This window comes from Vulpes vulpes, chromosome 5 (assembly GCF_048418805.1).
Source record: "Vulpes vulpes isolate BD-2025 chromosome 5, VulVul3, whole genome shotgun sequence".
Lineage (NCBI taxonomy): Eukaryota > Metazoa > Chordata > Mammalia > Carnivora > Canidae > Vulpes > Vulpes vulpes.
Window position 1 is genome coordinate 107,465,585 of NC_132784.1, and position 72,089 is coordinate 107,537,673.

The window sequence follows — 72,089 nt, forward strand, 5'->3', positions numbered from 1 at the left end:
TTTTAGTTTCATTGGGCCACCATAATAAAGTCCCGCAAACTGGGTGGCTTAAAACAACAGAAATTTATCCTCTTACAGTGTCAAGGCTAGAAGTCCAAAGTCAAGGTATCAGCGGGGTTAGCTCCTTTGGGAAGCTCTGGGAATAATCTTTGGGAACAAGTCTGTTCCAAACCTCTCTCAGTTTCTGGTACAACCCAGCAAGCTTTGGTGTTCCTTGGTTTGGATGACTCTCTCCAAGCTCGACCACCCTCATCTTGTGGCATTTTTTCCTTTTTGTGTGTCCAAATTTCCCTTTTTGTGAGGACAGCAGTAATTGGATTAGCCTAACCCAATACGGCCTCTTTAAAACTTGATTCCATCTGCAAAGACCCTATTTCCAAATAAGATCACATTTACAAGGGGTCTGAGGTTGAATGGATAAAGAAGATATGGTCTATGTATACACTGGAATATTCCTCAGCCATTAGAAATGACAAATACCCACCATTTGCTTCAACGTGGATGGACCTGGAGGGTATTATGCTGAGTTAAATAAGTCAATTGGAGAAGGACAAACATTATATGGTCTCATTCATTTGGGGAATATAAAAAATAGTGAAAGGGAATAAAGGGGAAAGGATAAAAAAAATGAGTGGGAAATATCAGAAACAGAGACAGAACATGAGAGACTCCTAACTCTGGGAAACGAACAAGGGGTGGTGGAAAGGGAGGTGGGCGGGAGGGTGGGGGTGACTGGGTGACCGGCACTGAGGGGGGCACTTGATGGGATGAGAACTGGGTGTTATTGTTGGAAAATTGAATTCCAATTAAAAAAAAAAATAAAAGGAATACCACAGAGACTAAAAAATAAAAAAATAAAAAATAGGGATCCCTGGGTGGCGCAGCGGTTTGGCGCCTGCCTTTGGCCCAGGGCATGATCCTGGAGACCCGGGATGGAATCCCACATCGGGCTCCCAGTGCATGGAGCCTGCTTCTCCCTCTGCCTGTGTCTCTGCCTCTCTCTCTCTCTCTCTCTCTCTCTATCATAAATAAACAAAAATTTAAAAAAATAAAAAAATAATAAGTAAATAACATTTCCAAAGCGCATCTTCTTGGCAAACCCAATCCAACATATAATGTCCTTATCTCAGCATTTAAATTATAGGATAGCAAAGACAGAGTTGATCTCAACCAGAGGATAAAAGAACTTCACCCAAAGATGGATAAAGTCACAACGCGTGGGACTATGTATCCTCTTTTAGAGACGGGGTCAGTGTGTTTTCAACCTAGAAGTGATAGTTGCATCTTATGAGACAAATCATCCCTTGCTGATGTCTTTGCCTGGTAGTTATGTATGGCTAACAGAAGTGTGGGTGGATGCCAAGTTGGCAAGGATGGAGTGCGGTGGTTTCATACAGTATCAACTTAGCTAAATGGCAAACTGCATTTCCCTTTGGTGTTTCACACTGGGTTAAGGTCAGCCTTAAGAGAAATTTATATGAGATTTGGCAGGTGGAAGTGAAACAGCCACCACGATGCTATGAAGAGGGCACCAGGCAATATGGTAGCCAGCACGCAGTTTCATTGATCTGATGGCTCACCTTGGCTTACGGCAGTGGCTCTGATCCCTGCATTACTCTTCCTTCAGCGCCACAAGTCCTGTATCAGGTACAGCTTTGCTCTGGCAAAGGGCACCAGATCCTTCCCCAAAATCACCTGTATCCCTGAGGTTGGTAAAAGGCAAATGTAGGTTCTAGATCTTCCTCTGAATTCCACGTCTTCTTTGCCTTCCTCGACTTCAATGGCCAGTGTTTCTCCCTGACTGTTGGCTCCACTGACCTATAGGGATTTCAGCCCATTGTCAGACATGGAGGCTACATACTCCTGATGACTTCACTAGACCCACACTTGTCTAACCCCTAGAATAAACTCATTTTCTCTCCCTCAGTGCCTCTTCTTCTGATCAAACCTCAATACGTGTGTCTTCCACCAAACACTGGAGTGTTGTCGCAGAGAAGGCAAAGTAAAGGCCTGGCGTGCACAGTCTGCCGCCTCTGGAGGGGCAGGAAGTCTTCTACAAACATGTTTAATTTGGAAGTTTTTTCTAAATGCTTTACTCTTGCCAATTCTTCTGGGGGACAGTGCTTAATACTCATTTTCTGCTCACATCCATCTATAATGACTGCCTCTGATTAGAGCTTGAAACCAAACGTCAACCCACACGTATTTCCTGAGATTGGGTATTATATGTTGGGGGACTAAAATATAAATATAATATGTTGTGGTTTATCCACAAAAAGCCCATTCACAAGCAGGGTGAAAGCCATATTCCTTATCTCTAGCCAATTTGGCTCGCCAGACATTTCACCTTCCAGAAGATCTACTTAGAGCAATTTATCAATGTTCTATCTTAGTCCACCTCTGAAGTGTGATTCAGGTCCCGGTTCCTTATTCTAATAGAGCTTTTCATTTTTGTTTTACTGTAACCTCCAATTTTCTCTTTCTCATACTTTATTACCTTTCCAGAAGGCCGTCTTTCCTCATTTACTGTCACCGTGTGATTGCTGGCTTGTGTATGTCTCTTCTTTCATATTTCCCCTGGTCCATTCCTCCACTGGTCAGCTTTCCTACCCCACCTCCCACCTGCTTGTCCTGACCCAAAAGCAGCTAGCACAAGCTCTTCAATGAAATGCGAGCTCCATATCCTGGTTAACATGCACTGAGTGGAAAAGTATTAACTGTTGAAATAAATGTACAGAGAGGAGCTGGAACTGTTGTTCTGTTCAACTTAAAGTAACAGTGTTGGCTGTATCTGCTGAATCTATATATAACAGATTAACTCTATTGAATCATTACATTCATTCAGCACAAAACAACCCCTGCTGGATGATGAAAATGATGCATGGTCAGTTAGACACTCTGCTTTCTCAGGTAGACAACATTCAATTATATCCCAGTTAGCCAAGGCACCTAGCAAGGCCCAGAAACCTGGGGAGTCTGGTTTTTAGAGCAATAGCTTGGTTAATCCATTTTATTTTCATGAAGTGGTTCACATTCCTCATGAAGAAATAGAGGCTAAGTGACTCAAAGCAGATTAGCAAAAAAGACCAGAGTCTCTCTCAGAATTCTTGGTATGTGGGTTGGCAGGATTCCTGTCTGCCCCAGGACAGTCTTTCTCTCAAAATCATCAAGTTCAAAAAGCATAAATCATTTGCATGTAGCTAAAGAACAGAAACTGTCCTGATTCCTCTCCTTGCTTTGTTAAAAGAGAGAGAGAGAGAGAGAAAGAGAGAAGAAAAGGAAAGGAAAGGAAAGGAAAGGAAAGGAAAGGAAAGGAAAGGAAAGGAAAGGAAAGGAAAGGAAAAAGGTCTTACGCTCTATCAGAAATTTAACGTTTGGATCTAGAATAAATGAAAAGAAATGCCTAGTAAATCACCATGTATTTTAAATCACTAATTATATAACAACCTGAGTTCTTAAAATACTCTAGCACCAAGGAACTTGTTAGTCTGAAGAATAGAAAACACTGTAAGAGAAATTAACTTTTCACCTGATTAATTGTCATAAAAATAATTCAAACAGTTCTCAGTTAATTCCTGTGAAAATTCAGTCTTCATTTTTCTTTTTCACTTCCAGTAGAAAAGCTATTTAAAAAAATAAATGTCGGAAATATTTTGTCATCTATTTCTAAGCAATGTTCACAAAAATATGTCAAACGTAGTCATCTAGAACTGGACGTGCCTGAACTCATCAATTCTGTTACTCACCCCAGGCAAATTTCAGTTTGCTGTGACTCTTCCCTATGGCCAAGTCCCTCAAGAGATGTATTTTAATAAAACGTAGAAAACATTGAGATCATGTTCCTCCCCTATCCCCACGCCCCCTTTTCTGTGGATTGGGAACCCATGAAACACTAGCTATATATTAACCAAGTGTGATAGGAAAGCTGTACTCACAGAGCTGGGTTCAATTTGCTGGCAAAAGAGAGTAGGAAATAGCAATGTGCTGCCTTGCACTCTCCGTGGTACACGTTCCCAAAGATGTCAAGTGAGCAAGTGGCAAGGGGAGTGGCAAGGGGACAGGGGAGGGATCATCAAGACCCACTTAAATGGCAGATGGTCACAAATAATTATTAGAGGGCTGCTGGAAAGTCCACGGAATTCTAACCAATCAATCTAGCAGTGACCTGATCCCCAGGGCCCAAAGGCTGGGCTAGAACCTCCCTCCTACCTCTAAGGTGACTTCACCTGAGGTTCTCCTGAGGCAGAAAGAATTCTATTTGCAGGAGAGGGTAGAGGGCTGTGAGAGCAGAGGGGATGATGACTGGGCAGATTGATAACCGGAGCTCTTTGGTTTCCTTGCTAATTCTCTCTGCTTCACACTGGGAACAGAGAATATTTTCCCTTTTTCAAAATATGTATTTTCTCTTTCCCCACATAAAAACATGTGTATATTATGTTACATATACAAGTTACCAGAGGTAAGAGATGCTTGTCCCTGGGCTGAAGAAAAGAGGAGGAAAAAAGACACATCCCAAAATGAGTTTCATTTATATAATGAAAATAAATTTTTACACAATCAACAGAAACACGTCAAGTTGTTGTTGTTTTTGTTTTTTTGCGAAAAATATTTTTAAATAAATTTTTGTCTTTTTTTTTTTTTTTTACATTCTGATATACATATGTAACAAGGTTTATGGCACTGTAACCAGAATCAAAACCAAAAAAAAAAAAAAAAAAAGGAAAAAAGGTGGGAAGGAAAGTAATTGATTTTTATTGAATTCCTTTCAATCTCCAAGCTGGCAAATTTGCACTACTTGTCTATTATCCGGCTGCCAGCTCTAACTTGTTTGCACACTCAAAACATCGTATTATTGCACAAGCCAGTGAAGGCATATGGTATAATGGTCAGTTCCTTGCTATTTAAAAAAAAAAAAAATCTCTTAAACCCAAAGAGGGGGGAAAAATAATCCAGAGTATGAAACACACAAAATCAACAGTATCTTTTGTCTCTTTAAAGAATGCGAAGGGTTCTTAGACCACTTAAGCTGCCCTGATTTTCTCTTTGCACCAGTGAGCACAACAGGGCTTGGTTTGGTTGGGTTTTTGTTTCCTGTGTGGATGGCCCAGGCAGCTCTCGGGCCTTCGTGATTCAATGCCTTTTCTGTCTCTTACTTTTGGTTCTTTTTAATTTGTTTAAGTTGTAGTATCTTCGGTCTATGAACCTGCACAGACTATTTAATCATAAACTCTACAAATAGCTTAAAAGGAAAAGGGGGAAGAAACAAGTTTTGTTATATTTTTATTGTTGGCTTAAAAAAATTACTCTTTTAGCCTCCCTGCTTTATCAGTTCATGGGAAGTAAATCTCAATGGCATCAAAAGATAAATTCTTCTCACACTTGTTAAAAATAAAAAGTTTTTTTAAACAAGTTTTGTTTCCATTCACAAACTTTACCCCATCTAAAAAAAAAAAAGAAAAGAAAGAAAGAAAGAAAAAGAAAAGAAAGAATCCATCCTTCTTTCTCTTCATCTCTTAATGGAGACCAGTAATCCTTTCCATCCAGACTTTTGTCAGACGACCGTTTCCACGCCCATCAGCTTTGGTGTAAGGATTCGCGGTGTCACACCGTTGTTCAGGTCTTCCTCAAACTCCAGTAATTGCCCCATGAAGTTAAGGTTTGGGGAAATAATTGGTCGTTTGCCTTTGACAAATTTATAAGCATCAGTCATGGTCATCCGAGTGTGCTTCATCAAGTACGCGATGACGATGGTGGCAGAGCGGGACACCCCGGCCTGGCAATGAATGAGAAGCCCTTTCCCACACTGGTGAGCTTCCTCTGGGAAAAGGGAGAAAGCCAAGAGGTGCAGGAAAGAAGAAAGACATGGAAAAAGAGCGATTAGCTTTGACCCCGACTTGACAACACTATATTTTGTAGAGAGAAAAAAATAAATAAATTCAAACGGCTTTACAACGAAGTATAATTGACTAGTTAATTGTGTAGATTTATGCTGCAACCAACCTCCAGAACTGGCTAAAAGCAATATTAGCATGAATAAGAATTTACATTTCTACCTTTAAAGAGAGGACGAGGTGAAGAAACCACAGTTAACAGTTCATTGCACAGGTGATGGCAACTTACTGCAGCCAGAGCTACAACACAGTTACGTTGCATGTTAAGCGAGCCACCGATGAAGTAGACCCTTTTGATTAAGGATGATAATTCCAAATCCTAAATCGTGCAGCTTATCAAAACTAGTGTTGTTAACAATGTCTGTCCCAGCTGGGATAGAGAAACAAACATTTCTTCCTTTCTATTATAGAATTTCCCTGTATCAGGAACTGGTATTAAATGGATAAGGATTTCAGTCTTACTAAACTCTCAGGTTAAAGAAACAGAACCCAACCAGAGAGTTGCTATGTTTGGCTTCTTACCAGAAAAGCCTACTGTTGCAAATGTAGCTACAGACTTGCAGTGCTCAGGCAGAAGGCATCACCTACATCTGAACTGTCCAACCCGCCCCCCCCCCCGCACCCCGTATCCATGAATGCTGTTCCAACATGGTGATGATGACAAAGAAGGAGGAATTCTAGTGATGGCCCAGAAATCAGAGCCATTGAAAGAAGCAACACTGGATATATTTTTCAGATATATTAGAAGCTCAGGAGAGTAGCTTGTGGGCACTGCCTAAATGGATTCTTAATGACACTTCTAGACTCAAAGGCATCCCAAGAAAGCAGTCCTGAAAAAATGCCAATTAGACAAAGAATAGAGAAGGGGAGTAAGGAGGAGTGATCTAACTTAAACCTTTTTTTTTTTTTTTTTTAGTTTATTTATTTATTTTAAGTAATCTCTACACCCAATGTGGGGCTTGAACTCATGGTCTCGAGATCAAGAGTTGCATGCTTTTCCAACTGAGCCAGGTAGGTGCCCCTAACTTAAACTACTTCTATTGGCTACCCTGAAGTGGACCAAGAAAAGAAACATCATGCAAAATTCCATCTTAAAAATCTATGAATTAAGCTTACTTCTCATAGATAATAGTACTTGAAGGAAGTGTTTCCCTTTTGCAATTTCTTCTCTTCAGCACACACTATTTATTGACCTCCACACCAAGACTGGCAGGCATGGTGGCAGAAAGATGAGCTGCAAAGTGCTAGGTTTGACTACTGCTTCTACTACACGCTAGATGAGTAACTCCATGTAAGTCACCCAACTCCCCCGAGCTTCAACCCCCCTGTCTGCACAATGGGAGTAATACTCACTAACAAGGCTCAGGGAACATGGGAATAATATCATCCAATTCAGGAATAAATACATTGGCACAGTTAGGCCCTAAACATACTCTGCCTAGTTTATATTAGACCGTCAGTGAACGGCATTATGGTTCCAAAAGCTGCTGTCTCCCCTAAAGCCAGACTATACGATTTCAGTTTATCTAATAAGAAAACAACAAAAATCAAATTGCACCTATGTAGGCTGTGATGCCGAATTGTTCTTCAGGTTAACTGCTATTTGTTATTTGTTTGCTTTTCCTTTTAAAAAATCAGATAAGCCTGAATAACCTACAAGGAATGCAGGTGCCTTGCTTGAAATCCTGTTGGGACAAGCATGTCTGATGCTACTCATTAAATGGAAAACAATCTCTGAACTTCCCCCAGCTGGAATCAAGTCAGATAAAATTGCAGTCATAACATCATATATCAACCAGAAAGTTTCTCATCTACTTGGTGACAAATATTTCTTCCTCGGGGCCCAAGGTTTGATTCACATATTATTAATAAAGAATCTAAAGTGTCTTTGAATCCACAAGCATTGCCATTCGGGAACTATCAGAGCATTGGAAACGTTAGCCCAGCATGTTGTAGAAAGGCCCCTGCCTTGGAATCAAGAGCCTTGCATTCTTTGGGTTTTGAGCTCCCTTCTTTGTTTTTTTTTTTTTGTTGTTGTTGTTGTTGTTTGTTTTTTGGTTTTTTTTTGTACATATGTATGTATTTATTTATTTATAAATTTATTTTGTTTTTTTTAGTATGTATGTATGTATATATTTATTTATTAATTTATTTTTTATTGGTGTTCAATTTGCCAACATACAGAATAACACCCAGTGCTCATCCCATCAAGTGTCCCCCTCAGTGCCCGTCACCCAGTCACCCCCACCCCCCGCCCTCCTCCCCTTCCACCACCCCTAGTTCGTTTCCCAGAGTTAGGAGTCTTTATGTTCTGTCTCCCTTTCTGATATTTCCCACTCACTTTTTTCTTCTTTCCCTTTTATTCCCTTTCATTATTTTTTATATTCCCCAAATGAATGAGACCATATAATGTTTGTCCTTCTCCGATTGACTTATTTCACTCTTGCTCCCTTCTTTGACACTAAAATTCTTACAATCTTGGAGGAGTCATTTTATTTTTCCGAGTTCAGAGACCACTCAGAATTTCCTTCCAGATTGAATAGTAATAGTCCATGATCCCACACTGAAGGTACAATTAATTAGCAAGGAAAACAGCCAGGTGACATGACCAGAACGGCCAACTCTACAGCAAATCTATCAGACCCAAGGCGTTTTTCGGATAAAGGAACACCAAAAAATGAGTGCATTCTTCCTGGGACAGAGGCCAGTAACGACCTGCTACACTATTTAGGAAAAGTACTGGATCACCTTCTTGTGGTAACGAAGGTTGGAGTCACTTGAAAAAATTGTTGAGTGTCTGCTAAGTGCCACATGTTCCCTCAAATGATAACGTGAGCCTTAAAACAGTCCAAGGCTATAGAAGCAGCAAAAGTTGGCGTTAGGCTTATGGCTCAGCTGGTGGTTCCTTCCTCCTGGAGATTAAAGTCTGCTGTTTTTAGGATTCCCCTCCCTGGGAACCGCTCAGGCTACAAAACCTGACCTTTCCTACTTCAGCGAGTTTGGGGCAAGTCTTAGGAAATCTAGTACCACCTTGCTAATGCTCACACTCATGCCCTTCTGCTACCCAGTGTTTAAGGCCAGACACAAAGCAGGTGGAAGCGAAAAACAACTCAGCCCTCCCTCCACTCCTGCCTCCTCTGTGCTGATGTGACAGGTCACGATGTTCACTAAGCACCGTTTAACTGAAAAACCTTCTTCAGGGGCAGCCTTCCAGCAAATGCCACCTTGGCCTCAACCTCATGTAAAGAAGCCGTGCCAACCGCAAATTAATTCAACCCAAGGAGGAGGAGGCATGGGTGAGTTTGGAGGTAGTGTCTTCACTGCAGTTTACTTCTTGCAAGGCTCCGACACACATGGAATAGACCAGATAGCCCCAGCGCCAGCTCTGGCCTCCAGTGCCTTCCTCTCTATCACTTCTTTTGAAATTCCGAGACATAACACATCCACACTCATCCCTTCCCACCTTCTAATGAGAGCTAGAGGGACATGGGTTTCAGCACCAAACCGAATCACTGTTCCTCTACACCCATCCCAGTGGCTCCCATGCATTCAGTGGGCTGTGACTCCGAAGAGCCTGGAAACACCCCAGGGCAGCCTTTCTGCAAGGCCGGCATAAACCCTGGCCTTGATCTCAAAGCAAAAGCTGGAGGGGAAAGGAAGGTGGAAGATGAGAGGCCCCCATGGGAGATAGTTACCGATGAACTCAAAAGCCTCCTCGAAGTACTGCCGCAGGTTCTGCTTGTTGCTGTCAGTGGCCGGCAGCCGTTTGTAGTTGAACAGGCCTTTCTCGTAGTGGTAGAGGGGCAGGTGAGTGGTGACGTTGATGACGTAGCCTATGTTCAGCCGCTGCATCGTGTCCAGGTCCTGAGCATCCTGCTCGTTGCCAAGGAACAGGAAGGGCAAGATGGGCGTCAGCTCTGCATTCTCGATGTCAGGGGTGGTGGGGATGGACTGAGGTAGCATGCTCGAGGCTGCAGACGCACCGCCCCCCACCTCCCGGCACTCCTGGAGCTGGAGGGAGTTGTCACAGAGGTTTTCATGGTTCTGCTTAAAACTGCTAAGTCCACCTGGAGCAAACACAAAAGAGAGTGAGAATGACCATCCCTCAAACTTCAGAGCCAGCAGAAATTGCCACTGTCCCCATAGAAGTAAGTGTGCACTGTTGCAGATGCACATTTTTTAAAAATAAGATCTGAACAAAAATGCAAGGCCACTTGGGGATCCAGGACAAGCTTCAGAGGCTCTCGCTGCATGCAGTACTTTGGAAATGTGCTCTTTCCGCAGACCGTGGCATGTTCCTTCCCCTGGAAAGAGTTTGTTTGCAGCATCAGGCAATTTCATCAACAGCAGATCTGATCTGCCTCCAAGAGCCATATGCTCAGTGGCCTACATAGAACCTTGTGCTTTGGGGGCCAGGGAAGGCATGGCCGGCCTCCTCAGGCACTACAGGCATGTGTCCTGCACTCTCCCATAAGCTTACCTCACCCAGAAAGACAAGTTTGCTCCCGGTACAGCAGGGCAGCTATGGACAGGGACCTTGGAAGACCCAGATTACCTTGGCTATAGTCCCAGTAACACAACTTCTTGGCTCTGTGACTTAGGCAAGTTAATTTCTCTGTCTGTGCTTTTGGTTCCCCATCTGTAAAATGAGGGTAATAGCATCTACCTCTTAGTGCAGTTGGGAGTCTGGCATGAATGAATGCAGGCAAGTAAGCAAACCTCCCCATCAACAAGTACAGCATCACTTTTGGGAATATAGCTTAAGAAAGTGATCTGGCCAAAGATCCCCAGCTAGATGTGTAAAGAGGTTTACTACAACATTACCTGTTTTACACAAAAGGCCAAGAACAAAAAACGACTTTTAAAAAAGGAAAAGTTATTGCATTCCTCCCATGGAATATTAAGTAGCCATTAAAAGTTGTGAGAGGGATGTGAAAACAAAGAAAATGTTTCTGTTTAATGTGAAATGAAACAAAGCCAACTCAAAAACATTCATCATACACAAGATCCAAAGCTCAAGGACCGTGCGAAAAAGAACACTTGCTTAAGTTGGGAAATTGATGAATCACATTTTATGGTTTCAATTTTTCCTTTAATATTTGCTAGATGCATGGATGCACTGCACACATGGATAAGTCTAAAGGATTATCACAAGGGTCAAATGATACAATGTACACGTAAGGGCTAGGAGATCTGAGTTGATACTATTCCTATCAAGTGGGCTCTAATTCTCATCAAACAACTACATACTCATGCCTTTCTTTTGAAAGGAGAGGAAAGTTAGTGACCTCCTGTAAGCTGAAAGCCTCCAGAAGACCACATTCATGCTGTCTGAGAGACGCCTGATATCTGTCTTGATAGTTTTAGGAGATAAGGCCGGAAACACAAAGTGTGGACAGGATACGGTTGTGTTGAAATAAAGACAGGAAGTCTATCTGTCCACTAGATTCTGAACATTAGCACATGCTCTTCCTCATTTCAAGCCTCATCTTTGGCATCTACAGGCAGGAAGCTCCAGACTATAGCCTAGACCGAGTCTCAGGGCTGTGCTCACCCAGGACACATCCAGCTAGGCATGAAGACCAGGTAAGTCATATTTTCATTAAGACCCAGAGATGACACAAAGATCATTCAAAGAGGGTAATATTATGGCCACTTCATCTGTGAGTGTCAAACCCTATTTTTGCTTCTTGAAAAGAAAAACAAGAGCTATAAATTCATTTTCAGGGATTTCTAGAATTACACTCTGCCTCTACAGAGTATTAGCTCACTCTTCTATGAAATCATGATTGAAAAGTTTGTCTGGGCCCTAAGAGGTTATTTTTAAAGTAGACAAAAGAAATGGAAAACCAGAAAGACTTCAGTAGTGACTACTTTTTAAGAAAATTGAAATTACCCACTGTCCCCATTACAAACTCCACGAAAGAGACTTCAAAGCGTTACTTTAAAATCTGCTCAGCCTTGCCCCCATAAAATCCAAGTAAGCAATTCACACCAACTCTGTGACGGGAGCCTCGTTTGCTTTTTTTTTTTTTTTTCCCTTAAAAAAAGGCAGTGGTTACACTTTTTCATATAAGATGAGAAGAAAGAACAACAAAATAAACTCAAAAGAAGTCTCAAAGGGGTTGGGGGGGGGGGGACTTTTGTCCGTTCTTATTTAGGGTACTCAAGCTGTAATTTGTCTTAAAAGCAGCTAGTTTAAAAAAAAAAAAGTGCATGCCAAAAAAACCCACACACAGAAAAAAGCAGCATACAGCTTTTTAAAATTCTGTCTCTACACCTCCTTTCCCAATGACATCAGCTGGAGGCTCCCCACCTGCCCAGTTGCCATAGCAGTTACACAAAGACATACAATGACATCAGTTGGCATGATATCAGCTCTTTGAGTACAAACAATACAAGAAGAACTACTTTGTTTAAGGCCCTTGGTGCAACTGTGTTCTGGGGAGCCAATGATGTAATGCTAACAGGTGGCATGGGCCTTCCATTTGCCTAATGGGGGAAAAAAGCCCTTGGGGGAGGGGAGGAAGGAATCTGAGACAGACAGACACAGAATGCTCACGGTCCCAGGGGGTGCTCACGTGCAGAAGTACATGTATATTGCGTGTTTAAGCCACGCGGGAACTCTGCTCATAGAATATTCAGAGACGGGGAGGAGAGAAAAGGAAATATTGTGACTCGAATGCATGAGCTTACACCAGGCAATTCTCCTTGAGGGGCAGGAAGAAATAGGGGCCAGTTCACTTATCGGTCCGCTGACCAGCGTGGGCATCAGTTCTCAGTAAGGGTCGCGCCATCCACAACCAGCAGGTACACAAGGCTCCCAGGATGGTGCTTCCAGCAAAATGAACCTGGCAAGTCTCACCATGGTGGCTTTTTTTTTTTTTTTTTCCTAAGAGAGATGTCTGCAGGGAGAATGGATTCCTTCTCCTGGGGGATTGGAACTGGAAGCTGGGGAAGGCCAGGAGGGAACCCTAAGGCTAATGTGGTTGTCTCTTCCAACCACCTGCCCCCCACCTTCCCCCCACCATATGCCAAACTGCCTGGTCACTTGACAAGGGGCTTTGATTACGTCCTGTTCCTTATTATTGTATAAGAACATTCTCATGGGATAACTAACAAGTGAGGTGGAGACAGGGTAGCTGGTGGTTAGAGGCAGACAGGTCCAGGCTGCAATGTTCCTTCTGCCCCATAAGAGCTGTTGAGTCTTGGTGCAAATCACCATCCCTCATTGAGCCTCAGTTTACTGATCTGCAAAGTGGGCATAAGGTCACCCACCCTTCGAGTTGTGGTGTGGGCAGCCTATGTGAACACGCTGATGTAGAACCAGGCATTTGATAAATAAAGTCTTCTTTCCCTGCTCTCCTCACCATCCTTGTCCTTGTCTCCCTTTGGTTGGGCCCCACTGCGGTAAGAACCCGAAGTGCTATGCAGTGGTTCTCAGGCCACACGGCTTGGGTCTGAGTCCCAGCACGGGCAACACTAGCTGCTAGACCCTGAGCAAATCTCCTACCTCCTGGTTCCACAGTTTCCCCAGATATAAAACAGGGAGAATAGTCATCCCTACCTCACACGACTGTTTTGAGGATCAGACCAGTTAGTAAAAATAAAGTATTTTGAAACATCTATCCATAGTGAGCACTTTTTGGTTTGCATTACTTCGGGAAACTGCCATTTTATTTTTATTTATTTTTTATTTTTTTGGAAACTGTCATTTTAAAGATCTTAAAAAAAATTCCTTTGCTTAATAAAGCCTCTAAATGATCAGTAAGCTAATGTTCTAGAGTTTTTACTTTTAAAATTTAAAAAGAAGTAGGGACAATGTATCTGAGCAGTTTTAACATCTAAATAATATACTTTTATCATAAAGAAAACAATAGCACCCTCTCCTTCCTAAGCAAATAGATCTGATTTCATTTGTTTTGCCTTGGCTTTCCCAATAAAAACTGCATATTTTTTTGAATTCCTGTGTGGAGTGGTTTTTTTGTTTTGTTTTTTGTTTGTTTGTTTTTTTTTTTGTTTTTTTTTTTGGTTTTTTGTTTTGTTTTGTTTTGTTTTCCAGAGGAGGAGTGTGTTTTAAATAAAACTGCTCTTGGCCCATCCCTTCCCCCCACACCCCCGTCCCCACCAGGCAGGGCGATCTTCTTACGCACACGATTGCTTGCAGTTACTGTGCAAATATTTTCAAGGCATGAGCCACATCGCCGGGGGCAAACATTTCAAACCTTATCTGAAACCTAGGTTCTCTGCCAACGGGAGCATGGTCAGCACTTTGATTCTGAACAGGGACAACACAGAATATTCCACCCCTAAAGAAAAATCTGTAGACACACAAGTCCCGGGTTCTTCCAACAGCAAGGCCACAGTCCCACTGAAGCAACGGAGGCTAGTTTTAGCGGAAAAGCTCTTTGTAGATTGGTTTCAGCTCCTGGTGCTGTTTTGGCTATTGCAGTCCTAGGAACAGAAGAGCCTTCTGTAATGCGACCGGGAGCAGTGCTCTGGGTGGCAAATTAAGGAACCACATCCAAATGCAAAATCTATGAGCAAGAGATTTCCATATTCTGAAGATGGACAGCACTTTCACACACACATGCTTTTTGGCTTCATGCTAAGCTGGAAAGTGAACATTCCAGAACGTTCTCCTTACAGAAATGTAAGGAGAACTCTCACTGAAGGTCAGCAAATGGAATTACCCAAAAACCCAAAGAGAGGTGTGGGGGGGGGATAAAAAGGAGCTCTTCTACAAGTTTGCTGAGAGCATACTGATCACCCCCTTTTTTGGTCTACTTTTCCTTAGTGGGTGACTAGTCTTTTATTTTTTTTTTAATTTTTAAGAAAGATGTATTTATTTATTTTAGAGAGAGTGTGAGCAAGGGGAAGGGCAGAGAGAGAGAATCTCCAGCAGACTCTTTGCTGAGCACGGGGCCGTACGTGGGACTCGATCTTACCACTATGAGATAGATTGTGACCTGAGCTGAAATCAAGAGTTGGACACTCAACCAACTGAGCCTGGGTGAATAGTCTTTTTTTTTTTTTTTTAAGATTTTATTTATTTATTCATGAGAAACACAGAGAGAGTGAGAGAGACGCAGAGACACAGGCAGAGGGAGAAGCAGGCCCCATGCAGGGAGCCCAACATGGGACTGGATCCCAGGTCCCCGGGATCAGGCCCCGGGCCGAAGGCAGGTGCTAAACCGCTGAGCCACCCAGGCTGCCCCTGAATAGTCTTATATGAAGTAAAATGGTACTTTGATGATAGTGGTTAAGAACACAGACTCTGGAGCCAGACGATTGGGGTTTAAAATCCAGGCTGCCATCACTACCTAGCTGTGTTACCTTGGGCGAATTATTTAGTATCTCTCTGCTCTTCTGTCTCTACATCCAAAATATGTAGTTCACCCTGGTATCTACCTCATAGGCCTCTTCACATGGATAAAATGCTACATGAGTTAGATATCATTACTACAACTGGGAGAGAGATTAATGTAAAATGGGCCCTCACAGGGCCATTTGGTGGGTCCTCCATGGAGACTGCAGTACATCAAAGCAGACTCTCAAGATTGTACATACTCAAGGATCCTTGTGGAAGAAACAAAGCCTGGGTAAACTGGAGTGGACGTTAGGCTTCTTGCACTGAAACTCTCAAAGACAGGGTCATGGTGACTTCATACTCAAGGCAGAAAATCACCCACCTTAATAGGAGAAATATTAGAAATATTTGGGATACCAGCTAGATCCACCCAGGAAACTGTTACTGTTTGTTTTACATGGAATTGTCTTTTTAGTCCACAGACTGTATATTATAGTAGGAATGATTTCAAGTTCAATGACACCAGGTGGTGTCCCCTAAACCGTCTTATGATCCTGTCCCCGGGCAACATGGGGAGGCTATAGAAAAGAGCGAGGATGAGTCAAGTGAGAGCACTATGTAAGTAGGTATACAAAGAAACAAAGGGATTAAGAAACACTTTTGTTATCCAGGGAAGAGACAGAGTTGGGACGCCGGGTCCAGAAGTTTGGTCGGTGGGACCATGAGTCAGTGAGGAGTCTCCCTGTGATCTCTACAATCATGACATTTCATCACTTACATGTGAAATGTCCAATGTGTGAAAAGACATAAACAAAGAGGTATCATTAAGCTTAACATTCTTAACAACATCAGGATCTTGAATCCAGCTGAGGACATATTGATGATTTGGACAAATATTGTTAAATGTTCCAGGAAGATATATTTACGTTGCCTCGTGACCTGTTTTGTTTTGTTTTGTTTTTTTTCCTGGTCTGGTGTCTTTGATAGGAGATATAAGTTTTCTACAGATATATTTTAAAAGCCAACTCTAGAAGGCGGTCTATGATATATAAGGCAGCAGGGGGAAAGCTTTGCCTTGATTCAGAATACTGGCTCTGCCCCATGCCAGCTGTGTGGCTTTGTGAAAGTTACTGGGTGTTTCTGGACTCGTTTTCCTTAAGTTTAAAACAGGAATAACTACTAGCTTGTAATGATTTGGTGAAACTGCTAGTAAAACATCCATCCTGGTCTTTAAGAAGGTATTCAAACCCTGTAGCTATCTGGATAAGATTGTCAGTGGGGCCGCAAAGATAAGGAGCACCCAGGTGGTCAGGTGCAGGAGGATGACTGTGCTCTAGCGCAAAGGAGTGGGTTGAGCTAGAGGTGGGACCTTGAAGGAAGGTACAGTTGGTTTAGAGACACGGGGAAAAGAACATCTGGCAGAGCCAGTCCTGAGCAAGGGAAAGGGTGCCAAAGCACAGACCACAGGGCACACTGCCTGCAGCTCTGCCCTCGTAAAGGTCATATGCCGTGCTGTTGGGTCTCAGCTCAGACTTCACTAACACAGGTGAAGATGGCACACAGAACAGGGTCTGGTGGTTGGTGGTCTCTACTGGAAACTGTATTATATCTAGTTATTCATGTTCTAAGGTTTCGATAGAATGGAGAGCGAGGATAAATAGGGTTATCCAAATGGGCTAAAGGCATTCCTGGCAAATTTTCTGGAGATACATATATACATACACACATACACATATATAGAGATTTCTAGAAATTTTAGAAACAGAGATCTTGAAAAGTTGTGTTGCATGGATGTATAACTTTTCTCTATTTATAATTCTTCAATTAGTTGAGATGTTCAAAATTTTGCTCAGGGTCACTGTATAAAATCTTAGTTTAAGCATTTGTAATATGTACACATGCAGCCTCACTTCACAACTAAAACTGCACTTTGAATATTTATTTTTTTCATTTTTTTCTTCCTATGCATACCTAAATGAATAGCTTTCATAGAGTTTCAGTTCTTGGAGAACAGGGATAGTCTTATTTAAATCCCTCCGTACATAAGGCTTCACCAAATGTCACAGGAGGGCAGGTGGTTTGTTGATATGTTTGATACCAAACACTGTAGGGAAGAGATACTGAGATAGACGATCAATTCCTTTTGGGAAATAACTTACGAACATTAAAAGATAAAAAAGGAGCTTCCTGGTGTCAACTTTACCTACTGACAAATTGTAGGTAGAAATTATTTCAAGAATGCCCCTCACAAAACCATCTTCCTATAACAGGCTGAAGGTCACTCTTGTTCTTATATTCAATATTATTTAACCTAACCAAGAGGTATTTAGTTATGTTTTGAAGAAAATTCCTGAAAAGTTTCTACTAGAATTTACTCAAAATTTGAGTGAACAATATAGTCCTTTTGTTGGATTTCCTGCTGGACAGAAATCATAATTTAGATCACTGATTTTTACCCCAAATAAACATTGCTGGTATAGTCACTGTAACGCAAGTAACTTATGTATTTGTGTGTCCTTCAGATTCTGTGCCATTGCTCCCACAATTTGGTAGATTATAAAATCTAGCATTCTGGAAATAAGCTAATATTTGACTATAATGTATACCAAGAACTTGCTCCTTCCCAGTCTTTGTATAATTTGCAAAGAGCTCTCAGCTTAATTTCTGTCTCTATAGACTTCTACGGCTATTTGCAATCATTCACTTGTTTGGGGGCTCTTCCTTCCTATGTTTTAAAATGCACTGCTTCCTTCTTTGATGTATAAGATCTTTGCGATGTCCTCAGTGGAAGAGAATTTTGTATAAATCCCTACCTAAATAGTTATCTCAAAAACGAGAACCAAGTCAGAAGGATCCAATGACTGAGGAACCGTGTTTTTAAAAAGTTGAAAATGAAGCTCTGATCACACACCTTCCAGGAAACGCTGCTCCTGGCATGGTTCTGTCCAAATTGCAAAGATTCTCCCTCTGTCCCCACCAGAGGACAGCTCAGAAGTTGTCACCACACTTCTGTCCCCAGTTGTCCCCATCTCTGTCTCCACACTTCCCAGCTCAGAAGTTGCCTTGGGGGTTGTGGGGGGGAAGGCATCCAAATGCCCTCACTGCAGGATGGGTCAGAACAGGGCCAGGGATTAGGTTACCTTCTTTCTGGCTGCTTCCAGAGCTCCAGGGTGCTAAAAAAGCACCTTCTCCCACCACGGGAGGTGCACTTCTAATGTCCCCTTCCTGCCACCCCCACTTTAAGGCTTTCACAGGCAACCAGGGTTTAGGATACCTCAAGTCTAATTTGTGCATATTTGAATAACAGGAGCGGATTGTTTGAGAGGCTACTTCACAAGGACATAAATACAGCCTGTTTCCTTAAATCTGTGACCTCATGTATTTACATTAGAACAGAAAGGGCTGCCAGAAGCAACAGCTGATGACAGTCATGTAATTTTCCACAAAGACAACAATTAAACAGCTTCGTGTTCTCTTAATGAGCAGATGACTTTCATGTGAGTGGGATTCAAACTGTAAGATGTCAGAGTTCCCACAGCCCCGGAACCCCCCTCAGGTTTTTGCAGGAGTCACTGGGACTAGGAAGGGCCACCTTCGGCCCCTCTTCTGCACTGCCAGCACCTGTTGGCTCCCTCTGCATCCCCCCGACCCCGCCTCCCCCGCCCCCACCCCTTCCCTCTCTCAGAAACCCAACAGAAGAATAAGGGAGGAAGACCAGAAGGGGGGAAGAGTCTACCTGGAACACCTATGACGCCTGGCCTGCCAAGGAATCCGCAGATTATTTTTGAAACCTATGCTCAAAGAATCCAGGGAAGGTCCAGCCCCTTCTCCCCCCACCTAGTGAGAACCCCACCTTGACACCCACTCTCCCCATCTTGTCAGAATGGTTTGAGAAGAACCACCTGGAAGGCAGGGGTGGGTGTCACCGTCTGCTGGGATTCAGCCTTTCAGCCTGGTCCAGACTGGACAGAGCGGCCCGCCAGCCCTGGTGGGTCCAGTCGCCCCCTGCAGCCTCCCACTCCGTCCGAAGGGCCCTCCTGCGGAACCTCATTTTCACGGGCTGTCCACCTGCCTCTAGAACGAACTTCACTCCCACTAACAAACATGCCAATGAACCAGAGGGAAAGGAATTGTTTTCTTTCCACAACAGGGCTTTGGGAGTCCATTAGGTGAGTGGCTTTCCACGAACAAGTGTGCCTGTCAAAACACAGGTTCGGTGTGTGGGGCCCAAGGTGTGGCCCAAGGACAGCCGAGTTCCAGCCCTATGTTCCTAGTGGAGACTTGCAAGGTCAGATTTCCTTCTGGTTCCTCTAACCCTCCACATCTAAACCATCCCCAAGTCTCAGCACAGACCCACTAGCTCCCAGGGAGAAAGACACACCAGATGGAAACACTCAGCTCAAGTCTCTGGGTTTCCTTAGCAGACAAGCCAGAGATATTAGCACATTTCCATTTTATAATCTCTTTTATCTAAGAGCAAGCCCTGTAGAACATTTCGGGATTTGAGTGACATGTGGTGGATGCCCCTTCCCTCTCTCCACCTCTCACCCTCCCCACAGGTCAGGGTCCAAGGGAGGAGATGGATGATAAACATATAAACACACAAAGAAAAAGGTAATGATTAATTATGATAAGGGCCATGAGGTGGCCTCCAGTTTCTGGGTGCTGTGAGAGGGAACTAATTAGATGGGGTTCTGGGAGGGCCTCTCCGGGGATGAGAAGGGAAGGGCTGGCTTGGGGAACGGGTAAAGGGCAGAGAGGCCACACCATTGGCAAGGGCAGGACACTCCCTAGCCCAGTGGTGACTCCAGGGAGCCCAATGGTTGGAACCTAATGAGCAGGCAAGGGGAGGGAGTGACCAGTGGAAGTCAAAGAACTCTGCAGAGGGCCTCTTAGGGACATTATGCAGTGAGGATTTTATTCTAAGTTCAGCAGGAAGCTCTTGATTGTTCAGAAGTCCATAATACGGGATTATTATGTGTTTGAAAAGAAAAAGGCATCAAGAGAGAAAGGGGGAAAAAATTAACTTACCAGATGGTGCAATTTACCTATACTCCAAAACCTGGGCAAAAATCACACCATTTCTTTCCCCAAATACATCTTTTGTACCTGCTATGGACTGAACCGTGTCCCCCACCCCATGCCCCCAAATTCACATGTTGAAGTCAGACCCCCCCAGGGCTCCCTCCACACCCAGTGTGGTGGTATTTGGAGATAGGGCCTTTGAGAGGTAATTAGTTTTAGATGAGGTCATGGGGGTGGAGTTCTCATGATGAGACTAGTGCCCTTGTAAAAAGAGACAGAGAGCTTGGTGACTTTTCATCCACGATGATGGGGGGGCGGAGGGGGGAACACAGCGAGAAGGTGGCTGTCTGCGAGCCAGGAAGAGGACTCTCACCACAACCTGACCATCCTGGCCCCTAGATTTCAGACTTCCAGCCTCCAGAACTATGAGAGAGTAAAGTATTTAATTGCACCTGCCTATGATATTTTGCAGACTAATATGGTTCCACTTTTAATCACCAATATAGCTTACTTTTTAAAAATATAAATTATAATTCCTACTTTTGAAGAGCCACACCCAAGCCTGTGGATTATTTGGGAACCTGGCCCCCGGGAGCCAAACCAAGTTTTATCATATCTTAAAATGAAACCTGAGACATTCTAAGGTCAAGATGAGGATGCTGCCTACAGGACCAGCAGAAACATATATGGCCATCAGAAGCAAGTCCATGGAACCATCCAGAACCTTAGTTCCATGAGCCAGCCACAAGCAGACACCCCACTCCCTTCTCAAAGACACGAACGTCATTAGTTACAGACTCCTTGTGGATCAGCATTGACCCAGGGCCTCCCTGCAGCACCTTTCTGGGCTAAAGAACATTTTTGTTGGACAATTTCTGCGTATTTGGGAGGCAACTCTCTCCCATGTTAGGGCTACACCTTCTCTGTTCGCTAAAAAGCTCAATACCGGTTAATCCATCAAGGCGGATTAAGGGAGGGGAAAAAAAATCCATGAGATCATACTGGAAGGCTGCAGAGGGAAGAATGTTAACAGGAGAGTGCTATAAAATACAAAGCCATATTTTTCCCAAGAGTTCAACCAGATACTCTCCATTATTGTTTAATTCTCTGAAGAGAGGGAAAACATTCTTTGCTTTTCAGTGCAGAAGTTTAAATAATGAAGCATTGCTAAACAAACAAACAGAGGAAAGCCCAGTGAAGCTATTCATTAAACAACCCCACTGTACAAAAGGAGCCCTGCTGCTAACAGTCCAGCTCCCCTGAGGACCGACATTTGTCTTAGACCCCAAATTAAACACATCACAACTTCACAGCAAAAGTATGTTTTCCAATGGGATTTAAGTAGAGTCCAATTAAATAAATCTCTAGAAATATCAAGAGCAAGCCTCAAGGGAGAGCATATTTCTACTGTGAAACATTCTCATTGGAAATTACATTCACCAAAGGTCATCTAGAAACATCCATGACAAGAGGAGGGGAGGAGAGGCAGGAAGCAAGGCAAAGTTACACAAGTGAAGTCCGAGTGGCCTCACTACCATCGGGGAGGACAGCACCTCGCCGACAGTCCCGTGCACATCTTAGCTTGCTTTGAATGAGAGCCCCACGTCCAAGCAAACAGCTTTTCTGGCGATGTGTTTTCATATGATCTGGAGGTCAAAGGCTGTAGCTTAGGGAATTCAGGAAGTGGCAGGGGGAAAGATCAAGTGTCAACATCAAAATTTGAGTTGTTTTACAGAACCAATGTTTCAGTTCACGAAAGGCATAGCAACAAGTTCCGCAAGTCACAGAGCTGAATTCTATATTTGGCAAGAATAACTAAGCAAGCCCAAGCATTTAACGACCAACTGCCAGAAAGAGCAGGCGTGAGCTCCACTTGCAACCGATTCCACCCAGCCCGCCGTGCCCCACACTCAGACCACGGAGGGAGGGCTGAGCTCGGAAAGGTGGGCCGGAAGCCAGGGGAGGCCTGGGAGTACCCAGAGATACACGAGGTGGCCTCAGGTCAAAGCTAGCACATCCCCATTTAGTGGGCCACCTTCTGAAATTAAGGGGGAAAGAACCAAGAGACCAGTGCATCCCTGGGGAGGGGGGCTGGGATGATAGACTGCAGACCCGGACTTGAGGCTCAGGGGAGGGCCAGCCAAGGAGTGGTCAGTTCAACCTGGGACATGTGCCGTGGGGTGCTGCCCCACATCTGGCACCATCGGACGTCCCGGCCACATTGAATGCCATGCCAATGCCCCACATGGCTCAGGGTGACAAAAGTCCAAACAGCCAGTACTTGAAGCACAGCCTTTCTTTCCACATTGAAGGGATCCTGGGTTCTAGTCTGGGGACCTCTGTTGCCACTTCTATGAAATCAGGAGTTTGGATCACCTGTGCTCCAAATGCTAGCACTCTCTAACTTCAACACAGCTTGGATAAACCAGCTATGGAGGGATGGTGGCAAGAAGGAGAAAGAAGCTGTCTCAGAGCTGCGAGGCCTGGGTGGTCTGTCACCCTCATCGGGGGCCTGAGGGCCTGCTGCTCTCTCTTCTTGGAACCCTCTTCCCTTCAATCCTCACTCATGTAGGTGGTTCAGGCCTTCAATCAGGTGTGATCTCCTCAGGAGGCTCTTCCCAATGTCCAATTTACAGGGAACTTCTCAGGCCGCTCTTTTGTTACAGCATCAAGTTTCAAGGTTTTGTTGTCTTCAGGGCACTTATCACAACCTGAAATTACTGGTCATTCCCTCACTTGCGTACTGTTATTATAAAGGTGGTGAGCCCACCCCCACCCAAGAATGTTGACACGTTGTTTGTCTTCGAGGAAACCGAGCCTGACCGTCCACTGTGCTGGGCCCGAGCTGCCTCCATGACTTTCCAGCAGTAGGATCTTGGCCAGGCTGCTTACCCCTCTTGTACCCTGGTCTCCTCATTTGTAAAATGTGACTAATAATAGTGCCAACAGGCAACAATAGGGTTATTGCAAGAATTTAATGAGCTAATGCTGGTAGTTTTTAAGGGAAATTATAAAGGTATTTACTGTTTGGCGCCCAGAGCAATACCTGATTTGTGGAGGTGCTCGTGAAATATTTCTAGATTACATAGCCTTTGAAATGAATGACATGGGAAAAGGCCAGTTAGTTGACAAGCACCTATAATGTGTGGTTCAGCATAATTTGGGGGATTTGAGAGATTAAAAAAAAAATTTATGTGTGTGTGTGTGTATTCTGAGTATTAACAAGACAAAGAAGGAAAAATGAAGAAACATTAAAGGAAACTTAACAAAAAAATTGGCAGAAATCTTTTAAAAACCTACTGAGAGGACCCCTGGGTGGCTCAGTCGGTTAAGCATCTGCCTTCAGCTCAGGTCATGGTCTCAGGGTCCTGGGATTGAGCCCCGCTCAGCAGAGGAGTCTGCTTCTCCCTCCCCCTCTGGCCCTCCACTTGTTTTCTCTCCTCCCCATGCCTCCCCCTTGGACATGCTATATGAGTGATGAGGAGTGGAGATGGAAAGCAGCCATGAAGAAGAAAAGGCAACTCAGGAGGGCATGCCTCACCTGAAGGATATCCAGGACCATGGAAGGGCCCCCAGTTCAGTTCCACACACATTTACCAAGCACTGAATATGGGCTGGGGGCTCCGTACACAGCATACAAATCTCAACAGGCTCTGACTTGGCCCTCTCTGAACTAACTGCCCTCCCACTTGGGCATAGCGAGAAGGAACAGATAGACAATTCAAGTAGAGCGTCCTCACCACCCTGAGGGCTGTTTCTTCTGCCTCAGGTTGAAGGGACACAATGTTGGATCTAAAAATCAGGAATTCTGGGTTCCTCTGACCCCTCTCATTAACCATGTGCATCTGGTTAAGTGACTTAATCTTATGGTCATTCTAAAGCATGATCACATCATCAGAGGTTTTTCCTCAAACACAGGAGTTTCCTCTTCTCTAAGAAAGAGCTGTCACAACCCTTGCTCTCTCACAGGAGTAACATTATGGAAGGTGGACAAGGGGCCTCACAACCTCTAGTCCTCCAGAAGGTGAGGGCTGAGGGGCAATGAGTGAGAATAGAATGTCTAATTTTTTGGACCTCTTTAGTTGTTTCTGAGGATCCAATTGCCCTTTTAGAAACTGGAACTGACGGACACCCCACAATCACTGAGGGTGGTGGGGAGAGCTGCCTAAGAGGTAACGTGAACAGCTCTGAAGATCAAGCCTGGCATAGTGGCAGTATGAGAAGTGCTCAGGGCTGGTCCAAGTTAAATAGAAATCGAGTCATCTTGGGTATTTCAAAAGACCTCTTTTAGAACTCTAGCACCCTTTTTGTCCCATTCCCAGCTTTCACTAGTAAAGGAATCTTCCCTTGCAATCACTACAGAGTTTAAGTTTGTCTTTTCTTAGAAATGTGCCTTCGAGGGCAGCCCCAAGATGCCCTTGCAAGACTCCACTTTCTAGGAGCTGGTGACCTAAAAGGCCTTGCAGGACAACGGCCAGGCCTGAGTATGAGCAGAAGGGTAATGGTTCGTAGGACTACAAGCAAGAGACAGTGTCTATTTTAAGCAGGGAAGGAGAAACCAAACAAAAATAAATGGACAAAATACATGGGGTCATGGTTTTCAAATCCAAACAAAAGCCTCCAAAGAAAAGACAATTGATTTGAATACATTGTTTATGAGATGTAATGGGACACATACTACAAAAGTATGGTTCTAGACAATGAAAACTATTAAAAAAGAAGAAGAAGAAAGGAAGAAACCCACAAAACACCCCTTACTCATAGCATCACCCTATATCAGTTTCCTATAAGGAATTCCATCCCAACATTACTATTTAGGAATCTCTGGTATCAGGGAAGTGCTGGTACCCATGTATGTCATCACCATGGGGTGCTATCTGGGAAATGAAGACACAGAGGGGACCCTAAGAGTTGCAGGCTGGAGGGTACTGGTGGTGGTGGTGTCAGAAACTTCCCTGTCTCCAGGCTGAGCCTGGTGGTCAAAAGCGTTGACTGGTGGTTAATGACTCAAAGGCTGAGTCATTTCACACGTCTAGAATGGAACTAGCCATTGTTGCCCATTATATGGGGCTTAGGGAGCCAAGTGAGTTAAGGTACAGTCCTTTACTTTCCCAATCACTGCGCCCCTAACATGTATACCAGATGAAAGGTGTGTATTCTTGGAAGGCTACAGTGCAATCCTGATACTAACAACACAGACTCAGCACAGATTCCACAAGTTAAGGGCACAGTCCCCAACAAAACTGTCCTCCCTTCAGATGCCAGCCACAACAAGTTCAGGAGGCCCAGGCCACCCACACTTCTTACCAATGGGCTAAAATTCTGAGATCATGCCCCTGAGTCAAAATCAAGAGTTGGACACTTAACTGACTGAGCCACCCAGGTGCCCCATGTTAAAACAATTATTAATTTTACATTCCCTTTTTGCACAAAGTCTTTGAAATCCAATATATATGTTACACGTGTAGCACACCTCCATTTGGACTAGCCCCATTTCAAAGGCTCGGTAGCCGCATGTGACTCCCGGCTGCCATATTGCATAGCACAGATAGAGATCATGGCTGTTGTTATTTCCACTAACGGAGTTAAAGCTCAGTGCCGTACCACCCCCTTTTATAAATGTGAACTCAAATATGTATGTGCACACGCTCACACACAGGTAGGAGCCATGGCAAACGACTACAATCTAAGATGCCAGAAGCCTGGCTCCACAGAACATGGAACAGCCCCCATCTTCTCAAGAAAAGAAACATTTCAACTTAGAGACTCTCAGTTAGATAATCCATATTATCCTTTTGCTCTTTTATTCCCATGCTCCCATATCTCCCCCAACACATATTTAAAATGGGCAAAATCAAGCGACTATGAGCAACAGCTTTCACTGGGACAAGATGCCCCAAAACGCTTTGCAGCCAGAGGAGGATGTGGCAAGGAGCTATGAATGGCCAGGGCTGAGGGGGGGAACCACAGCGAGGAGCTTTGACTCCTTGAGTCACTAAGGAGTCCCTCCTCATCCTGGGCCACCCCCCAGAGTCACTGCCCAGCCACCAGCTAAGTATACTAAACCAGTAACCCCACCCTTCACTCCCTGGAAAAAGTTCTTCACTGTAAATCCAGAAGAATATCACTCTTTGGGGACTGATTTTAAGGCAATTATTTAGGCAGCTCTGTAGCATCCAGTTCTCAAGTCCCAAAACATTCTCAAGGGTTTGTTTGTTTTTTGAAATGATGCAGATATTAATATGAAAGCTGTGTCTCCTTTAATGGTGGCGCCCCACATTCGGCTGTGGGTCCTAACTTTGGTGAGGGAGAGCTGCCCAACATCCTGACATGCATCCAATTCATTCAATTCTCACTGGAGTTGGGGTGGGGGGTGCCAGCCACCCTCAAGGTAGGAATAAAGAGATCCACCTAATAAGGGCAGACGAATGCATTTTTACATAATATGCAGGATTAATTATAATAAATGCAATCCAATTCACATACCTTATCAAGGAAGACAAGCTAATTATCTGTCAGAGAATTAGCTCCTATTTAAAGGGCATTTTACCTCAATTTGGCAAAAAGAACTAATGGGAATTATCTTTCCATTCTGATGTATTCTTTTGACTGCATTTGCTGAAAGCTTCCACACTGCCCTAAAATCCCAGGGTTTGAGAAGGGGGGAAGGGGGAGCCCACAAACACATATTACTCAGCATCTCACAACGTCTAACGCTTTGTGCTGTTGTCATCATGATGTCCCTTTCAAAGTGTCCTATCAGCAGCATGAACCTGGGGGTGACTCATATTTATGAAATGAGGTGGTGTTGGCCCTGTCAGCTCATCCACTTCCACGATGGCTTCTTTTTTTTAATAGCACTGAGTGGGGCCTCCACACTTTCTCACTCTGCCCACCAAAGCCCAAGATTTACACACATGCCTTATCAGGGTACATGTGCCACACATACAACTGAAATGTGTGCAGAGACCTATAATCAAGGACAAAGACTTCCCTAAAAATCAGTAACTTTGCTAGGTAGTTGGCCCTCATATTCTGAGGAGAAAAGCAGGAATGTACAGGAAGGGAATGGGGGTGGGGTGGGGGTAGTAATATAAAGCCAAGGTAGCTGGCCCCAGCCTCCATTCCTCAAGGTGGTGGTTATGGGGGAGCAGGATGGGGGGGGGGACACTGTAAAGAAGAGTCCAGAGAAGGGATTCCCTCAAGAGGTTTTTCTTATAATATCAAAAACTTGGAAATAATCTTAATGTTATTAATAGGCAGATTAGTTAAGTAAAACGGGAGGCATCCATAAAATAAGACATGCTATTACATTAAAAGAAAATCTGATGGCAATATAGGAAAGCAAAACTACACACAATATAAAGCGAAAATGAATTTCAGTTTCCATATGAGAAACTCTGCAAAATATGCACATATATGGGAAAAGAATGAAGAGAATATGTAAAAATGAAACTAGGCCAGGCAGGGGGATGAGTATATCATCTGTTTTCTCCTTTCTAAAATTTTCTTGATATTCCAACAATGGCTACATAATTAAGTCTTTGCTAAGACTTAATTTTATAAGATTTTCTTAAAGAGAAATAGTATATAATTTTCCAGTATGGCACTGATTCAGAAAAAAGTACAGATGTAGTTATCTATCCAAGCCACTGCATTTTTCCAAATATTTGAACCAAAATCTACCAAGCATCAACGAGCTGTTTCTATTTATGCTGTACCAGGGGCAATGTCAATCCATTTTTCTAAATTATATCACTCATATATCCTTTGGATATAAATAGATAATGGTGAAGTATTCTTATGGCTATTTCATATTATAATTATGGGACATTTTTAATAAATGCTAGTCGTTACATGTCTGGCACTGTTCAAAGCACTTGTATGTGTGTTATCTAATTTAATCCTCAATTAATCCCATGAGAGAAGTATCCTTACCCTCCCCATTTCAAGGATAAGAAAACCGAGGCACACTAAATGCAATGCCTACAAGTTCACGCTTCTAATAAGCAGCCAAGTCAGAATTCAAACTCACCAGTCTGGTTCTAGAATCCATGCGGTTAACCTCCCTACTATACTTGGTGAGATAGGAGAGATTTAAATTCTGAAGGAGAGTGACTACAAATACAAATCTGCAGACTGATTCATTGAGAAGTCACTTACCAAGCTCACTACAAAGGGAAAGGGAAGGATGAACATGGAGCGATGTGACCAAACACATAATATGAGAATCCCAAGATTCTCTTATTTGATAATGACTCTGATATAAACCAAAGGATTGCACTCCCACTGGGAAGTAATGAATTACTGAATCATGAAAAAAATCACGGGTAAGGGAACGTGGATCCTATACCAGTTTTGCTACTAGGTGCTTAGATGTTCTTGGGTAAGTGATCAGCATTCACATCTGTAAAATGGGACAGTTGGAACAAATGCTCACTAATTCCGCCTGAATGAATGCTTCCTCTGGGCCAGGTTCCCAGGGGTCTGTTCTGCTAGCCTTCAAGGGTGCCCATGAGGCTTTTCCCAGGGTCCATCTCTGCAATACTCCCTGATTAGCTGTATTTGTAGGTTTAGGTTGTAGAAGGGAAGAAGAAAGATAAGAAAAAAAGAAGAAATGGGCACCTGGGTGGCTCGGTGGTTGAGCATCTTCCTTCGGCTTAGGTCATGATCCCGGAGCTCTAGGATCGAGTCCCACATTGGGCTCCCCGCAAGGAACTTGCTTCTCCCTCTGCCTATGTTTCTGCCTCCCTCTGTGTCTCTCATGAGTAAATTAATTAATTAATTAATTTTTTAAAAAAAAAGAGAAAGGGGAAGAAAGCCGAAGCGAAAAATAATAAAAAGTAAATAGTTCGATAAGATCTCTGTTCCCTTATCCTAGAGAATGAACTTTCTCAAAGGATACTACTGATAACCCTACTAGAAATTCCTTCCTCACATGAAAAAATATATATATAGTTAATGTTATTATCCACGCTAACAGAATGGATAATGAATATAAAGCAATCAAATGCCTTTGAGTATTAGAGTCTTTGAGATGTCGTCACACATCATCTCGTACCATCCATCATATCATATATTCCATCATATATTCTTCTTGCTATAAAATCTAATGTTGTGCCTGTCTTTCTTCCCACTCACCTAATTGCCCCTCCAGAAAGTGAGTATTTTAATATGTGCAGAAGGAACATCACCCCCACATCCACAGGCTACTAGGAGAATGCATCCGAAGGTTCTCTACATTGAAAATGCAACGAGCAGAAGCGTATCAGTGCTGAGCCCAGGATCTAAGAGCTGAATGACCTTGGACACCGGCCTGGATCTCTCGGAGTCTCAGTTACTCATCTATGAGCTGCAGTGTTATCAAGAGATATAAGGCACCGACCGAGTCTGGCATATAATAAACATTTCACAAATGTTGGAGACAATTATTACAGTTTTCAAAGTTTCTTTAATCAGCCTGTGACTCCTTAAAAGCCTCTGCCATCACCAAATTTTGAAGTTGCCAAAAACTGAGATATAATTCAGAGCAGAGGTCATAGGGAAGACAGCTCTTCTCTGAGGATACAGAGTGGGCCAACGTTCTGAGCAGTGGCATTTTTGAGTGTATATGAGAAAATGGAAGGGAGGGGGAGGTATTATAACTTAGGGCACCTCAGAGATAAAGCACAGTTAAAGCAACCATAAGGAATGAGATCTATAGCTCACTTATAAATAAGCATGTGGCCAGCTTTGAAGGAAGTTGGGCCTCAATCTCGTGAGAACTAGGTTGCCATTCTCATTCACCAACTCACTGGTTAATACCATGGGAGTAAAACTGAATCTGTTCCTCAGATTCTGCATCTGTAAAACCAGGGATCTGGAAACCTCTCTCACGAAGCTGCACTGAGAACAAAATAAGACCCAGATATCACAGCCTGATGCCCAACATACAGAGAGCATGAGATAGCTATCAATTTTTTCCCCAAACTATCTGGAAAATAATTTTTTAAAGATTTTATTTATTTATTCATGAGAGACAGAGATACAGAGAGGCAGAGACACAGGCAGAGGGAGACACAGGCTCCATGCAGGGAGCCTGATGTGAGACTCGATCCCGGGTCTTCAGGATCACAGCCTGGGCCAAAGGCAGGCACTAAACCACTGAGCCACCCAGGGATCCCCCTGGAAAATAATTTTTTAATCTCAGGGATGATAGGTTGGCCAGACCCAGAGTAGTCATATGTGATTAAATGGTGTTCTGCTGTCAAATTAAAATATCACTTCAAGATGAACCGTGAAACCATTCTTATAAAGTCTTATTATAAAAATGTGCTATTTTAATAAGACTAGAAATATAAGACCCAAGAAAATGCCCCCATCCCTCCAAGGAAGGCTCCTCCCCTTAGAAGTCTGTGTCTAGACATATTATTTTAAGAAGGAAGCAGACACTCTAATAGCTAATGCCAATAACTCTCTGTCTTGAACATTAGAACCCAGAACTCAAGTGCAGGACAGGGAAGGTCCTGTCACTGTGACCCCAAGGGGCTCCTCTGCCCTCACCCTGTTCTGTTTCCTCTAGTCCACTGTCTCTGCCCCTGCTCCTCCCAATCTTGTGTTTTCTCTTCATTTGCAGTAGCAACAGCTTCTAATATTTAGCCCAGTGGTTGTAGACCTTGGGGCCAGGATTCAAACTGTGGCATGATTCCCTCCATAGAATAACTATAAAGCATTAAAGAACTGGAGGGGGCACTGGGTGGCTCAGTGGTTGAGCATTTGCCTTGGGCTCAGGTCATGACCCCAGGGTCCTGGGATCGAGTCCCGCATCGGGCTCCCTGCAGGAAACCTGCTTCTCCCTCTGCCTGTGTCTCTTGTGAATAGATGGATGGATGGATGGACGGATGGATGGATGATAGATAGATAGATAGATAGATAGATAGATAGATAGATACTAAAAAAAAAAAAAAGAACTGGAGAACAATGCTCTGACACAAAGTGGTGACTGCCTTGTCACCTGGGGCCGCTAAGATCAGCTGAGCTCATGTTATAACAGGAGAGGTTTATGCACCTCAAAGGGGGCAGCAGCCCAGCGTGACCCCTGGATCAGGCAGTTTTATCTATTTCCCTGGTTGAGAAATTGGGCAACAGATGCCCACAGGGATCCCATGGGTGCAGGGGCGTTGGGAGCAGGGAGACAAAGAAAATGAAACCCTTTTGTGGAGCCCTGAGGAAGTTTGGCCTCGCTTTGTTTTCCATGAAATCCGAGTCTTAGAAGGTGGAAAAAAAGATGCCTAGGCCTTCACTGCAAATGAAATAAAGGCAATACAGATAATTTGATGAATCCGCAAACCCTTTGCTTCCTGTTAGTGATCTTCCACTTTGCCAGAGGCAGGGCTTGGGGTAACAGCCTTTATCTTCTGTGAAAGTCCCAGGCTGCATGGCTCATTTCCTCATCCAAGAGCAAAGGCTCAAGGTTCCTTTTCCTTTCAGTTGCACACAAAATAGGGATCTTGACGGAGTGGGGGAGTAGAATGTGTGTGTGTGTGTGTGTGTGTGTGTGTGTGTGTGTGTGTGTGTGTAGGTGAATCCTCACACTTATGAAACAGACACATTAGAAAAAAAAAAAGGATTCTACTATCTTCCTCCTGGCTTATGGTTGAAAACATCTCAAGAGTCAAAGACTTCATAGTTAGAAAAGACACATCAACTTCAATATAAAACATACATTCCTAAATGTACAGTAAAATTCAGGCTGTGATTCATACTCATCGTTTTCTCTTCCCTCCAATTTTTCTGAATTAGCAAGGTTATACAATGTGAATGTAGAGTATATAGTGTAAGGAAATGCGGCCAAAGAAACTTTGCCCAAGAGCAACCTGTATGGTTTGGGGGAAATAATTCAGACTTTGAAAAGACAGATTTAAGTTTTTATCCCACCCCTGTCTGCTAGAGTAGTTTTTAATTGTACTTGCAAACTTTTTTTTTTTTTCCCTGAGCAGGCTAAAACCTTGTCTTTGAAGTATCATTTACATGCTTGTTTGCTTAGCATGCCCTCTTTTCATAGATAGCATGCAGGAAAAAATAAACACCAGCCGTGTTCCTATCCGCAACATGTCCAAAATTAGGGAGGTCCAAATTACAAAGTTCCACTCTAATGCACAGAGAAGGCCTGTCAGCCCCGAGCTTCTAAGGCAGAAAGAGAATGTATATTCCCTTTTCCATTAAAAAACAACAATTTACTAAAAAAAAAAAAAAAAAGAAAAAAAAATTCTTTTTGGATCAAGTCTTTGGAAAGAAATTCAGTTGGTCCACGAAGATGCGCTTAGAAAAGGCCAGACTTCATCTTGCAAGGGAAAAAGAGAGAAAGGCCAATCCCTCACAAACATTCCCAGGAGAATGACACTCCTGAAGACAAACTGCTCCGTAAACGAAGATTTGTGTAGGACAAGAGGATGAAGAATACAAACGGGTACATGATCTCCAAGGTAGAAAGATCTGGAAAGGCCTCCATCCAAGCATTTAGATTATAAGGGTTATGGGGGCAGATCCCCAGCCCGAAAACCAGTACCCAGCACACAGAAGGCATTCAGTAGTTATTTGTCGAACAAATGAATGGATCTCCTCTACTCGCAGGCTATACCTCTGTGGAGTCCAACATATCAAAAAGTCCCTAGAAACCTGAGACATTTTGGTACAAGGGTGCATTTAGATTTGTGTTTTCTAGTTCTTTCTTAAACCATTAAGTTGCCCAGAAGAGGAGTTCAAATCAATGTTAACATTCGTCCTCTATTTCCGAGACTCAGGCAAATATCGGGACCATGAGTTGCTGGTTTCAAAAGAGCTTAGACTTAGGTCCCTATAGTTCTGGACTGAAATCTCAAAATTCAGAAAAAAAAAATTATCAGTACTAAAAGTGATTGATTAAATATATTATTTCATATTTGTATTTTATACATTAGATCCTGTTACCATTAATACACACACACACATTCTCTCTCTCTATTGACCTGGCAAGACTTATTTTAGCACTGAAGACCAAGGCTCTAAAATTAATCATGCATGTGACCTTGGGCAAGTTAAATTTCTCTAGGCCCATTTCAATAACTGCATAATGAGAAAACTGGACTAGATCAATGGTTCTCAAATTTTGCTGCACATCACAGTCACAGGGAAGCTTTTAAAAATCTTGATGTACAGGCTGTACCCCCAGACCAATTTAATCAGAATCTCTGGAGGTGGGAACTGAGCATTATAGCTTTTAAATGGCCCCAAGCGATTCCAGTGAGCACTGTGCAGGGACAACTTAGACTAAGGGGCCTTTAAAGTTCCTTTCTATTCTAACAACGGGGATGCTTGAGTTCAAAGAACAGGAGAAGACCTCTCCTGGGATCAGAATTTCTATCCCTAGTGCAGAGTATATCCTTGGCTACCTATTTGAATTCAATTGCCTCAGCACTGCAAATCGACACATTTTTATGCCCAAACAGCTCCCCCCAGGCTGGGACAGGGAACCTGGCTGCTGCTAATGCGGAGTCTGAGGAAGTGGGGTTGGCCTGGCTTCTGGTCAAAGGCTCACACCTAGCTTCTGATGGTGTGTGCGCCACAGGCTGTGCAGGAGCTTCTCAGCTCCCATGATTTTTGTCAAACCTCCCTTTCCTTACCCTCTTTTTCCTAATCTAAAATCATTATCCACTACTGTCAGGAAAGGAGTTCCTTGAACTTGTCCTTGACAAGCCAGGTGGTTAATTTAACTGATCTGAATTGGTAAGGACAAGTGGTTGATACTTAACATGCTCCATAGTACTAGGCTTAGAACAACCTGCCATCCTCCCCGCTGACCAATGTCTAACCTAAGAGGATCCAAAAGGGCACAGGGACAGGGGTAGGAGAACAGGACCCAGTGGCTGCTTTATTGAGAGCAATGTGCCAGGCACATTGTCTGATTCCCATTGTCTCAGTCCATCCTGTGATGTTGTAATTATCTCTCTTTTACAAAGGAGAAAGAAGTGGGGTTCTGGGAGGTGACCTGAGCTCCCCAAGGGCAACTACAGTTGATTGATAGAAAAGCCTAGACTTGAACTCAAGTGTAAGTGGGCTAAACCCCACTTTGCTGAGCACACAGTCAATGAGGAACAGAGAAAGAGAACAGGGATAGAGGAGAGCTCACGTACATCTTTCCACTTACTTTTTAATTAGGAAGCAGGATAGTATATCCACAAACTCAGAGTACAGGCAGCCATGAACCAGTTCAGAGAAAAGGGTCAAGTCTCACTTACAGAAACGAGCGGGCCTTCCCACGGTTCCCTCCTTTTTCCTTCACACGACATCTCGTCACAACTCAAAGCTTCGAGAACTTTTGAAAATGAAGCACACTCCCCCCCCCCCCTTCCACCTACCCTTTTATAGTCAGACTACAATCCTTATTCCAAAAATAAACCAGCCTGATGAGAGGCCAGAAAAAGTGAAGCTTAATAGTTTTCTACTTTCATTATTGAGTTATGGGACACTAGTTGGACAGATTTGTCATCTCATTTTTACAAATTCCCCTACAAATAAGTAATTCTAGGATCTGCCCAAATAATTCCGGCCTCTTGACCCAACGTGTTTTTATAATTACTTGGCACTCCAACCGTATGCTACTTAAATTAGTGAACAGTCACCAAGTTATTTTTAGGCCATAGCAACACACACACACACACACACACACACACACTGCTATACCTAGCTTATTACTTGTACTCCTTTAGAAGAAGAGCCCAGATTGCCTTTTTACCGGCACCATCATTTCTGCTTAACCAATAATAATAATATTATTATTAAGCTACATTTATTGAGGGCTTACTACATATGAAAACTGGTCTAGGCATTTTGCACACATGACTTCACTCGATTCCTAGATTAACACTGTGACATAGCTACTGTTATATCCTCTTTTATAAATGAGGAAATTAAGGAAGTAAAGTATGAAGCAATTTGCCCAGGGGTGCATGGCTATTAAGAGAGGACCAAGACTAGAATCAGACAGACCAGATCCAAAATCCTGCCTGAATTTCTCCACCATTTGCTACAAGACGAATGTTTGGCATGTTTGGATGTTAAGCAGAGGCTCAGAATAATAACACTAAGTTTGTGAATATAGGTATGTCTTTATTTCATGTATCTTTATAAAAGTTCCTCCTAACATCCTGAGAGACAAGGGGAAGACTTTTGTTCCCCCATGAAAGGAAGCAGAAGTAGACTATTTTCGTAGGATCTCTGATTATTGAGCTAAAGTAGTTCACTTTGTCATCAAACTCAATACTGCCTGTAACTGTGACTTCAGAATCTTTTGTGATTATGGAAGAATGTGTGCTCTGTGTGGTTCATTTCTCAGGAATCATGACGGAAGGTTTTATATAGTATAAAAATCAAACTCCCTGTGTTATCAGATCTTCCGTATGGATCAGCTTCCTGAAGTGAGTCTCTCTCCTGTCCTGTTCCCCACTCAACATGCCTGGTGGAGCAGTAGGTCCATGGGGGATGAAACCAGTGAGTCTTGGTTTTGTGACAGCACAGAACAAGTACAGATATAGGCCTTGACATATCCATGGAAGGGGGAGCTACAGTCCCCCAGAGGAGCCTGGAACCCTCCCACACCAAGAGAGATGCTTCTGCACAGACCTGAGAGCTAGCTAGTCACAGTAGAAACCTAAATGTGAAAAACTCTCAAAAATGGGCACACGATACTAAAGTATCTAGTTATAAAAATGTCCATACTATAAAATATTTGCAGCCTTATTAATTCTAAAACACTAACTTTAAAACTGAAACATATTTGAATACATTAAAATGTTGTCTATACTATAAACTATTTCAACAACCAAAAATGGAAGAGAAAGCCAATAGGAAAAAATATTAACAACTGTTTAATCTGGGTGATTGTTATAGGGTGCTCTTGATACTCTTTATTTTTCCGTATACTTGAAAATTATTATAATGAAAGTTTTAAAGGCATAGATGTCTTGAAGGAGGAAGCAGATGAGTGTAGACTATCCTTTCCAACCGGAGCAAATGATAAATTATTGTCCTGAATCCAGCTTTCCCGAAAAGAAAAGGTACCCTATAAACATCATAACAAAGATGGTAGCTCTCGTCATGGAAGACCCCAAACTATCTAGCCTTCTTATTCAGTTTGGTTAGAAATCATACTGAAAATCAACTTTGGGAAAAACAGATTGTAATTCTTTCAAAGACTTTGCAAATCCCTAAATATTTATTCATTTGGATCCTTTTCACCAGGATGAGGATAAGCACTGGTCTGATGCCATTTATTCTTCGGAAGATGAGAATAAAACACGGATTCAGACATAGGTCACGACAGGGAGGGGACTGTAAATTAGAACAGTAACTTAATCCCAGGGGCTTCTGTGCCTCTGATCAGTTTCTTCCCAACCTGACACAGCATTACTAAAATGGTAACTGAGCAGCCGTTCTCCTTGACAGGCAGCACCAAAAATGGAGAACATGGCATTGAAACAGGGGGACATAAAACTTGGACAGGGAGGGTAGCAACCAGTGTTTACAAACATAAACCACAGAATCAGTTGGGCCAGCCATAAATTACCCAAGATTGTACTGAAATCTCTGAAAATAAATTAAGGGGTCCTTAGGATCTAAGGTAGAAACCTCTAACTACCTTTGCCACCATAGCTTCCCTGCGAAAACATCACTCATTCCAAAATGGTATCACAACCACTTTGCTAAAATAAAAGCTTGCATCACCAAGGGAAGGGATTAGTATTAGTATAATAAAGCTCAGCAGCAAGGCTAGACCAGAATGGTCTGACCCACTCCAGAACTTGGGAGAAGTCACTGGCCATGTCTTCTGACAGAGCGAGATGCCCACCCCATTCTTCACCTCCATGGTGCTACGGTATTAACTTGTGGTGTACCCAGATGAAAGGGTCTCTTGGGGGTGTTCTAATCATGTTCACTTTCCTGACTTTCCCATCTTGGTCCCAATTTTAAGCCATTCCCCCAAAGAGACCAAAATAATAATGACAATAATAAAGAAACTAGATTACCGACCCTTTGGCTCCTAAACTATCTTCAGTCAAATTCCCAGATATTTGAAGAAAAAGCCCCCAAAGCTACAAATAATCCAACCTCTACCACCAGCGCGTCTTCCAGGTCGACCGCCGCTGCGTCTCACCAACCCGAAAATGACGAGCCCTCTCCGCGGCCGCCCGGGGTGCCCAGTGGTGAGGTCAGCAGCATGTCCGGCCCCGCCCCACTGAGGCAATCGCACTTCACTGACACTGAGGAACAAGCCCAGGCTGCCCAGACTCTCAGCTGCATCCGCAGGAGAGGAACCCCACCTTCAGCGGTAGATTCATTTCCCAGCGATTGACCGGTACCCCCCAAACACAACCATGTCCACTGCAAACCAGAGGGTGAGATCTCCAACTCCTCCTAATCACCCTCATGTTCAAGTGCTGGGTCATCTTAATTTGTATTTTTTGATGCCTGTCCTCAGATCATACAGACAGAAAAGGTCTTAACACCAACTCTCCACATGATCAAAGAGATGACCCGCAAGACCACTGGCCACCCTCTCTCTTTGCTCCCCCAAGATGAAATATGACAAATGGGAAATTTGTGGATTGTATTTTCTCATCCAAAAAAAGACAAGACAAGCCGAGATCATGGTGAGAGAACACTAGCTGGGTAAGCCTACTGGGAATCACTCAGAGCCAACCAAACAAGAATAGAAAACCATAAAATACAGAGCTTCACAGAGGAAATCTGAATGTACCTGTAACCCTAAGGAAACTCACCAATCACAACAAAAATGCCCAGACCCTACAGAAACTCTTCAGATATGACCTCCATCATGTTCTCCTTCCCCCCGGAGCCTACCAGCCCTAGGAAAAGGTGTGCGTTTGTGGCAGTTGAGCCCAATGGGAGCAGGAGGGGATGGGACAGAGGGAATGTATGGAAGTCATTCAGAACCATATTTCCAAGAACTCTGCTTAACAAAATGCAGACTGCATCCCTGGGAAGACAAGAAGGAGAATGGCAGAGCTGTCATGCAAAGGCAAAACAACTGACCTGCTCTGCACAATGGCCTGTTCTAATTTGAATACGCAAGGTGTTCAAAGGAACACAGCCATACCTTTGGTCAACACGCTTTAGGAGACTTGGTGGTGATGTGGCCTGGAAGCTGCGTACCTTAGCTCAAAACACAAGAGAAGAAGAGAGAGACGATGACTCTAGCTACCATCAAAGGACAGAAGACAACAGAGAGAAAGAGTGGTGTGTAGTGCTCCAAAGGACAATAGCTGAGGACAAAGAGGAGCAAGTCTGAGAGACACCAGATGAAGGTTCCCCTGCTGTGTTAGGCAACACTGTGTGGAAGGAGCTCCGAAAACAGGGGGTAATTAATTCTTCCCCCCAGGGCTCAGGAACACTGACATTAGAGTTATTCTGCATTCATCGTAGGGGGACAAGTGACCTACCACCCCATCGTGGGAGGAGCCATGATGCCCAGTGGTTGTCAGATGAGGCCAGAAAGAACAGCGGGTTGCGGAGTATTTCATAAAAATGTCTCTGTCCCCTTGGAGCTCTGGCAGAGGAACAGATGTTGTTGGTACACTTAACGCTTTTTGTGGGGCCTTACACTAGGGATCTCCGCCCTCCTTGACGGTCACTTTACAAACCAAATAAAAGCCAAGCTGGTCAGAGAGGTGCGAAAGACGATTTCCCATAAAAAGCACTGGTACCTGGAGGTTTACTTGTCGTTCACCATAATTGCTGCTTCCTCCGCTCCATCAACTTTGGTGAAATCTGAGAGACAATAACTTTCCAACCGGTTATTGATTGGAACAGAGCCACCAGACCAGCTATGGCTTGAGATACCATCTGGCAGTACACTGCCTCTCCAAAAGGCCCGACAACGGTCTCAGAGAGGTGGAAGGCTGGCGCAGGGCAAACGAGATGCTGACTCGAGACTAGAACCCAGGTCTTCCGGCTTTGGGTTCAACGTGACTGTTTTTTTCTCACTACAGCAAAAACAGTTAAGGGCAAAGAAGGGAAGGCGAGAAGAAGAAACTTCTGGACTGGTCTCGCGCCGCCAGGGTAAGGAGAGCGCTGGCACTTCTAGGACAGAACCCAAAGTGAACCCGGGCTAACCAGGACTGTGCTTGGGAAGGGAACAGGGGCATTACCTTTCAACACCAGAGGTTCCTTGCCTTCTCTCTTCAGGGACTCGAGGACTATGTGGAGTGGCTGGGAGGGCATCACTCGGCTCGGCTCATTGGTATTCTCATCATAAACTATAATTTCTTTGGAAAAGATCCTCTTGAAAGAGTCCTTGCCTTCCCTACAGGAAATCAAGTCTAGAACCGTGATCTTGCCCTGCTGCAGTCTCCGCCGGCTGATCTTATCGGCACAATTAATGTGGACAGCTCCTTGGATGTGACTCTTGTTATACTCCATGAAGGGCCTGCAGTCAATGATGACAGGGCCCTGGCTCGGCAGGGGACTCTTGCTGCATTTGGTCATCTTCTTCGCCAAGTCATTGGGGTAGATTATTTTGATGCTGGCTAGCTGCTTGGGGGTCCCTGCCACGGGGCTGCCCACCCCACCTGATGGACTTAAAGGGCCTGCACTGTCAGTGTTGTTGACCATCTGGTTGGCAGGGCAGGTGGCAGAGGTTCCGAGGGCGGTGGTGGCGGTGCCAGCGGCGATGGCTTGGGTTTGGGCCTGATTGTCCTTGTCGTAGGTTGCCACAGTACAGCAGCTGGCAGTGCTGCATCCACAATTCAGGGCGCGGGCAGAGCCGCTGGATGAGGGCATATACGTCAGATTCGCAGCCTTGAGGGATACGACGGTGGTGGCAATGACGGGAGGGGGGCTGTCACTGCCCGGGGCGGCCGAGCCAAGGTAGCTAGAGTCTAAACAAAGGTTGAGATCCTGAGGTCGGACGGGCCTAGACAGTGCCACTACTACCCTGTCGTCTAAAGGAGACGGAGGCATGAGGAGGCTGAAAACTGGCAACTGAAGAACTCAAGACAGTCTGTAAAGAAGGGGAGGGGGAAAGAAAGAATAAAGTCACGTGACACACAAGGCAGTCTGATCCAAACCCTAGGAAAGGCCTTTGCATCCCTCTGAGTGAAGTTGTCCTAAGGGCCCTTTATCAAGCCACTCTCCAAGCCTGAGTCTCATTTTTTTTTTTTTTTTTTTACAGATTCCAAGAGGATGTCAACCCGAGGGCCCCCCTCCTCTTTGGTCACTAAGTCCAAGGTTACATGTACAGCCCACACAGTTGTTGATGAACCACCTTCTCACGGATGTATTACGTGGAAGCTCAGCCTCGGAGAAAGGACAAGCACAAAGAATGGGAAAAGCTGAAGACAGAAAAGAAGGCTCCTAAGAGGCATCTATTCTGGGCCTCAACTCCTGGGCAGAAGCATAGTGCAACCGTCTGAGCAAGACCCACTTGTCCACCCGTGCATACTTTCCGTTTAATTCCTTCACTCACTGCAAAGGCAAAGGAATGACCAAGAGCGCTGGCCCGGCTCACCAAAATATACAGCAGCTAAATATACATCAGGGGCGGATGGCAACTTTCTGCAAATCAGAATGAGAGTATCCCCCTAAGTGAATCTCTTGAACGGGGAGCTATTCTTGCTTTGCATTCCTTTGAAAAGCACGACAGAGTCATATGAAAACCTCCCGTGTTTCCTGTTAGTCTCTTATAAATTAATTCTGCATTTCCCCTTTTGTTACAAACGAAATGTCCTGAAACAAAGCCTCAGGCCAAGGAGCCAGGCTGGTAACCCCCAACCCTGGCAGACCCATCGCCCTTTGCTGCCCACCTCATCCCCCGACCGCCCCCCCCCCCCAAACACACACAAACACATACACACACTCCTGACTTTAAGGAAAGGACCACATCGACTCTGCTCCCTCCTTCGTTTCCCTGCTGGCAGAGGCCAGGCATCCCAGAGGGATGGGAGGCAGCCCCGTGGATAAGATCTCAATCCCCCACAGATAGACCCCCGCCCCTCCAAGAGGATGAATTCCATAGAAAGGACTTCCCAATGAGCCGGTCCCTGTTAAAGGGGGCAGTGAAGTGTTGCCCCTTGGGTCCACCTCCTGCCTCATGAGAGGGAGCCTGCAAAGGACCAGTTCCCTCCTTCCCGTAGGCACAGGGGCACTCTACGACCCGACCCTACCGGCTCCTTTTCTATTAGACACGCACCAAGAAAAGAAACCAAACCCCATGCAAGAGCAGCTCGTGTAAACGAACTTTAAGAGATGTCTGGGAAAATGTCATCTATCATCCGTCTACACACGACCGTCACCATTCTCTGACACCGAGCCAAAGTGTCACAGGCAGAGTCCACACGCGGGCGCGCACACACACGCAGACACACAGAGACACGCACCCGACTCGTCCCCAGATCCCCACCGACTCAGGTTTCTCTCCTCCACCTTTGGATGGGAGAGAAGGGTTCATCCCTGGCCCTCCGGCCCTCCGGCCCTCCCCCTCTCCCTCCCTCCCTTGCGTAGTATTTTTTTTGAAGAGCAAGTACTATTCCAGAAGCTAGAACTGTTTCCCAGCTGGACCAAGCAGTGAAAGTCTCTGCTATTGTGTTACCAGGTAGGGTATGTCCCAGGATCAACAGCCCATTTCCTTGGTGAGGGACGCATAAGCGTGTTCATGGAGACACAGGCTGGGACCCCCACCTCTACGCGGAGTGCGCGGCTCACACACACACACACACACACACACACACACACACACACACACGCCGGAGTGTAGAAAGAGATCTGCATCCCTGCAGCAGAGGGTCGGGCGTCTATATTGCCCATAAAAGCATCCAGACCGGCCCAGGAAACCTCCCAGAGAAACACTAAGCTGTCCCCTCTCCCTTGCTGGTCGTCCTTCCACCTCTTAGGCAGGGCTGGAAAGAAAATTAAGTCGTTAGAGAATGCTACTTCCCCACTCCTGGGCGCTCATCCCCCTTCGCAACACAGCGCACTAACAAGCCCCTGGCATTTAAAACTGCCGCAAAGCATCCCAACAAACCTCATTTTCTTTCTTCTCCCCAAATCCAAGTCGACTGCGGAGAGAGTCAACGCACAGGGCAGCGGGAGCCAACAGCAGGAACCCTATACCCTCACCTGCTGCGGCTCCCCCGTGAGCATCGCATCACACACACACACTCACACTCACACTCACACTCACACTCACACTCACACCGCCTTACACTCCCAGGCTCTCCAGAGGAGCCGCGCTGACTTCCACTTACTTCATAAATAAGTGTAGCCCTCCACCATCTGGCGCTCCGCTTCAGCTAAGGATTCGCCCATTCAGCCCCCATTCACTTGGCTTCATTGATCTCCAGCAGCAACATAGTTACTTTCTCTTTTGCTACACTGTAAATGTAAGGTTCTGAGGGGGCGGGCCGGCTGCCGAGCGACGGCACGTCGGGCCAATAGGAAGCCGGAGAAAGCCGACCGCTACCTCGCCGCGGCCCGCAGCCAATGGGCAGCGGGCGGGGCGGGGCCGGGGGCGGGGCCTCGTCTCTTTAAGGAGGGCTTATCCGACGCCGCTCCGGGTCCTCGGTGTTAGAACGCGGGCGGTGATGTCATTGGCAACCAATCAAAAACTTAAAAGGGCCAGCCGGGGCCCGCGCGGAGCAGCTGCTCTCTATTTACATGTAAACCGAACCGGCTGGATGCAGTTAACCCTTTCCGGGGCCGAAGTGTCAATGGGCCGGATCGCTGCTCCGGCTCAAACCGGCTGGGTCCCTGGGCCCGGAGCCCCCCGCGTGCCCCGGCTCCGGGGGTGCGGATCGCGCTTTCTCTTTCCCTCCTACTCGGGACCAAGGATCGGAAGAGTCGGAGCAACTTTCCGAGGGCGGGCCCCGCGAGCAGACTCCGTCCCCGGCGGGGAGCCGGCTCGCCCAGGCGCTCCAGGTGCTTCGACAGACCCTAACCCGAGATCCGCGGCGGTCGCCGGGCAGCCTGCGGCGGGAGCGGCGGGAGCGGCGGGAGCGGCGGGAGCGGCGGGAGCGCGCAGCCCGGGAGCCGCTCCTGCACCGGGGCCCCGCGAGCGCCCACCACGCGCTGGGGGCGCCGGGGGCCGGGAAGCCGGGCCCGCCCAGCCGGGCTGCTCCCCGCGTCCTCCGCCCGCAGATGTCGCTGCCCCTCCGGGTGCCACCCCGCGCGGGCGGCAGCGGCGCTCTCCGGCCCGCCTGCAGCTGCGCGCGGTCACGCCCCCGCCGACCCCGCCGGCCTCCCGGGGCTCGGCCCGCCGCACGGAGGGCTGCTCAGAGGCGGCGGCCTGCGGCCCGGCCAGAAGCTGCAGGGAGCGCGCGCAGTAGCCGGGCGGTCGCGGGGCTCGCAGTGCGCGCAGGGTCCCCGCCCCCCAGCGCGGCCCCGGGGCGAGCGCAGGCCCGCGGGCCCCGCGCTCCTGGGACACCGCGGCGGGCGGAGAAGCAGCCGGAGCGGAGGGTAAACCACCCGCCCAGGTCGAGGGGGCGGCGCCGCCGCTCTGGGTTTTCCAGACTTTTTTTTTTTTTTGTCGCGTCCCATCCCGAGGAAGAGACTGGGGGGCGGGGGGCGGGGGGCGGGAAGCAGGCTGGCTTGCGCCTGGAAAATCTCAGAGAAACTGCGGGAAAGTTGTCTTGGGGTGCGCAGAGGGGTGGAGATGCTACCTGCGGGGAGCCTGCATCAAAGGACCCTAAAGAAATAAGAGCTTTCCCCTCTTCCCTCGCCTGCAGGCGCGAAGGAGTTTGATAAGGGACAGTAGAGTCTTGCATGAGGGGCACTATAGGGTACTCGGCTATGAGTTTTCTCTATTACTAGATTGAAGGTGTTTGGAGACATGCTTCGGGCTCCACGCCTGTCTGAGTAAGTAAGCTAAGTGGCAGCGACATATTCGTATAATTGCTTTAAGGGCAGATCTGAAATCAGGAGTTGCCAAAGGATGGCCACGCTCAAAGAGCTTCTAAGAGAAATCCCCTTCTGTTGGGGAGGGAGGGGATATGTATACTTTTTTACACATGTGCATGCACATACACGGTTCAGCTTCCACACCCGTGTTTTCCACGTGCAGGAAATGCATACAATCATCTTTAAAAAAGGAAAGGGTTTTGGGGAGCCCCTTCTGCGTTCACACACCAATACACATCCACGTTCGCTCCCTTAATGATAACTAATGAGTACTTAGGACACAGCCTTTGGTCCTAATGCCTTGGGGATCATCAGTAGGCCCTGGCCAAGGAATAATTTGGAATCTGAGTAATTTCATAGAAACCAGAAAAGAAGTTCCCAGAGGGTGTACCCTGGGTCTATTTGGAGCTTTAATAGCTTGCCTTTCCCTAACCATAGAAAATTATCGAAAAAATGTTCACTAATTCGGGGTTAGAAAATTCTGGAGATAAGACCTGATTCTGACTCTCATCTGTAGTGTCTTCATCCAGAGACATTGTTCATCTGCAAAATGGTAACACCCAGCCCAGAAGAAAAAGGGAAAAGTCCTGGTGTGTGTGTGGGGGGGGGGGGGGGGGGTCGGGAGGGGACACCATGATGACGCTGCTGATAAAAGGCATTCAGTCAAAAAGCATTGTCCTTGCTTCCAGAAACTGGGTGCCTCTGTGTAAAAGCACTTGTGATCTCTAGATTATGAATTCATGGCTAATGCTTCACTATCTAAGCCCAAACAAAGTAGGGATTTATACAATTGCAGAAGAGTTTATAACAGCTTTCCCACAGACCCAGGAGGGGAATGTCACTTGAGAAACAAATTTAACTCATTTAATGAGATGATTATTTTATTATGCTTTCAAACTAGTGGGTTATCATAATTTAGTTGACTAAGAGTCAAAGCCATCCAAGCTGAAAAATTAGGAAAAATGGCAACATTCCTCATCATTTATCAAACGTGAAACATGGAAAAATTACCAGATCATTAACATATATAAACATGTAATTTTTTTTGTTAATTAAGCATCTCTAAAGGTATAACTTATGTTCAAATCATAGAGTGGTAGAAAACAAATTACAGATGGATATTTTTTCAGTTGCTACACTTCTGAGCTTTTTTTGTACAAAAAGAGGTGATTTTGTTTTGGGGTTTTTTGGTTTTTTTTTTTTGAGTCATAAATGTGAAAACACTATCTGAAGTACTGCTCTTAGATTGAAATTTGTAATACCAGCCAGCCAATGGCTATGAACCTGATCTCTCTACAAATAGCCAGCAAAGCCTTAATGTTCAATTTTAGTCCCAAAGAAACAGCAAAGCATCTTCATTGTATCTGAGTGTTCTATCATGATTATGCTGAGCCATAACTTTGTTCCAACAAACATCCTAAGGAAAATACTGTTTTGATGCAACGCACTATGTGTTAAATCCAAAAGATGAAGGTAATTTAGGCCAACATATAAGATATAATTTAGGCCAACAATTGAGAAATATATTAATTAAATGACTTCCTTCACTTGCATAATGGCAGAAGGTAGGATGGCTATGGGAGCTGGGCTTTCAAAATAATCCTCAAGGTCAAGGTGGATTCTTGGAGGTACTAGAATTAAGGCAGAGAAAGGCTTAAAGGAAACTTAGAAATAATAAACCACAGGTTGTAAAGGTGATAATAAATCCACAAGAAGTGGGGCATGAGCTGAGGGATAGAACAGTGAGGTGTGGAGCAGCTGAGGTCATTGAGGCCAGCCTGGAGAAGCATCCCAAAGCACTTTCCAGGCCCAGAGAAAGCCTAGTGAGAAAGATCCCTTAAAAGAGGTGACCACTGGGGCAGCCCGGTTGGCTCTGCGGTTTAGCGCTGCCTTCAGCCCAGGGCCAGATCCCTGAGATCGAGTCCCGGGTTGGGCTCCCTGCATGGAGCCTGCTTCTCCCTCTGCCTGTGTCTCTGCTTCTCTCTCTCTCTGTCTCTCTCTGTGTGTGTCTCATGAATAAATAAATAAAATCTTAAAAAAAAAAGAGGTGACACTGCCCTGTTTAGTGGGGGTGATGGAGACAGAAGCCAGCCATCTGCTTGTCTCACTATCCATGAGTTTGGAAACAGGGGGCCTGCAGATGTTTCTCATTAAAGCCATGAGTAGGTTGCACCTGCGACTAGAAAAGGCTCTGAGCCACGTAAGGTCTGTATCTGTGTTTTCCAGTGCAGTAGCCATTTGCCATGTGTTGACTACTGAACACTGGAAATGTGGCAAATAGGAACTGAAATGTGCTGTTGGTTTAATCTGCACGTGAGATTTTAAAAACCTCATGTAAAAAAATGTGAAATATCTCAATTATGTTTACATCAATTACATGTTGAATTGTTTGGATATGTCCCGGTAAATATGTTAATGAAATTAATCTTACCTGTTTCTTTTTTCTTTTTAGACTATAGCTTTTAGGAACTTTGAAAAGGCTTCTGCACTTTGCACATTTTTATGAGCAGTGCTGTTCTAGAGCTCCTTTGATTTGAGGTCACTTTGGTGCCAAAGGCACTAGAACCCAGAATGTTAGACTTGAACGGGACTTAGAGCTTATCTAGGCCAGTAGTTTTCAAACTGTGTTAGGATGAGCCACAGGGAGTGGAGACACCATTGCCAGGGGACGAGTAAAACAAGAGTCCTGGTGGTGAGCTAGAGGAGCTCTGAGACCATGCTCCCACCCCTCACCCCCGACTTGAGATGTATTCTTCTATTCCTGAGATTCCGAGGTAAGATTTCCTTTGAAGAAAGGATTCTGGTTGGTGTTTTATTTTGTTTTGTTTTAACCCTGGTGCACCATTTTATGGGTAAATCCATCTGAGGCCTAGGGAATGGAGATGACCTGGCCGAAGAAGCCATGCTTGACCTCAGGACTTGACCTCCACTTCACATCAAGGCCTAGCATGGCCTCTACAGTAGAGGAAGTGACTAACCCATTGGGAAATCAATAAACCCCCTGTCTCAACTGAGGGGAGCCAATCCCCTTTCCAAGCAGTTAGCTTTTCGTCCCCTCCATTTGTGACCTCAGAAATGCCTCCTGCTTTTTGTTAAAAGGCAACTCTGGCTAGGCCCCGAGTGTGTGGATCGTTGACACAAGCTTTGCTTCTTTATGAAAATACCAAACAAAAAACTCACTGGCGATTGGTTTCCAGCAACATGTTGCTCTTCGATGGATGGCCTCTTATTACTACGTGTTGCTACATCAAAGACTTAACATCTCCCCCTTTGCCAGGCTGAGCAATCCTCTTCTCATTAGCAAATGCCGTCAGACCCACAGTGGCTCAACCCCAGGAGGCTGTGACTGAGAGCTGTGAAGGTACCTGGTGGGCCGCAGAGACAAGAGGTAAAGCCCCTCCAACGTGGGTCAGGTCTCACACCTAACCCAGGAATTAGCCTAACATCCTCAGGACCCTTTAGTGGGTTACGCCTGCACTGCTCCCGGATGGAGCACGCTCCTTCTCGTTGCCCCCTGTGTCATCATGTGCCGTGCTTATCTTTACAATTAAACAGGGCCTGAACAAAGAAATAAAATAAATTAAATTAAATTAAAAATAAATAAATAATAAATAATTAATTAACAATTAAACAGGGCCTGAACCACCTTTACAAATCTTGCATTTGGGAAAGTGGTAATAACAGGCACCAGGTTTTGTTTCGCTCTGTGCCCAGCTCTGCCGTGAGTGATCTATGCACATTAACTCATCTAAAGCTTCACACCCACATCCCGGCTTGTAAGAAAGCCTCCTTTTATTAGCCTTAATTGAAAGATGAGGAAACAGAAATACAGACGGGTAAGGAATCTGCCCCGGGTCACTCAGCTACAAAGCAGCAGAGGCAACATTTGAACCCAGACAATCCGGCGCCAGAACATCTGCTTTTAACCATTCTGTGTGATTTAATTCACTCTCTCTGTGATTTTATAAACTTTTATCATATCCCCCTCCGCCTCCAGACTGCCAGCATATTTTTAATTGCCTCTTTGTGAGAATTTGCTGGGGTTTTCTCCCCTGCTTTCTCCTGAAACTTCTCGGAGTCCCTTAGGTCCTCACATGGTCTCCCTCCCTGCTGGATCTTTCACGTTTGGGATGGGATCAAAACCTCCCCTGTTTGCAGAATGCTCCCAGGTAGTGCTCTAAACTTGGTCCGTGTTTTGGTCACTGCTGCAGGCAGCATGGAAGAGCCTAGGGCAGCTGCATTACCCAGACCTCAACTCGTTCACCGTCCCTTCCCAGCGCCTGGCACAAGTGAGTTCAGCAAGTGCCCGGTGAATGAATAAACGATCAGAGGAACGAACTGAGCATTTTTCTTACGCATTTTTCTTATGTTTCTCCCTTGATGCACACCCAGGCTCATCTGATGCCTTTGAAGCTACTGATCTGGGCCTCCTGCCACTGGGAGAAGTTAAGGCCCCTCCAAAGTCCCTAAATCCATCCCTCTTCTGAATTACTAATGCAGATATTTACCAAGTGTCTCTCCCCATGGAACCCCATTGCTTGCGCATCCCTCTGCTGGCCACATTCTCCCATTCATGGTTTAACTCCAATTTCTTTTTCTCCTGGCTTCAATGCAAATATCAACATCTTTCTCGTTACCATCCATCTCATTATGATCCATATCGTACTCGAATTTTGTATCTGTCAGCACTCTGTGCACTGGGATCGTCTTCCAGGCTCTGGAAAATTTCCCCCTTCTTGTTCACCGAGTTTCAGCAGAACGAAGGCATGTTCCTTTTCTCTTTCAACATCTTCCTTTTTGTAGCATTCAACAGTATCCGTTTCCATGTGCTCCTCTCCGGGAGGGGCAGCTCAGCCAGTGTTCGTTTTCTGGCATATCACTGATGCTGTTGAATACCTTTTTTCCAGAAAGAGGCATTTCATCCAGACCTGTGTCTGGAAGCCCACAAGTCCTTCATCCTGCCAGGAATGGGTGATGTGGTCTTAAAAACTTGCTGCTCCGGTTCTGAACTAGATGGGGACCAATGACCTGAGGAGTCCTGTTTCTAGCGTTCTGTGAAGGTGGCTCATGTCCCCTTGGGTGCCCCATGGGGGATGTTCAGTTTTGCCCCTGATTTATGTGATGGATAAAGCAACCACTTCAGAATTACATTCTAGGTCTGCAAGCACTAAGAATGTTACAAATGTGGTGGAAGGGTCCCCTTCTGGGTGAATTGAAGTGTCCACCGTGGGCTGAGAACTAAGCCCACTGGAACACCCAGGCATGTAGTAGATGATCAAATGAATGCAGGTCAGGTCAGGTCAGGTCGAGTCACTGCACGTTATTCACAAGTAAGAGTAAAATCCCTCTTGGTGTCGGCTAGATTTGTAGTTCAAGTAGGAATCTTAGGGAAGAAAAATATATTGATGCCATAAACTTCCAGTTCACAAAAAATTTACAATTTAAAGAAGATAAATAGATTGGATCAGAAGGTGGCCACGCAGAGGTGGCACTGTGCTTCATTCATCTGCCAACACACGGAGCCTGCGACATAGCAGGCAAGTGTGGCTGAGCAACGGAGTCCCCTTTCTAAGGAGCACAGTGAGATGCACAATTCACAGGGGATTTTTAGCCACCACCAATGCTTCCTTTTGCACTGCCTATTCCTAGGAGCTAGGATCATTTAAATTGGATTAGTCCAATGAAGTGTTTTCTCTATATTCTTCACGGAACAGAAATGCCGCAGATTCTGATTCCCTTTTCCATGCATCGTCCCAAGCCTCATGAATTCTCCAGAAACTCGATGAAAAAATTGGAGACTTAGACATTTTACCTGTCCAGATCATCCAGCATATTCCACTGATGGTTGCTTCCAGCCAGCCCAGCATTTTGGACTCCTTTCCTGAAGGTCAAACTTCTGCTTCCCCACTTCCTGCCCTCCAATCATCAGAATTAGTTGTGGAAGGAAGAGGAAAAGGACCAAAAGAAGGAAGGAGAGAAGGCAAAAGGAAGACAGAGATGGCTGGGGATTTTTGTCTTGTTTATCATTTTTTTGCTTGTATTTTTGACTGCAGGTTTGGGGAGTGTGTGCTTGGGCAGAGAGAGAGAGCAAAGAGTAGACAAGGAGAGGAAATGTTACCAATTCCAGGCATTTTTGTTTTCACAAGCAAGAGAATTTGGCCATAGCAAGCAGTTTTGAATGTTTTGCAGCCAAAACATGGGAGCACTGACATGGAATCTGGTAGTCTCCGGCCAATACAGGGCCCCCCTCCCACCTGGGGTGGGAAGCAAGCGGTAGGGCTCTGGGTCTCGAGGTATCTCCAAGGGACAGCTCTGACTCAGGCAGCAGCACACAGCTCCTGTGCCCGGCCCAGGGGCCTAGAAAATGTAAGCAGCTAGTCCCTGCCCTCTGGGAAAGCTGACCCAAGGGACATTCTGCGATGTTCAAGTGCATGCCCAGAGCCACTGTATTTGAACCTGGGACAACTCCAAAGACAAGTTTCCCTGATCCCACAGTATAGGGAGCAGATTGTGCCTCTGTCCTACAAGGATGCAGAGCTTTATCCCTCTAGTGTTTAAGCTACTGTGATCTTCGCCTCTGATGATTAATTCCATGTGTCAACTCGGTTGGGCTCTGGTGCCAAGATAGTCAAACATGATTCTGGATGTTTCTATGTGGATGGGATAAGACTGACACTGACACTTTGTGTAAAGCAGATTATTCCCCATAATGTAGGTGGGTGGGCCTCATCTAATCAGTTGAAGGCATCAATGGAACAAAGATTTATCTCCCTCAGGTGAGAGAGCATTCTACCAACAGCTGGCCTTCACACTTCAACTGCAACGTTGGCTCTTCCTAGGTCTCCAGTCTGCCAACCCATCCTGCAGATTTTGGACTTGCCAGCCTTCCTAACTGCATGAGCCAATTCCTTAAAATAAATCTCTCTATATATATAAACATATACCTTTTGATTTTATTTCTCTGGACATCCCTGATCAATACACCTTTCTTTCCTTTTATGGGCAAAGAAGAGGAAAGCCTGGGAAATGAACATTTTGTCACATGTTAACACATCTCCTTTCCTATCCTGAATTACTAAAGACACAATTGAGTACATCTTCATCTGAGTACCTTAATGTCCAAGAGTTTAAAACTAGTGAAAAAGTAATAAGGACACCCTCAATAAATCTAAGATAGAAAATCTTTTTTAAAATTTTATTCTAAGGGAATCCCTGGGTGGCTCAGTGGTTTAGCACCTGCCTTGGGCCCAGGATGTGATCCTGGAGACCTGGGATCAAGTCCCACAAGGGGCTCCTTGCATGGAGCCTGCTTCTCCCTCTGCCGTGTCTCTGCCTCTCTCCCTCTCTCTCTCATAAGTAAATAAAATTAAAAAAAATAATAATCTAAGATAGGATAACTGATGCAGAGGGAAAACAAATATCCCACCCCACCCTGCCCCACCCTCCACAATTTGTTAGGAAAATGTAGAAAATCCAGTGAGGCTTCTGGCTTTGGGAGTCTAAAGCAATCTAGAGATTGGAAAGATAAAAATAGGGATCCCTGGGTGGCGCAGTGGTTTGGCGCCTGCCTTTGGCCCAGAGCGCGATCCTGGAGACCCAGGATCGAATCCCACGTCGGGCTCCCGGTGCATGGAGCCTGCTTCTCCCTCTGCCTGTGTCTCTGCTTCTCTCTCTCTCTCTCTCTCTGTGACTATCATAAATAAATTAAAAAAAAAAATTAAAAAAAAAAGTACTTAGGTTTAAGTATTTTTTTAAAAAAAAAAAAAAGGAAAGATAAAAATAACTCCAAGTTAATGTTTCTGATCCCCTGATTTGCGTCCATTTAGCCCAAAGGAAGAAAGATATGAATATGTTTGCTTTCCCCCAGATGCATATTTAATCTTTATCCAAACATCCTGAAATTGGAGCCTGTCAGGAGTTTCCATAGTAAGTACAGATTGCTTTCCCAATTTTCTGTCATGTACTAAGAAAGAGCCATTTTAAATCACAGAATTAATATTGCAGTTACTTAATTCTTGTTACTTTTGCACTTCCAAGGTAATAAAAGTGCAATTGGATCATTATAAGATCTCAGCGTAAGGGCATGAAGAGTTGACCTCTCAAAATACAGACGTCACAGCTCACGAAACCACTTCGAAGACAAAAGTGTGCTCTATTTCTGCAGCTGTGTCTTGTTTTCTGTTTCCCTGGCTCTTTATCAGAAATGTGTGAGGAGCTTGATCTTGAATCTACCAACTCTGCTTCATCCTCCCCAGATTCTAGTAGACTGGGAAGACTTTCTCTAGACCAGAGCTTCTCCAACTCTAAGTTTATGCGGATCACCAGGGTTTCTTGTTAAAATACTGGGTCGGGGTGGGACCTGCCACTCAACATTTCCTAACATACTTCCCTGGGATTTTGATGGAGCCAGTCCACAGATCGCACATCTGGACCCAGACCGCCCAATTCAGTAGCCGCCAGCCACGTGTGGCTATTTGAGCATTTCAACTGGGGCTAGTTTGCATTAACATTGACTCTTTTTTTTTTTTTTAAGATTTTATTTATTTAGTCATGAGAGATATATATATAGAGAGAGAAGCAGAGACCCAGACAGAGGGAGAAGCAGGCTCCATGCAGGGAGCCCGATGCGGGACTCAATCCTGGGACTCCAGGCGCTAAACCACTGAGCCACCCAGGGATCCCTAACATTGACTCTTAAGTATAAAATGCATACCAGGTTTTGAAGATTTCGGCAGGACAAAAGGCATAAAATAATTGATGAATAATTTCATCTTGATTACATATTAAAATAACACTTTAGAAATATGGAGCTAAATGAAATATGTTACAATTACTTTCACTTTCTTCACTTACAATTACTTTCTTTAAATGGAGTTACCAGAAAATTTCCAATTACATATATTGTTTGCATTTGTGGCTGACATTAAGTGTCTGTTGGAGAGTGCTGCTCCAGATCAACAGAGCCTGCCCTAGATGTTTTTGCAAGGGACTGAATTCTCTACTCTTTTGGTTCTTTTTCACCAAGCATTGAATTCATCTTTTTGTTTGTTTTAGAGGAAGAGAGAATGCAGGAGTGGGATAAGGGTGGTAAGGAAAGGGGGGAGGTGCAGAGGGAGAGAGAGAAGCCCAAGCAGGCACCATACCCAGCACAGAGCTGGACACAGGGTGGATCCCATGACCCCAATATCATAACCTGAGCCAAAATTAAGAGTCAGATGCTCAACGTACGGAGCCACCCAGGTGCCCCTGAATCCAGCTCCACGGCTCTCATTGCTGTAGTGTTTGTTTCTGCATCCCTCTTTCCACCCCTTAAAGATGGGTCATCTGACTACCCGGCCATCTTGGGTCCCATCAGTCAGGGTGTGTGCTGTCTGGCAAGGCCTAGCCCAAAATGACATAGAAACCCTCTCAAAAATTCACTGATGGGGTTCCCTTGTGTTCCCCAAAAAGCCTGTGACATACAGAGATTCTTCATAAGGGACCAAGTCTCTTGGCAAAAAGAGCATGGGCTTTAGAACCAAGAGACCCTGGATTTTAATTTGATCAATTTATTGATTACTTAATCCATAAACTACTCTGTGTCTTTTAGGTGCTAGGGATTCAGTGGTGAACAAAAGTTAACACCTTCCCTGCCTTAAAGAGCTTAAAGTTTAAAAAACAGACATTAAGCCAGAAAGTACATGAATAAATAGACCACAAAGTACAATCCCAGCATCTCCTGTTTTCACGTGTGAACACTCCTGATCCCTTCTGAGCCTTGGTTTGGTTTTTGGAATGGGAATAAAAGCACTTGCTTCCAGGGGTTTGTGAGGATTAGAAAGAATGATGACATTTGTGCAGCGAGCATTATGCCCGACAGAGTAGGTGCTCAGTGAACAGCTGCCCACTGGCTAAATAAAAAGGAGCAGCCCGGATCATATTTATTTGTTGGCTTATTTATATGCTGCCCTTTGATGGGTAAGTTTATGTGTCAACCTGACTGGGACAGGACACCCAGATAGCTGATAAACATTATTTCTGGGTGTGGTTTGTGACCAATGTTTTCAGAAGAGATTAGCATTTGAATCAGCAGCTAGGAAAAAAGCCCTCAGGGATGTGTATTATCCAATCCGTTGAGGATCCAAAAATAATCAAAAGGTGGAAAAGAGCTAATTTCTCTCTCCCCCTGCCCCAAAACATCAGAGCTTCTGGTTCTCTGGCCTCCTGACTCCAGGACTTACACCAGGGATGACTTCTCCACCTCCCCATCCCACCACGAGGTGGGTTCTCAGGCTTTTGAAGTTGGACTGAATTTTATTTCATCCCCAGCTTTCCTGAGTCTCCACCTCGCATTTTGTGGGGCTTCTCGGCCTCCATAACCCCGTGAGCCAATCCTATGGTAAATCTCCTCTTCTGTATACCTAAATACGTCCTGTCAGTTCTGTGTCTCTGGAGAACCCTCCAGCACACTGCCATTGTTCCACAAAGCGCTTGCAGAAAATGGTTCGATTGTTGTCACATTGCCTGTGGTAGGTAAACTTTGACTCTGCATGCAGTTCAAACTTCTTGATGCTTCCTAAATCAATACTTTGCACATAAAAAGCATTCAGGAAACATTTCTGGAATCAAACAGTACCTGGGACAGACCTTGCAAGAGCCCTAGCGCAAACCTCTTCATTTGCAGAAGATGCTGGAAGCTGGAGCTGATGCAACTTACCCAGGAACACACTGTCAATAGTCCCTCTGGAAAGGAAGACACTGGTCCTGTCTATTAGGCACCAGTGGACAGAGAAGAGTTTGTGGAAAAGCAATCAGAGAAGTGAGGGGGCACCTGGGACCAGATTGCAGAGAGGCAGCAAGGTGGAGGCCATGGGGCCGTGGAGGTGAGGCAGTGGACACAATGTCAAGGACTTGTCTTTCAGGTGATTAAGAGGAGGAAGAGGAGGGAGCCAGGAGCTCCATGGAGGAAGCAGTAGCACCAGGGGGCTTTTCCTTTGTTCTGTTTTAGGACAGAAGACATGAGCCAGTGGAGGCTGAGCTGACTTGCTGGTTGAAATGAGGTACAGGCAGTACAAGAGGGGAGGAGAGCCACTGTGACCCCTAAGTCTTGCAGGAGGATGGATGACTGGGTCAGCAGAACAGGGGCGATCGGCAGCTTCAAGAAAGTGAAAGGGGGCACTTTTGCTTCTGAGATGAAGTGGGAATGTGATAAACACTCAGTTCTGTGTTGAGGGGATTTGAGAGTGAAGAAGGAGGCAGGCCCCTCTGGGAGAGGAAAGAGGGCATCATATGCGGGTGTTCTGCTGGATGTTCAGCCCAGGCTCTCCTGAACTTACAACCCAGACCCAGGCTTCTGGAAGACCAGTGCAGGACCACACACTGTCTGCTGCTGATCTAAATTCAGAGAAAGAGCTGGTGTCCGAATGCAAACAAACAACATTGCTAAGCACGCTATTTAGTTCAACTGAATTTTTTCCTCCATCTGAAAGAGGGAGAGCATTAATTTACCTCTGGCAGGGCTCCTTTCCTCATCATGGCACACAGAGAAGGCACTTTGGGGGTAACCACTGATCTGTACAGTCTCCTACTCTCCAATACCCCACAGACACTTCTCACCATACTGAATTCATCACCTTTACTCCCAAACTTGCTTCTGCTCCTTTACTGCCTTCCTCAGGGAGTCGGTGTCTCCCTTCAAACAATCTTCCAAGCCAGAAATGTCAGGGAGGGTGTTTTATCTCCCATCCTGTTCTCCAAACTTGACCATTCTTTCATCAGCCTGGTGGATATTCCCTTCTACATATAGCTCTCCCATCCACTCTTCTCTCCATCCTCACTGTCTCCTAAATGAATGAATGATGTCAAGGCAGAAAGGGACAACTTAGTTGACCTGTACTGAGCAGAGGTGATGAAGCAAGGTCATAAAATACTGCCTGGAGATGGGGTCACAGAACTCCAGCAACAGGGGTGGGCGCTGAAATGAGGAAGGCCAGTCCTAAAGTGCTTCCATGGCCTGTGGCTTCTCTCACCTAATCTGGAAAGGTCTCCTGGATCCTATCAAAAGAGGCTTCGGCCAAGACCATCTTTCAGATTGAAACTCCTACTACCTGTGCATATTGTCAGCTACTTTTTATTTCTAGGCTTCCTGGTTTCTTTCTCTTCCGCCCCAAATATCACTACCCCCACAACCCCCCAACCCCACTAACATTTTGGCCTTTGCCCTTGACTTAGACCCCATTACTTAAAGTCTCATAGTTTCCTTTACATTCCTATAACTTATGACTTGCAGAATCTGGCCCCAGATTCCAACATAGCAGTAGATGGTAAGAAAGACTCAGGTCGACATTCTACCCCGGTCTTTAGGACTCCACTTGGTACGTTGTTGTGTTGTCACTTTGTGCCGAAAGAAGGATGGTTAGGACAGAGAAGGAGTGCGGGCAAACTAGCACAAGCGTTTAGAGCCAAAGAATAGATTATAGCTGGAAACTCCCGTCTTGATTTGGCTCAAGGGCCACAGCTATATTTGGCTGGCCCCTGATTGACATAATTATTACTGCCAGAAAGTAATTTTAGAAAGACCTTAAAAGGAGGACATGGGTGATTAAAGTTCTAATAATAACATTTCTAAAAAGTCTGGGTTAATGAATCTGTAACTCAAGTAAAAGAAAGGAGGCTTCAGGTGTTCAGGGATTAGTACCTGGAACCGAACTTGGGAAAAAAAAAAAAATTCTATTGGAGAGTCAAGTAGGGCAGAGATAGATCACACGCTCCTAAGAAACCTGTGGAAACAGAGAGAGAGATGTCTCACAAAGCAAATAATATTTTAAATCCATTCACTGAGCATCCCTTATGTCAAGGCGCTGTACCAGTCCCTTTGTGGGAATCCCACGTGTGCTAGGAGGGCCTGGTCCAAACATTAGCCTAAGCATTCGGGCTGTTTATGGGCAGCGTCTAATTGGCTGATGCTGTACCAGTGGTTAAATATTTTGAAGGTCACCCTTGGTTATAAGGCAAACTTTCTGTCCTAAAATAGCTTATAGTTTACAGGATGAGATACGCCCACGAGTAACTACAGTGCACTGCTGTCTCATAATAATGGTTACAATTTTATTTCGTGCTGACCTTTGCAAAGTACTCTCAGATACTTTATCACATTTGAACTTCCCAACAGCTCTGAGGTGCATGTTCCTATTCCCATTTCACAGATAAGAAAGGAAGGAGGCAGCCTTTCACATTTCACAGAGCAAGAACTCTTCCTGGCTGGACAACATCTGATTTTCCCTCCCATTCTTACCCCCCAGTACCCAGGGCTCCCTCTTTGAAAGACTCATTAAAGCAGACAGTTATTTATTTCATGAATTAAGTCTTGATCTCTAAACACAGACTTTTTTATACCCCGTAACCACATGAAGATCAGCCTTGTAGATCATCCTGATAGAAAACTTAAAAAGTCTCATTCTGAGAAAAACACGCTGCGACAAAGCTCAGGTAACACACATTCAGGAAGCACAGGGTGCCTTCAGGGACCTCAACTAAGCAGTTAGGTGGAAAATAAACACATAAATGCAAAGCAAAACAAAAAAGCAAGGGTGATGAGAGAGTGGATTGCAGAGCAAAGAACAAAACCAAATAAGCAAGCAAGCAAACAAACAAACTCCTAATAGCCTTAAAGATAAATAGTGTCTGGTTGTCTGGGGCCCAGACCTACCCCCTGTGAACGAGCTTCAGAGTATTGCTGTAGCTCAACAAAGAACAGTAGTAGGTGTTCCTCATCCCGGCCCTGCGGAAAAGAGGTTAGATGCTAGAAGAGAGTGTTGATGCCTGCAGAAATAAGCTTGGGCTTCCTGGGACCTCGCTCTTGCAGACTACCTCATTCTCTAAGGGCCCCATACGTGTGCTGCCGCTTTACCTTGGGCATTTATAGAAATGATCACCAAGCGTGTCAGTCGACCTCGGGGAGGAAAACAAAACCTCCCCAGAGTGAGCGATGCCTCCAGTCTCCATAATCACTCATCCAATGCTCCTGGTCCAGAAGGATGCCCAGATCCAGGCTCTCAGAGCGAACCCTCTGGTGAATCTGGTGCTTTTTCCTTCTGCATCTGGCATGCTTTTCATCCATTCATCCTAATCCCCTGGAATGATTTTTGTCATGAAACCTTACAGAAATACTCTGTTGGGGTGGGAAGGAATCTTAGAAATGGTTTAATGCACCCTTTTATTCAGGAAAGGAATGTGGAATTTGCAAAAGTGAAATGACTTATTCAAGGTCACACACATACACAAAAAGATGAGTCACAAAGTTAATATTAAAGACCATCACTGGGTGGCTCAGTGGTTGAGTGTCTGCCTTCGGCTCAAGTCGTGATCCCGGGGGTCCTGGGATCGAGTCCCACATCAGATTCCACATGGTGAGCCTGCTTCTCCCTCTGCCTATGTCTCTGCCTCTCTTTGTGTCTCTCATGAATAAATAAATAAATAAAATCTTATAAAAATAAAATAAAGACAATTGTTTCTGGTTGTCGTTACTAGACGGTTCGTTAATTGCAACGCTTGGACTAGCCTTACTAACAAACTCGTGGAACCAGTTACTCCACTAGGTATTTAAGCATCAGACACAGAAATGAGGCCACCTTATTAGTACCTGCTCATTGGAACATCCTGTTCTCTGTGTAAGGTGAATTTCTGAAAAGTTGGGCACAAGTGCCCTTTCGATGATTTAGATTCTACTGTGCACAGACATACTCAGAGATCTCTCTCTAGTGCCTCTTTGAAAAGACTCCAGACTTTTGCTACGAAGCAAAGAAGCTTCCTACAGTGAATGTTTACTGCTTGATCCATTCTTTTGACAGCTCAGCTCTTGACAGCACCAGATCTCCAGGGCTGGTGTCCCATATCACATGCATTTTGGTCACAGAGTCATTCACTTTGCCATAAGAGGCACACAAAACAAACCTCTCCAGGGCAGGGGCATTTGTCTATTTTGTTCAGTCCCGGATGCCCAGTACTTAGACTCAGCCTGGAACACAGGAGGAGCACAATACATATCTGATGACTAAGTAAATAAATTAATGTTCAGAAAGGGAATTTCTAGCCTTGGCTCACCTCTGTCACAATATCCACCTCCACAGATGTTCCTCCTCCTTGTGAGGAGTGTGGCTACACAACTACAACCCACCCCTGCCCTGCTTTCCTGGCACCGAAGACAACCTGGCTTTGCCTAGTGCTTCTCCTGACCTGAGCAACCAGCCCACCAGTTCAGCAGGTCAGATGGGTGAGTCTAGCTCCCGGGACGATCTTCTAGGTCTTCTTGGAGCTGTTCTTCTTTCTGCTGAACATCTCCATTTACCACTAAGGCATAAAAACACACCTTCCATGGGGGCAGGGAACAGAGCTGCCCTCTCCAGGGCCCCTATGAGGTCAGAAATGCCCTCTACCCAGGTGAAGGTCATCCAGAGTTATAGGGCGAATCGCAATCGTTTGGAGACAGGATGGCATAATAGTTAAGAACATGGCCTTGGGAATCAACCGACTTCTTGTCAAGTCTGGCAACTTCGACTTCCTGTGTAAACTTGGGCAAGTTACTTAATTTCCCTACAGCTCAGTTTTCTTATTTGCAAAGTCAGAAAGACACCAGAACATATCTCAATAAGGTAGAAGTGAAAAGTAAATGTGAAACATTGCTCAACGCATGGTACCTATTTTAAATACTCAACACATTTTTTTATGGTACGAGAGGGGAAAAAATAAATGTTATTTCCAGAAGATGGTGATACAAATTAGAGAAGTTGAGGGAGGGTCAGATAATCCGTATAAGAAGGAGACAGATTCTAGGGGTGGGTTCAGGATTAGGCTGGACTGGATGAGATGGAGGCAAAGGGAGGACAGGGTTTGGCCAGGTTTGGAGGGAGGTAGGACGAGATATTGGAACAGGAGAGGAGGTCCTGGAGGAGAAAGAAGGGGAGAGTCCCCTAAGTTTCTCAGGAAAGAGAGCTTGGGGAAGTCTGCTTGTCTTAAGCAACTTTCCTGACCAGCCCTCCTCATCCCCTGGATAAGGATCCATCCCTCAGACTGTGAGAACATACAGCCTTTCTCTTGTTTTGTAATTTTATAATTTGTCACCACTGGGCTGTAAACTCTGTGTCGGTAGCTACTCTATGATCTTGCTCATTGGTGTATCCCAGTATGGGGCATAGTCCCTCCTGGAGGGGACACCCGACAGCAGGTAAAGAACCCCAGGATCTCTTAGCATCTTCTGCCCAAGATGGGACTCCAAATGCCTGACTTAGAAATGATTATTGAAGAGGTTCAAGTGGTTACTTCCTTGCCTGGCTGCTCTTGCTGTGAACACGACAGCAGTAGAAATAAATAAAAGTTAAATGTTTATTTTCCTCAACTTCAGATCATTTCGGGTGTTAGACTCTAGCTCATTTGCCCACTCAATGGTGTGCCTGGCATGGTGAGAGAAAACCTGAAAACAGGCCTGAGACTGGCCCCTCTCAGGTCTCCAAGTTCCGGTCACTCTTTTGTGTCACAGGTGGTGTGCTTCTCATCAGGAAACACCGTAGGCAGGCAGAGGACAGACTGAGAGACCTGGATTCTTGCTGCACCCCCCCCCCCTCAGCCCCTGGGCCATCTGCTGTGTTACTGTGAGCCTGGTTTCCAGCATCATTCTGACCGGGAGCAGGAGATACCACCCTGCTCACACCTCGGATCACCTACGCTGCTCAGAACAGTGGGTCCAGGTCACCCCTCCAGCCCCACAGAGGCTGCATCTATGCAACTGGGCTTTGGCTCTGGCCCCTTATCTCTCAGTCCTTGCTCTGTCAACTTCCAGTTCTCTCCCAGCACGACGCTGTGCTTTGCTCCTAACAATAATAATAATACCAAGGGTGATAATAGCTAACAATTTTTGAGCATTTACAGTATGCCAGCCACAGTGTTATATAAATGTTGTCCTCACATGGCTTCATTCAGTCTTCACAAGAATCCTGAGAGGCATTAGAACTGTGTGTTTCCATTTCACAGATTAGGACACTGAGTCTCAGGTTAAAGAATTTACCCAGGGTTTGGGAACCGTGAAGCCACCTCTCAACCCAGAAAACCGGTCTCCCTGCTTCCTTTCTTACTTCCTCTCTGCATCTATAATCTATCTCCCTTACTGAACTCTTCTTTGATAGAAAGAGAGTCTCGGGGTGTCTGGGTGGTTCAATCGATTGAGTCATAATCTTGGGGTCATGTGCTCAAGCTCCATGTGGGGCTCTGTGCTGGACCTGGAGCCTGCTTAAGATTCTTTCTCTCTCTCTCTCTCTTTCTCTCCCCCTCTCTAAAAAAATAAAAAATTAAAAAAAAAAAAAAGAGAGAGAGTCTCAATCAGTCACTCCCATGTTCAAACAACTTCAGTGTTGTCTGCCTTTTGAAAACAACTTGATCTTTCTTGGTCTACACCAAGGTGCTGTAGGTCTGACCCATCTCACTGCGCAGTCTCAATTATAGTCCTTCCTCTTCTGTCATTAAATTCCAGCCCCGTCATTTCCCAGAGGAGCCTGACCTCCTTCAAGCCTTAACATATTTCAGCTTGCCATTTTTCCTCCTGAAGGCTCTTCCCCAGCTCTTTTGCATTTCTGACTCCATTTCTTCCTTCATGTCTGAGCTTAAGTGTCACCTCATTAGCAATTTTTTCTAGACTGGGTACTCCTCTTGTTCTGTATCAGAGCACCTTGTTAATTGTCTTCCTGGCAAATAAGATTTTGAAATCACTTGTTCATTTATTGATAGTCTGTACTGTTTCTTTCTACTGGCATGAGTTTTTGATGAGGGCACGAGGGCAGGGACTCTGTCTCATTTGTCATTGAATGCACAGCTTTTTACATATTAGGTGCTCAGTCAATATTTGTTGAATGAATGAATGGTCAATCTGACTCAGAGGTAGATTTGCCATGAAGCCAATAAATTTAATTTCTGGGGCCCCTCATTTTTTAAGGGGCATGGGATTATGTCCACATGGTCATATATTTTTGACAAATTTGCAAAAGTTATGTATTGAACACCACAAGTGTTCTCTGTGGTTCCAAATACTTCCATGTATAGTTAAGACACTATGAGCTATTCCAAAGCAAGACTGATTTCTAAGAATACTTCCACTGCCCACTATGTGGGCTCACAAATAGGGAGGGCTGCGGCATCAGAAATATGTGGGTGTGAAGAAACCGGGCTTGAAATGCATGGCACCAGATGGAAGTCGTGGAAAGTCCTTCCAAATCTTATAGCTAATTTATGAAACCTCAATAGAGTTTTCCCAATTTTGATGATGATCCTAAAAATGTATTTGATATTGCTAAGAATAAGTAACAAATCTGAAAGAAACTTCTCTGCACCATCATTAGGCAAAAACAAAGTTCCTGTAATCATGGATCCATTGCTCTATGCATTTCACAGCACAAAGAGTGAACTTTAACACACACAAATTTGTAAAAACCATTTAGGAGACCGGGAGATCTTAGGATGGAATGCAGAACATGACAAAACAATCTAACTGCATTAAAAATGCATGAAACAACCGTCTTGAAAGGGATGGAAGAAAAAGGCGCTGACCTAAGGAACTTTGGGAATAAGTGGAGTGGGAGGGACTCATGGCCAGATCAAGCTGTACATAAGCACTATACTCTAGTTGATAAAGTTGTTTTTTTTAATAAATTTATTTTTTATTGTTGTTCAATTTACCAACATACAGAATAACACCCAGTGCTCATCCCATCAAGTGCCCCCCTCAGTGCCCGTCACCCATTCACCCCTACCCCCCACCCTTCTCCCCTTCTACCACCCCTAGTTCGTCTCCTAGAGTTAGGAGTATTTATGTTCTGTCTCCCTTTCTGATAAAGTTGTATCCCACAGGGGTAAGCGGTAACAATTCTCTGCATACCTGGAACTGGTTAGGCAAGCAAAAGATAGTGGATAGTGGATGCCAGCTTTCTCACTATTGATGTGGGAGGTTACAGATAAGTATGGAGAAGAGGTTAGAATGATGATCCATGAGACAATAGTTTAGGGTCGGAGACATAAGTACAAACCAATGTTCAGCTTAATACAGATACAGTTGGTTATATACAAAAATATTCGTATATATATAGGCTAGTGTGTACATCTGTATTTCCTTATTTTGTTAGTTGAGAGCCTAGAGCAAGTGCATCTTAGTAGTAATGAGTACACTTGGTACTTATGATCTTGGTTTCTAATACCATTCTTTTTTTTTTTTTTTAAAGAAATTTATTTTTTTATTTATGATAGTCACAGAGAGAGAGAGAGGCAGAGACATAGGCAGAGGGAGAAGCAGGCTCCATGCACCGGGAGCCCGACGTGGGATTCGATCCCGGGTCTCCAGGATCGCGCCCTGAGCCAAAGGCAGGCGCTAAACCGCTGTGCCACCCAGGGATCCCCTCTAATACCATTCTTAAAAAAAAAAACAAAAAAAAGGAGCCAGAGCTTTTTCTAAGACTGGGGAAGGAAGTATACAAGATGATCCTGGAGCATTCTGCAGTGTTGGAAAGTAACAAAGTATTTAATCATAGTCATAAAGACAGGGGTATTTCAAAGAGGCATAGGAGCCAATTGAAAGAGCTTCTAATGGTTGAAGTGGGAACAATCTGAGCAAGAAAAAAAATTAAATATAAATTAAATGGTATTGGATTATAGTCTAAAGTCTGAAATAAATACCATATACCTATGATGACACAAATAAATGATTGAATAAATACATAAGTGGGGGGAGAAGAGATGAATCTTTCATGTTGAAGATTTCAAAATGATTTATGTAGATGCCCTGCCCTCAAGGTAGAGGGTAACTCCCTGCTTCTTTTCTCTCTTTTTAAGTAAGCTCTGCACCTAGCATGGAGCCCAACATGGGGCTTGAATTCATGACCCTGAGATCAAGACCTGAGCTAAGATCCCGAGTCAGATGCTTAACCGACTGAGCCATCCAGGTGCCCCATAACTCTCTGCTTCTTAAGTGGGGGGCCACACGTAGTGATTTTCTTTCAAAGAGGATAGAATGAGGACAGGGAGGGAAGGGGAGGATATGCACCTTTGACAATACTTGATGAAAATGACACTTGGTCTCTGTGGTTTTCCTCCTCAAAACCTATAACCTCAAGTCTAATTATGAGACAAACATTAAGTAAAACACAATTAAAGGACAGTCTACAAAACCCCTGATCAGTCCCCCTCAAAACTGGTCCTCAAAAGCAAGGGAAATCTGAGAAACTGTCACAGCCAAGACCTAAGGAGACCTGACAGCTACATGTAATGTGGTGTCCAGAAAGGGATCCTGGAACAGAAAAAGAATATTTGGCAAAAACCAAAGAAATCTGAGCAACATATTGACTTTAGTTAACAACAAGGTATTAATATCCCTTCATTAATTGTTACAAATGTACCATATTAAAGCAAGAGGCTCCCAAAAGAGGGATGTGGGTATCATGTATATGGGAACAACTTACTGTCTTCACAATATTTTTTTGCAAATCTGAAATTGTTCCAAAAAACAAAGTTTATTTTAAAAAATGTTTGATCAGACATGTTAGAGGAAAGACTGAATTATCTTTCCACTCTATAGAAACTAATATTGTAAAGTCCTTGTAATATGAAAAGGTGATCAAAGAATATGTAGCCAAAACACATAAAAAGAAAGCATTTTAGAGATTATGGATCTCAGACAATTTGCTTTGGAGGTCGTAGAGTTGAGTCAAGTTCAGTTGTGAAATTGCATTATTTTTCTGTATTTTGTGAAATCTGTGAACAACCCACTTTCCCAATTATGTAAGGCATTGTGGTTTTCTCATTCTAAATGAAATCACTTGTGTATTTCGTGTTTGCAATTCTGTACCGTTGTTCTTAAATTGAATCCCCAAATTGTATAAGCTTTAAGACCCACAAATCTGGAGGTGCCCCATCTGACTCCAGAGCTGTTGCTCTCAACCCTGATTCCCAGTCAGTGGGCCTGCCCACAGCCTTAACCCAGGTGTTCGGGGACTGCCCCAACTCCTCATTTGCCAACTGCTTCTCTGCCTTCTAGAACCTTCCATCTCCAGATACCTGCAACTTTAACTTCTATCTTTTGGCAATTGTTTACTCCTACTACTATACAGTATTTCTCATACCACATGGGAATTCTTCTTTTATACCAGACTGCATTGTTCTTTAAAAAAAAAAAATCATCATGCTTTCTTCTTCTTCTTTTTTAACCACTGCATTGAGGTATTATTGATGATAAAAAGCTGGACTTATTTGATGTATACAACTTAATGAATTTAGAGATACATAAACATGCATGAAACCATCATTACCATCAAGGCTATAGAAATATCCATTACCTCCCAAAGTTTCCCTGTCCACTGTATTATCACTTCCCATGATAAGTGTGTGATAAGAGCACAATATAAGATCTACCCTATTAGGAGGTTCTCAGTAGACAATGGCGTATCATTAGCTACAGACATTATTTTGTAGAGACTTCTAGGACTTATCTTGAAATAAGTTGTAATAGCTTGTAACTTCAGGATAATAACTTATCCTGAAAACCTGCAGCACTGTCACCTCCCATGTTCCTGCGTGGCTTCCATGGGCTCCTCTCCATCCAGATCCCCTCATCCCTCCACCTCATTACCGCTGTCCCCTTATAGGTAACAGGTCATGCTCTGTCCTACCCTCAGAGTGCAGTTTACTTCTCTAACTACCTCGCACCTATTCCTTATCACCAGGACTCTATTGTCAATAATCAAGGCTCTCACCCTGGTGATTTCCCTTTTAGTTTCTCTGGCAGTAACATCACAATCATCTTTTCTTTGAACTTCTCAAAAACTGATTTCCAAATATCTAAGGTTGGTACATGGTATTTTCTCAGAGTTTCCTTTATAGATCATTACAAAGATAAGATCTACTCTCTACACAAGTCCCTTCATTTCCCCCACTGTCATATTCTTCCTCCTGGAACAGAATTAGGTTCTCCAAAGTAGTTTTATTTATTTTATTTTTTTAAAAGATTTATTTATTCATTCATGAGAAACACACACACACACACTCACACACAGAGAGAGAGAGAGAGAGAGAGAGAGAGAGAGAGAGGCAGAGACACAGGCAGAGGGAGAAGCAGGCTCCTTACTGGGAGCCTGATGTGGGAGTCGATCCTGGACCCCGGGATCATGACCTAAGCCGAAGGCAGACGCTCAACTGCTGAGCCACCCAGGCATCCCTCCAAAGTAATTTTAAATTCATTTTCTCATCCTCTGGAAAGATTTGAAAAAAACAAAAATAAATAGATATGGCTTCTCACAGCATACAATGCCAGCCACTTTCTAACCACCTGGTAATGTCGCACCACAGCCCTGTTGCCTTCTGCAGCTTTTCCTGTTGACCTGCTAGTAGCTGCGCTCTTGTTCCTCGCTGAGGAGAGGCAGCACGGAGTAGATTTCCATGATAATATCATCTCTTCGAATTTGTACCATATCACTTTTTAAGACTCCACTTTTTAATATTCATATTTGCAGATTTGCATATGCTTTACTGCTTGTTTGGTTTTATAACCCATAGTAATAGTTCTTAACCTTCTTTCATTTCATTTGGTAGAAATGTGTGTGTTTGTGTGTGTGCGTGCATGCATGTCTGTGCAAACACACAATGTTTTCAATATCATCCCCCAAAGAAAAGTCTATTACCTTTTCCTGCAGTGCTCATGAGGATAACAGTAAATAAAATTGTCCTGGGAGGATGGTGGGAGAAGTTTCTAAGGTAAAGCTAGAGTGTGGTTCCAGTCTGGAGTGTTGCTCTCCGGGTAGAAGCATCTGTAACAGACCCTGAACTTAGAGCAGATGCAAACAAGTGAAACATATGTTTTCACTTGGGAAAACCAGGGTGGGCGTCCTGTTATCAAATATTCTGTTAAAGTTTTGTCTCGGTTTGGTTTGTTTTTTTGGCAAAATCATTGCTCCCTCTGTGATTCCTGGTGTGTTACTGAGTAACAAGAACAAAAATCTACTGGTTGATTAAACCTAGCTGTCGGGAAATTATTAACTATTCCTGAACATGGCCATAGTCATTTCACCCAATTATTCACTCAGAGTGGACAGGAAGATACAAATACTCCAGGATGCAGTCCATGCACTGTGGCCTCGCCATGCATGGCGACCTCACCATACTAGGCTTCTTTCACTATGTCAGATGAGCCTTTGCACATTCTGTCCTATTCTGCAACCCTCTAATCTCCAATGATGTTAAGTCTCCTTTGCTCCTCATTGGATCCCAACCTTTTCTTCACATGCTCATCTCAAAGTGATTATTTGATAACTATTTGTTTCCCCCACCACATGATAAACTTCAAGAAAGCGGGGATAGGGACTGCTTTTTACCACCTTTGCTTTTCCCTTGCAGCGATCTTGGCATATACTAAAACTTCAATAGTATTTTCTAATTAAATGAATTATTACTATAATTAATAATTGATCGTAAGCTGGCTCTCATTGGATTTTTTGTTTAATTTGAGTCAGTTCATCATCATCATTGCCATTTTAATACTGTTATTTATTAAGCATTATCTAGATATTCTGCAAAGGGCTTTTCATAAATTAACTCAATTAATCCTCATAAACTTCATAACAGCACAACCATAATGGTGGCATCTATTGCCGTGACCATGTTACAGATGAGGAAAATGGAGTTACGAAAGGCTATTAACTGACCCAAGTTCGTATAGTCAGTAAGTGGTTAAACCACTAAGAGATCAAGCAGTCTTGAAATTTACTGAGACTTATTTTACGGCACAACATATGCCTATATTGATAAATGTTCCATCGGCACTTGAGAAATATGCATATTCTGAAGATGTTAGCTGTCGTGCTCTATAGTTGCCAATTAGGTCGAGGTAGTTGATGCTGCCTTCCAGATCTTCAATATCATTACTGAATTTCTATGTGCATGTTCTATCAATTACTGAGAGGGGGTGCTTAACTGCCAGCTTTATGTGCCAACTTGGCTAGCCTCCAGAATCCCCACTATTAACCCCATACTAATCTAGATGTTGCTGTAAAGATGTTTTACAGATGGGGTTAACATCTACAATTATTTATTATCAAAGAATACAATTAATTATTATCTTTTACTTTAAGTAAAAGAGATTTTCCTCGATAATATGGGTGGGCCTCTGTCAATCAGCTGAACACCTTCAAGAGCAAGACTCCAACATCAAGTACTACTTGAGTTTCCAACCTGATGGCAGTCTATAGATTTCAGACTTGCCAGTCCCCACAGCTGCACAAGCCAACTTCTTGAAATAAACTTCACACACACAGACACACACACGCACACACACACATTTTATTTCTTTGAAGATTCTTGGCTGATGCAGGGTATGTTAAAATCTGTAGTGTGATGGATTTGTCTATTTTTTCCTTTAAATCTATCAGTTTTTGCCTTATATACCTTTAAGACCCAGTTATTAGTTACATTCATATTTAAATTGTTACCTCTTCCTGATGAATTTCTCTTTTATTATTGTGCAGTGTTTCTCTTTAATATTGTGTATTAGCGCTTGGTCTGAAATCTACTTTGTCTGGTTATTAATACAGACACACAATTCTTTGTGCATCCTGTTTGTACTGTACACTTCTTTGCATTTAAATAGCATATAATTGGGTATTGCTTTTTCTATTCGGTCTGGAAATAACTTTTAATTAGAGTGTTCAATCTATTTACATTGAATGAAATTATTGATATGATTGAGTTTAATCTACCATTTTGCTGTTTGATTTCCATTTTTCCTTCTGCTTTTTATTCCTCTGTTTCTCTATTTTTTAAACTTGTTTTGGACTAATTGAGTAATTTCAACACTCTATTGCATTTCCAACATTAATTTCTTAGTATGCGTGTCAGCTTTTGTTTATTTAAACAAAATATCTTCCTTTTTTTTTTTTAATCCTTCCTTTTGAAAGATACTTTTCTTCGGGATATAGAAATCTTGGCTGACAGGCTTTTTATTTTCCTTGTAGCAAGTTAAAAGCATTATTCCCATACCTTCTGGTCTCCATTGTTTCTAATGAGAAATAGTCTAAATTTCTTATTTTCTCTTGTATATAACATGTCTTCTTTTTTTTATTTAATGGACTTTAATTTTTAGAGTGGTCTTTAGTTTACAGAAAAATGAGCAGATAGTGCAGAGAGTTCCCAGATACCTCTTCCCTCCCCTGCTCACACTTTCCCCATTATTGCTATCTTGCTTGCTGTGACACATTATTACAGTTGATGAATCAATGTTGACACGTTATTATTAACTAAAGTCCATAGTTGACATTAGAGTTCACTACTTGTTTTGTACTTTCTATATGTTTTGACAAATGCATGATATCCTGTATCCACTCATATAGAATATGTTCATTGCCTTAAAAATCCCATGTTCCACCCATCCATCCTTTCTTATCTCCCCTCAAACCCTTGACAATCACTTGTCTTTTTTACTGTCTGTATGATTTTACTTTTCTAGCACAATCATACAGTATGCAGCCTTTCCAGACTGATTTCTCTAAGCTTTATGCATTAAGTTTCCTCCATTTCTTTTCAGGGCTTGATAGTTTTCTCTTCTCTTCTTTTCTTTTTTTCTTTTCTTTTCTTTTCTTTTCTTTTCTTTTCTTTTCTTTTCTTTTCATTTCTCTTTTTCTGCTTGCCTTACAGATTCTCTCTGTAGGTTTGGCTTGCAGCAGTGTAACTATGATGTACCTGGATGTGGTTTTCCTTGTACTAATTTGGCTTAAGTCTTCTCAAGCTTCTAAGATTTATAAGTGATATTTCTCTTTAGATTTGCACGTTTTCCAGTCACTCTCTTAAAATATGCTTTTTCTGCTACTTATCATGGCTTTCTTCTGAAACTGCAATTACATGTCTTTTTTTTTATTACATGTCTTTTATAGTATTTAATATTGTCTTATGAGTTCTAGGCTCTGTTCATTTTTCTTTCCCTGTTTCTCTCTTTTTGTTATGCTGATTGATAATTTACATCTGTATTTCTTTTTTTAATAATAAATTTATTTTGTATTGGTGTACAATCTGCCAACATACAGAATAACACCCAGTGTTCATCCCGTCAAGTGCCCACTTCAGTGCTCGCCACCCAGTTACCCCCAACCCCCCGCCCTCCTCCCTTTCCACCACCCCTAGTTCGTTTCCCAGAGTTAGGAGTATTTCTTCCACTCAGTCCCTTTTCTCTGTTATCTCTAATTTCCTGTTAAGAACTTTAGGCAATCGTTTTATTTCAATTATTTCACTTTTCAGCTCTAAATGAATGTATTTTCTTCTATTTTGTAGTTCTTTTCTCTGCTAATATTTTCTGTTTACTCATTAAGACATTTTCCTTTAATTCTTGGTATGTTTTAAGTAAAAGCTTTGAAGTATTTGACTGGCAAATCCAACAATCTGGGCCATCCTAATGGTTGTTTCTACTGACTTCTTTTCTTGACTATAGATCATATTTTCCTGTTTCCTTTCATGTTTAGTACTTTTTACTGTGGACCAGACATGGTTGATTATCTATTGAAGAGACTCTGGATTCTGTTATTCTCCAAAGTGTTGAGCTTTTTTCTGGCAGGCATTCAACAACGAGGTAATCACTTTGAACTTGTTTAGACTTTATTTTAGGCTTGATGAGAGAAAGTCTATGAAGAGATCAAGATGTTTCCCAAGCTTTTTGGATTTGGTGTGTTTTAAACTGCTAACTCTGTTTCCCATGCAGATCTTGTCAAGGCTTGGTTTTAAGATGTGTGTGGGTGATATCAGTAGGTTGTATCCTCTAGGATGTATCCCTTACCCCGGTGTTTTTGCTAGTATCTTAGCTGGGTATCTAGGAAATTTATGAAAGCCTAACCTGGTACTTTAACACCTGCCAGCACTGCTAGACCTCAAGGATGCCTGTCCTGCTTATAGCCCTCTATCAGCTACTATCTAATAAGTCTTCTTTTCTCTCTTTCTGTGCAAACTCAGCCTCTTCTTCACTCAAGAACTCATAGGAAACTCTCACAGAGAGTATGACCCTCTCTTCATAGTTCTCTTCTCTCCTGGGTTTTGTCTGACAGATCCTAGCCCCTTTAATAGCTTTAGACACTGATTCTTAGCTGAGAGATTCCTGGGCTTTCTGCTTTTACTCCAGTTCTCTGTGCTGCAATGGAGACATTTCCACAAGAAGAGAGCTGGGTTGTGAGTTTCCCTTTCCTCAGGGATCACAGTCTGGTCCTATCTACTGCTTGATGGCTGAAAAAATGTCTCACATATTTTGTCCTGCTTAGTATTTACTTATGGGAGGAAGACAAAGCCAGTAATGGTGACTGGCCAGAGTTAGATGTCTTGATTACATTAAATCCTTGAATGTAAATCCTTGTCCATTTGAATCCAGAATTAGTCGTCTCAACCCCATGCTATTTTGCCTCCCAGTATAAGGCAAAAGAAGTTGAAACCTATAAACAGTGTGGGAAGACAAAAGCGCATGATTAAAATCTAGATCAGGGAGGCTGACCAAGGAATTACAATTTCAGATAGAGTAGGAAGGAAAGAAGCTTTTTTTGAAGAACAGTGATAATAACATCACCTTATGGACTTTCAATATATTCAAAGAGCTTTGTACCCATTATTTTATTCTCATGGCAAACCTTCTTATACCCTGATGCATGAGATGCTGTCATTCCAGTGTGACAAATGAAGAACTCAGAGACCAAAAAGAGCAACACGGTTTGACCAAGATCAAGTTAGTAAGGCAGTAGAGCCGGGACCTAGGTCTCCTCATATCCAAATCTGTGCCCTCCAATAGATTAAGGACATCCTTATAGAAAAGAAGGCGTCTGTGAAATGATTATAGCTTTATGTCAAGAAAGAAAAGTTTGCCCATAGCTATGCAGTGAAAACTTAGCACTAGCTTGTCCTACCCATTTCATGAG

At 44.1% G+C, this 72,089-nt stretch overlaps 1 protein-coding gene across 1 annotated transcript; it reads right to left on the minus strand.

Annotated features, from left to right (window-relative positions):
* Positions 1 to 4,518: 4,518 nt before the first annotated feature.
* On the minus strand, positions 4,519 to 42,657 carry DUSP10 (dual specificity phosphatase 10). Its single transcript, XM_025991297.2, has 4 exons — positions 42,504 to 42,657; positions 39,411 to 40,261; positions 9,587 to 9,958; positions 4,519 to 5,817 (listed from the first exon to the last, which is right to left on the minus strand). Exons 2-4 carry the CDS (start codon positions 40,219 to 40,221, stop codon positions 5,552 to 5,554), a joined length of 1,449 nt encoding a protein of 482 aa, XP_025847082.2. The 5' UTR covers positions 40,222 to 40,261; positions 42,504 to 42,657; the 3' UTR covers positions 4,519 to 5,551.
* Between the last annotated feature and the right edge of the window lie 29,432 nt (positions 42,658 to 72,089).

Bases quoted from the DNA above. Each gene is read 5' to 3' on its own strand.
- DUSP10 (XM_025991297.2), bottom strand. From the start codon at position 40,221: ATGCCTCCGTCTCCTTTAGACGACAGGGTAGTAGTGGCACTGTCTAGG. The intron at 9,959-39,410 runs GTAATGCCCCTG...TGTTTGCTCCAG, and splicing joins GGAACCTCTGGTGTTGAAAG to GTGGACTTAGCAGTTTTAAG. The intron at 5,818-9,586 runs GTAACTATCTCC...CCCTTTTCCCAG, and splicing joins GGAGGCTTTTGAGTTCATCG to AGGAAGCTCACCAGTGTGGG.